Source organism: Gymnodraco acuticeps, unplaced genomic scaffold (genome assembly GCF_902827175.1).
Source record: "Gymnodraco acuticeps unplaced genomic scaffold, fGymAcu1.1, whole genome shotgun sequence".
NCBI lineage: Eukaryota > Metazoa > Chordata > Actinopteri > Perciformes > Bathydraconidae > Gymnodraco > Gymnodraco acuticeps.
In genome coordinates, this window is record NW_022990957.1 from 270715 (window position 1) to 324624 (window position 53910).

The 53910-nt window shown below is 42.6% G+C and overlaps 1 pseudogene; it reads left to right on the forward strand.

Moving 5' to 3' along the window:
• Positions 1 to 1344: 1344 nt before the first annotated feature.
• On the forward strand, positions 1345 to 37311 carry LOC117558762 (annotated as a pseudogene).
• The last annotated feature ends 16599 nt before the right edge of the window (positions 37312 to 53910 follow it).

Sequence of the window (53910 nt, forward strand, 5' to 3'; positions counted from 1 at the left end):
AGAAACTCAGATTTTGAGCACAGAAATCTTGCACTTGCACCACATACGTTGTGTTTAAACCTGCAGCCTGATGTGAACACTGTGTTTATCTTTTAATAATTAATTGATCATGAAAGGAAGCCCAAGGCAATACATATCACACAACCAGATCGATTATTTCATGCACCATTGAGGGCTAAGAAAACGCTCTATACAAAAAGCTACACTCAAGAGAGGCGCATAAATCAACATATGAAGTAGCCGTCTCCATTACTTCCTAATATAATCCATAAAAGCTTCCTGAATCCCAAACGTACGGTATTAGTCAGATTACGAGTACTCTCCTTCATTTTTAGCTAAAACCAGACATATTTCAAAATCCTGCTGGGTCTCTTATGTCAGTTCTAGATTATATATAAAACATTTAAATATTTCCTCACCTTTTTGTATTTATATATGGAGGTGAAACTGAAGGAGAGATCATGTATCTGCCACAAAGCTGTACATTTGAGAAGTATGATCATTTTGTTAAGAAGGAAAATATATTTCAAACATTACAATTCAACTGCAGAGAATTATTCTACAACCACTTTAATAAGTTCATGTTATGTGTTATAGGCAAAAGCACCATTCCACCATCTCAAATGTGAATATATTCTCCCCTAAATCTGGGTTTTTGGACAGATTTGACCTTCTTTATGATAGCAAAATTATAGATTGATTGAAAAAGTCATCATATTGATCAATAATGAAAATAAAGTCAGTTGCAACTTTAATTTATAGCAATGCCATGTGACCTTGCTGTAAAATGGTTGCCCTTTGACATTGGCTAGCCATCAGAAAATTATAGTAAACATTTGTGCAATCAGCCACTTGCTTTCACATTATATGCAACAATAATAGACTAGTTGGCTGCATATGCACTAATAGGGTTTTGTTTTGATTTGATTAGATTTATTTCGAATGTGTAAAAACAAGAATACAAAATTGATACAAACATATTACTGATTGTAAATTATATATAAACAAATCTACTTAATTACACATCCAAAAAGGGGTTGGAAGAAGTTTACACTTATGTAATCCCACCCCTTCTCCCCAAAACTAAATTATTAACATATATATTTTCTTTTTCTTAAAGAAATACATTTGTTATTGAAAAACAAACAAAAACATAAAACAAGATAATAAACAAAGAAATACATAAAAGAGGTAAATGGTAATCAAGGGTAAATGTATTTATCACCGAACTTCATGCTGAAGAATAAATACTCCAGAAATGAGCTGAGAACCTAAAATCTCTCCCGCCTGTCACTCTCCCGGAGCCCCCGCCCCGCCTGCCTGTTAACGGGAACTCCCCCTAAGTTCCCCGGTTCTCCTCTCTCTGCTCATTCTCTCCATGAGCTGTCACACACACACATATTCCCACACACACTGAATCATACGGAGTCGTTGCATGTTGGAGCAAACGAGTGAAGGCTACTGTCCGCTGCTCCCCGGTTACCGAAAAGCGGCGTTTTGGTTTTCGCAGTCTGCGGCGAGGCTCGTCGTGACAGAGTTTGGAGACGGCTGAAGGAGCAGTGAGGAGCGGGCGAGGAAAAGGTAAGAGATGGTGTCAAATCTGTGTTTTCTCCTCGCTCTGTTTGGAAACTTTACCGTGTGTGTGCGCGGTGTTCTCCGCCTGTATCGTCAGCTGCAGGTTTTTTTTTAAACTAGGGCGTGTTTATTGGAGTGTTTCTGTAAGGGCGTGCGTGTGTCTGTGCGCATTGGAGAGGGGGATCCTCTTGTCGTGTCACAGGAAGTTTGGAGATTGTATCGGACCATTGGAGAGGGCAACCTGCTCACTGGCCAAACTAGCCAAAAACTCATGTGAGTGGAGGCTTAAAGAAAGCTGGTCTTGAAGTAAGCACAGGTAACTTGGTTTGTCAAGTTGAGCCAAGTGCCTGAATCCAGCCATGTGTTGTTGTCCAGATTCAAGAAGTTGCAGAAGTCTAAGAGAATTGTGATTTGAATCAGCACATCAACCCGACCACGGATAAGCGGGAGAAGATGGATGGATCAGCACATCAAGTAGAATTTCTTCTGGATATACTTTGAGGAGAGTATTTAAAGGTTATTGGTGTATTAGAAAACCAGGATCATATTAATTTGACGTCACTGTACTGCTTAATAGAACAAAGCAAGTGTATTTCTTGAGCACCTTTTTAAACAAAAGCAATTCATAGTTCTCCAGTTTACACAACACAAAGAAAAGCATTTAAAAACACAATAAACTCAAACCTAGGTGTGGCTATCCAACATACTGCCTGTGTTTGTATGGACTTCAACACGCCCATCATTTGTTTGTTTCTGTGTGTATGTGCATATTTATAAGTGTGTGTGTGTGACAAGCTGGTGATATCCTGTCAGATCCTGCTAGGTGGGGGTCAGTCACAGGGTCTCCCCTCTGGAATTCTCTTAGAATAGATGCAACACACACACACACACACACACACACACACACACACACACACACACACACACACACACACACACACAGCACATCTTCAGTCAGCTTAATGTCCTTTCTTTAATGATATGTCTGCATCGTTTGCAAGGGTGCTAAGCTCCAAGAATAGAAGGATGATAGCAACTGTGACAAAGTTAGACTGTGCTCTTAGACACATGCAGTTGTTTAATCATTGACTGCCAGTACCTTCCATGTGCATGTGGGAATATTTGTAGTTGTTCTTTTTATTTGTATTTGTATTTGGTTTAGATAGCTCAATAGGTGTTGTTATTCAAACCTGGGACTTGACCGCTGATTGGCTATTCTTTTTCTACACCTACTAGTACTACTACTGGACAGTGAATAATAGCAGCAATGAGTCAGAGTATGGCACGTTAGGAGAGCAACAAACCAGTGTTCTCTTCCCTGTGCTGTTCGGATGATGGATGTGTGTGTGTGTGTGTGTGTGTTGTGTGTGTGTGGTGTTGTGTGTGTGTGTGTGTGTGTGTGTGTGTGTGTGTGTGTGTGTGTGTGTGTGTGTGTGTGTGTGTGTGTGTGTGTGTGTGTGTGTGTGTGTGTGTGTGTGTGTGTGTGTGTGTGTGTGTGTGTGTGTGTGTGTGTGTGTGTGTTGTGTGTGTGTGTGTGTGTGTGTGTGTGTGTGTGTGTGTGTGTGTGTGTGTGTGTGTGTGTGAGAAAGAAGGAGAGAGAGGATCTTGTCTGCTGTAACCTGAGCTCGACTGGACACACTGACTCTTGAAAGGCCACAAAGACAGAACTGCATAAACTGTGGGGAATGTGGACGAGTGAGTGTGAGAGAGTTATAGGTCAAAAACATCCCATCAACCACCAACACATCCATTGACACCATCATAGTAATACACCCAATCAATGACATGGATCAATCTATTCTGTCCCACTACCAATTATACAACTTAAATGCGATGTAGGGCTTTATTCTACGATTCTTTCCATTATTGATGATCCTGTGGATATTTTCTGAAGCACAGTTTCGTGATTCCTTTTTTGTGTTGGACTAAAATACTCATATGTCAGGAAAAAACAGCTATTTCTCCCAATGTGTTGCTGGAGTAAAGGATTGCTAGTTATTTCTAGGAAGAAATACCCTTAAGTGATTAATCTACTCTCCGTTTAGTGGAGAAAGTGAATACTGCTGAATACACATACTTTAAAGAGATGCTGTATGCGAAACCAATGTGAATTTGGAAAATTACACAGTATTTTTCTATTTTAGTATACTTCAACAATGGAATTATGATCAGTGGAAATGGCCATGACACCTCTCCTTTAATAATAGCTTCAGCATTTCTCAGTGTTCTTCTTCTCCCCTCTCCTCTTCTTTCCTCTACACATTGCGGAGGAGGTTTTTCTGGCGCTTTTACTTCCAGATAAGTTGACTGATAAGCAACTGTTGCCTTCCAGCTCGAATGGATGGTTTGTGGGCGGATTAGTGGGCGACAGAGTCTGTTTTGGAACTGCATTTATATGAGCGATGGTTTCTCGCTGTCCCTCACAGATGTGTCTTCTCACAGGTGATCGTTGTTCCCATGCTGTGTGTACAACTCTGTGTGTGTGTGCGTGCAGTGGTGTGATATTAATCTGGGTTTCATCCATTTCTCACATAGGTGTAAAAGAACAGTAAGTGCCTGGCAGAGATTTCCCATTGGAACATATTGGGAATGTCCTGCTGTAATGGAGTAATAGCTGTGGTTGTGGGGTTTAGTGCAGACAGATGTAGGTGGGCTGAGTCACTAAACGTAGACTTACTACACCCTTTGTTATTCATGTTGTGGATCCGTCATGATCTGCCTAAAAGGATCCGAATTAGTAATGGGAAAATTCCTCTATTTTTGGAGTAAATTAAACTGCAATTTAATAGCTGTTTTTATGAGAAAACACAGCAGACATTTGATGGTTTCTCAAATGTGAGGTGTTTAACAATAAGGAGGTAGGGAATCTGTGAGTGCTGTACTTTCAATTATGCATGTAGCACAGTGCAGTATGTTGTCTCTGTTTTCACAAATGTAACTACCTACTATTATGGGAAATTTGATCTAGTTTAAGAACAAATATTTGGTTCGCCTCTATTCACCTCGCTCTTGAGAAATGGTAGCATAAAGGTTACCGCAACATAACCTTCTCTTGTAGTAAGCAACACAAAAAAACAGTTAGATAAATTCAATAGATACAGATGTTATGAATCTGTGAGTGCAATACTAGCACAGACATGCAAGGTAACGTTCAATAGGAGAGCAGTCAATAAAAGAGTTATATAATATCAAAAGAAAATAAATGGAAGCTGTGTTTGAACTAAATGGACAGACACACACCTCTTTGGTTAAGTCTGGACAACTCCCTCCATACTGTGTTTAACTCTGGCAGACAGCTTCTGTGTGTGAATTTTTTTTTTTTTTACGTAAGGGGGTAATAAAAAGATTAACAAAGAAAGATGCACATGGAGAGAAGACAGAATCCAGTAAAATACAACATTAAGTTTCATTTTTGGATTAGTTTCTTGTGTAATTATGAGTTACATAAGACCCACACCCTCACTGTTTGTGTGTGTCTGTCTTTCCGTCTGGGTGTGTGAGTGTTGTTTGGGTGTGGTGTGTCTATAATTAAGCCAGCATTAAACTGTGTATCGGGCTGCTAAAGAACTTCTCATATTTATGCTTTCTAATTGATTCAGAGTGAGATTTATGAGGCACTCTGCACCCACATGTGTGTGCCTGTCCATGGTTGTTCAGCGCACAAAAAAGCACACACACCGGCACGCACACACATACACACAGGGACACACAAAAGCTCCGAGTTACTCATCACTGCAGCACAAGGCACTATTGTATTTAGCATGTTCATGGCACTTTTAGTGACATAGTCATTCACATTTCCCAGCAGCATATGTATGTGTGTGTGTGAGAGTGTGTGTGGGTGGTCGTCTCGTATTCCATGTAACACTGCCGGGTGCTAAAAATGAAGACGTGACAGGGAACGTGTGAGTGTGATAGTGAGAAGTGTGTGTTGGGAGGGAGAGGGAGCTGCGTCTTAATAAGCTGAGGTTACACACTCTGCTTGGTTATCCTTTGCCATTAGTGTCAAAACTGATTTTCTAACTTCTCTATCAGATTTGTTTTAGATAAACTGGTGGCCTTCATATTACAAATTCAAATGAGCGAATAGGGAAATGCATGAAAGGTAATACAGCATCAACGAAGGGAGGTTGGGAATTTGAAAGATAGAGGAGATACTTCAAAGTTACCCGACAAGCACCTGTTTTTACATGCTGTGGTTTGTGGCTAGCCATAAAAGTGGTATACTGTTGAAGGAAACAGGTTGGATAGGGTTGATGCATTATCAGTTATGGTGGTAGCCTAAAGCTGACTTGAAGTAGTTGTGGGTGATGTGGGAAGAACTGCTAAAGTTGCTCCTTGTTTTTGACAACATTGAGTACCATGTCAAGTTTAATTATGTGCATCTTATCAAGTGTTATCTGACTGAACATCCAAAAGTCTACACATTGTTAAAGAGTAATTCTATTCTAACACCAAGTCTGAGTCTATATGGCCATAGTTGTGACCGTTGTTTCAGTTCTGATAATATTGCAATCACAAAAGTCAATAGCCGCTTTCACACCAAGTACTTTGCCGTACTTAGTGCCCAGCACTTATACCTCATTCACACCAACGCAACTCCGGTTCAAGCTCTGTGCTAGAGCTTTTCAGGTTCAGAACCAGTTCTTCGGTTTAGCTCCGGCTCTTTTCACACCGCCCAGAGTCCGACTGGTGCTGCGTCATTGCAAGGCAGGGCAAGGCAAGGCAAGTTTATTTATATATCACTTTTCAACACAAGGCAATTCAAAGTGCTTTACAAAAAATGAAAGACATTAAGAAAAAGGCATTTAAAATCAGTCATTAAAAAGAAAAGCTAATAAAATAAACATTAAAAGAAAAAATACATGGATAAAAGAAATTGCGTCATCGTTTGCGTCATGACGTAACCGTTTGCGTGCCTGCTTCATAAAGCCAAACCGCGCTGAAACCCCTCACAGCTCACACCGACAACAACAACAATGGCCGATTGTGTTGAAGCGCTACTCGTTTTGGTTTTGCTCTGTCGAAACGAAATGGAAGAAATGGGATGACTTTACTACCAACTTTACAGTCGTTACATGCTACATTAAAAACTGCTTTACAATCGTGATCATCAACTTCAACGACGATTCCGATCCCCCCTGCCACCGCCTCGAAGCGTGACGTATGCAGTGCTTTTGCTCTAAGCGGACATTTTGTTGGTGCTTGAAACAAACCGGATTCCGGAGCTAAGAGGCTGCTCCGCTGCGGTGTGAACAGGGAAACCCGGTGCTTTTCAAGCTCCAGCTCCGAACCGGCCCTGAAACACCGTTGGTGTGAATGAGGTATTAGTGCCAGTACTTAGTACCCCCATGGAACTAAGTACAGATCGCGTTCACACCGGAATAAGTTTTAGGCAAGATTACGCAAATGAAGCCGCTGACGTCACTTCTTCTTCTTCGGGTTTACTGGCAGGCCGCAAACCACTTCACGGCGTATACTGCCACCCAAAGTTCCCGGCCGGAAGTCCCCGGAGTTGGGGACTGGCTTCAGTAGAAGCTGCTGGGAGTCCCAGCAGCTTCTACTGAAGCCTTCAGAGTAAATCGCCAGAACGCCGACACCTCCTCATCACTCGACCGCTCCCATGTTTTTTTTTGTGTTGCCATAAATTATTCTCTCTCCGTTTGTGCGCGGGGCTAATGCTAATAATGCTAATGCCAGCAAATACAATGGCGGCTTCACAAAACTTTTCAGAGTTTTTCGGGGCGTGGTTTGCAATCCGCCCAGCCAATCAGAAATTGGTACTTTTCCACCCCAGGATAGTACCACCTCTCTAGCAGGCATTACAAATGGGGGTAAAAGTTCTCGGAACTAAGTACTCTTTTTGGTGTGAACGCGAAATTCCAGGCACTAACGGAACTAAACGGGAAAAGTACGGGTAATAGTATGAACGCGCCTATTACTGAAATCTGGGGACGCAAGTACGATGGGGCCAGAAACATGAGCAGCAATATGATGAGTTTTATCAAATCAAATTGAGTTTAAAATCGGATAAAAATCACCCCAGAAAATCAATGAAGTTAGAGAAGAAGTAAAGGGAAGTTTAAAAGGGAGATTCATGTATTTTTTCATCATTAAAAAGATAATTTAGGACTTCTGCTTCTAATTTGGGTAATAAAGATTCAACGAGTCTCTGGTTCAGTTGAGATTTGAACAAATAAACCTTGAAAGGATTGGTAATGTCTTCCTGTTTGGAATTGAATCTTGTATAAAACAGTACCTTTGGAAAACTCTGATTTGCTTTAAAGTTGAGTTGTGTTGTTATGAGTTGTGTAAAATATACTCGCCCACACATGCAAACAAGCAGACAATGTTTCCTGATTAGCAATAACTGAACTTTATTTGGCAGTAAAACCCGAAGTGAGCGCACCTTTTGTCGGCAGTAATCCGTCATTGCTCAGGAAAATTGTGTGCATGCTCACGAACAGTAGGTCAAAGTTGAACCAGGATGTTTTCGATGACAAGATGTAGATAATATGTAACTCATTACCTCAATACCTCTGAGATTTGTATCAGAGAGATACTCTGACATGATTTACAGCAATACTCAAATATTGTTTAGTCCTATTGTGCTTTTGATTATTTTACTTCTACAAAAAACTGCTGCTCACATGTCGGTTGCATGTTTTGGTTTAAAAGAAAGTGTGAGAATTCGAATCCAGTGCACAATGGGGGTGATTCATACATGAGTGGGAGGTGGACTGTGCCCGATGGCCTCTTCTACCACCTTTAACCAATGAGAGATGCACCATGGGAAACAGGAGGAGAGGGAGAATGAAAGGAGAAGGGCGAGAGGGTGAAGATTAGCGAGACAGGGATGAGGAGCCGGACACTTTGATTCACAGATCTCCCATCATCCTCTGCTGCTCATTGACTGGCTCCATTGTGGCTGCGTTAGAGGCGTCCTGATTGGTTGGTTGGCTCTGAATGTCACTGCTTCTCGTCCGTGGACTCTGGAATTTGTGTGTGTGTTTGTGTGCGATGAGTTAATAGCTGTCCATTGAGTGGTTGATTGTGTTCTGTTGTTCACACTGGTTCTCTTTGTCCAGCCTCTACACACACATGTGAATCTGAACCAGGCATTCCTCCAGTGGCAGGACACTTGCCAAGAGAGAAAGAGAAGAAAAAGTACTAAGTAACTAACAGTACCATTCATAGTCATGGCAGTGCGGTTCCTCCTGGCCCTGGTTCGAGACATGAATGGGTCTGAGAAGCTAAAAATATTTTACGGCTGCTTTTTATGCTCCTTTTACTCCTCCTGCTTCTTTCATTACTTCTCTCCTCTGTTGTGTTCTCTCACAGTGGAAGAAAAGGAAGCCTGTGCTGCATTAGGATGCTTTTAATAGCGTTTCGTTTTTTATTGAGTCAGTCTGTGGTTGCAGTTCTTCGAGGTGTAAATTTGCGCAAGTAACCCCCTGGGTAAAAAAGCATGGTAAACAGAGGCTGGAGGTTAGAAAGATAGCAAGAAAAGCGGATCACACCCTGCAGGAAAGCCCATGAGTAATCCAAACTTGTGACATCATAATAAGACGGTATGAGCGCTTTTTCCCGCCGAGGCAGTGGGGCGTCCTGGCCTGCAACGTCCTGAGCTGTATACCAGACGTGCGGACTAAATGATAGAGGCTAAGGGCTGCTTTTTATTGGTCAGTGTGGCTAGACCATGCGTCTCACTGCCTACCGCAAACCGAGAGGAAAGAGACGGAGAAATGGCGGTGGAGAGCAACAATTTGCAGCGAGGAGACATGAAGGTGAAGCGGCAGACACAGAACTCACAGAGAGAGGGAAGTAGAAAGGCAGAGAAGTAGTGGGTAGATTATTTGATCCACCATTAGGAATTCGCTTCACCACCGAAATACCTCCAGTGCAGCATGGGAAACAGGGGGGGAGACTATTTTCAGGGCCCTGTTTGTTATGCCAGCCAGCATCTCGGGCAGATTGAAGGTTTTGCAGATCGGTGAGTACATTAACATGTGAGATGGGAGGAGGAGGAGAAGAAGGAGGAGGGGGGCAGGAGTTTCTCTCAATGGGGGGGTGAAATGACCCCATTGCACCAGTGTGTGCCCTCTTGTTTCCCTCCCTCTCTCAGTTCAATCTAAACCCATTCAAGCGACTTTATTGGCAAGATAAGATATCTGTGACATTGCCCAGGCTTAAGTGCCTCTCTCTGGTTGGACGAGCAGGAAGTACAGTAGGTTGGTGGTGAGAGAGGAATGACGGTCTTTATCTCGATCAGTAAACACAAGTCAAGGGAGTCCCTACAATGTTTATACTGTGTATTTAACTCACCCACTCCCATGCATACACACTTGGAGGACACACAGTCGCTCACACAAAGACACACACTTGTGTTTATGGATACGAAGGCCTGCTCACAAAGTCAAGGTCACACTCGCATGTAGGCACACACATGTATGGTTGGACACAGCAGCGGTGTGTGTGGTGGACTGTTGGCAGCCAGTATACGGTGCACTGGTCAGATCCCAGCACACAAGCTTCCCTCCTGCCTGCTGGTCTGACCACTAGTGTGTGTGTGTGTGTGTGTGTGTGTGTGTGTGTGTGTGTGTGTGTGTGTGTGTGTGTGTGTGTGTGTGTGTGTGTGTGTGTGTGTGTGTGTGTGTGTGTGTGTGTGTGTGTGTGTGTGTGTGTGTGTGTGTGTGGTGTGTGTGTGTGTGTGTGTGTGTGTGTGTGTGTGTGTGTGTGTGTGTGTGTGTGTGTGTGTGTTGTGTGTGTGTGTGGTGTGTGTGTGTGTGTGTGTGTGTGTGTGTGTGTGTGTGTGTGTGTGTGTGTGTGTGTGTGTGTGTGTGTGTGTGTGTGTGGCCTAGCATTACTATACTTGTGGGGACCTAAATCTGTTTACATAGTCACGTGTGGGGACTCACCTCCCTTATGGGGACAAATTGGAGGTCCCCATGAGGGGAATCATTAATTTTAGGGCGAAGACTTGGTTAGAGTTAGGGTAAGGGTTAGGCATGTGTTGGTTAAGGTTAGGATAAGTCTCCAGGAAATGCATGTTAGTTAATGTAATGTCCCCTGAAGTGATGTGTGTGTGTAACCTTGTGCGGATGTGCTCTGTATTTTTCTCTCATAGCTGCACATTTGGCATTTTTGATGATATTTTACATGCCTTTCATGCTTGTGTTTGTTTGCATACGTTTGTGTTTGCAGCTCCTTCAAAGTAAAGCAATGCTTAATATTGAAATCCCAGAGCTGCTGCTGTTTAATGGCACTGTATCGAGCATAAATACAACACAAAAGAGGTAAAAATCGAGCATTACAGTGCAGTTTAGTAGATATTTTAATGGCTTCTTTCTTTCTGTCTTCCCCCCCATCTTTGCTGTCTTCACCGCCTCATCGCCCGTTATCTGTCCTCTGCTCAACCAAGTGTACCTAATCCAAATGATCCATCTTTCTCCTCACAACTTGCACCGATTTAGGCTTGACTGATCATGTCTGTTATAAAGCAAATGACCTTTGTCTTTTCCCCCCACTTTCACAGCATTACTGCAATATGAGGCAGCATACAGCGGCACAAACAGAAAGGAAATGAAAGGGCTATAACATTCAACCTCACGTATCACAGGAACATAGTTTGAATGTTTATGTATAAAGGAGGGCTTAGTGGTTTGATGTTGATGGCTGTAGCTGATGAAGCAGACTTCATCATAACCAGGAGACGGCTAGCTTGAGAAAGACAGTGCAAGCTTAGACGAGGGAAGTGAACAGGTGTAAAGTAAACAGGTCAAGTTGCCCTTGAGCCACACGTGGAGTTGCTCTTTTGCCAGGAGATTAGCTGTGAAGCAGGCCTCCATCGGAAGTGAATGTCCTTCGCTGTCTTTCCAACAGAGTTTATTTAACAACACGAGTCACAGCGGACTCTTGAGGACGCTGATTGTGTGACTTCTCTTCTTACTTTGATCATGGGAAGATGGTTTGGGATGTGTGTGTAGCATTGGTGTAATAATCCCTCACTTCCCCTAAATGTAAGCGCTACATCCTTGTAGTTTCCATGGCTACAGACACTGCTGGATCGCCGCTGTGAGACATACGTTCACTGACACCAGACGGATGAATGTAACTTCAACCGGTAGTTAGAGCAGAGTCGTGCTGAGAGCTGAGACCCAAGAAATCCTCTAACAAATGTATTTTTTTGTCGTCTCTCTTCTTCTCGTGTGTTGGAATAACATCAGAGACATTTCCGTCTTTACTGTGTGACAGCAAGGCTACAATTTATATCAAATCGTACCAAACATGAACAGTTTTCTGACTTTTAAGTGGATTTGATTTAAAGATCATATGGGTTTGCCGTGATCTGAGCGTGGTTCAGCTCCATCGCACAAAAGCCCAGAAACGTCTTGAAATGTTGTCGGATTCTTCAAAAAACTCCTAGTTTTCACACCTGCCGCTGCTTGCACTTATACGTGTCATTTTCCACTTGTTTGGATATTGTTATGAGAATTCACATTCAAATAAAACTGCATCCTTTTTATGTTTGTCTAAACTTTGGAGGAGAGGATGAATTATGTGCAATATTTGCTGACAGTTACACAATAACGGTGTGCCCCTTCCCATTGTCCTTGTGGATGTTGTTTTCAGGAAGCATGTTTATTCACTTAAGCCCAGCTGTTGGGAGAATGCATTTGTTGAGACATTTTGTGAGTTTAGGCAAGGCAAGTTTATTTATATAGCACTTTTCAACACAAGGCAATTCAAAGTGCTTTACAAAAAATGAAAGACATTAAGAAAAAGGCATTTAAAATCAGTCATTAAAAAGAAAAGATAATAAAATAAACATTAAAAGAAAAAATACATGGATAAAAGTTACAGTGCAGTCTAAGATATGAATAGTTCAATTAAACATTAAAAGAAAAAGTACATGGATAAAAGTTACAAAAAGAAAAGTCTTCAGCCTGGATTTAAAAGTAGTCAGAGTTGCAGCGGACCTGCAGGTTTCTGGGAGTTTGTTCCAGATATTTGGAGCATAATAACTGAACGCTGCTTCTCCATGTTTAGTTCTGACTCTGGGGACAGAAAGCTGACCAGTCCCTGAAGACCTGAGAGATCTGGATGGTTCATAATTTAGCAGGAGGTCAGAAATGTATTTTGGGCCTAAACCATTTAAAGCTTTATAAACCAGCAGCAGTATTTTGAAATCTATTCTTTGACACACAGTTTACTCAAAATTCCCTTGACAGTTTGATGGAAGCATAGCATATCCCTCCCCTTTCTTTATTTTACATCTCTGTTAGCAGCCTGCAACACGGATAAGGACGGGTATGCTTTACTGATTTTTAGGGTTGCAAAATTCCGGGAATTTTCAAAGATGGAAACTTTCCATGGCAATTAACGGGAATTTATGGGAATAAACTGGGAATTTTCTAAATTGAAGGTTGCTCTTCATAGGGAACTTAAATATAGTTGGGGAAGGTATATTTTAGCATAATCTTGACTAAAACAAACAGATGCCATTCAAGTACACGTGAATATCCATGCCATAGCACACTGCTTACTACATGGCTATTGAGACCACCCCCCCTACAGGCACTGTGCATTCCTCCATCACATGCACAGATGATTTCTAGAAGACCTGATCACACTTTTGAGACAAATTAAGCCACACATTTGAGCCTGTGGACTACACAAAGTAAGTTTTGATGATATTATGGGATAATATATTTATTTAATGTTTAAATTGCTAATATCACATACAAATGTATTCATCTAGTACAGTGTTTCTCAAACTTTTTCATACCAAGGACCACTTAACCAATAAAAAAACACTCGCGGACCACCGGACTCCCCAAATATCTAATCGTTACATCGCCTGAAAATGGTACAAACAAGTGGCAACATGTGGGACGAAGGTGTTGCGCTGGGCTATATCACGGGCCGTTTCTCTGTCGAGTAACCCTGCTGCAGAGCCACTATTTCAAGTACACTACGTCATCGAGTGGCGCCGAAGGACTGTTTAAATGCATGTTAAATATCGGCGCCACTCGATGACGTAGTATACTTGAAATAGTGGCTCTGCAGAAGGTATACTCGACATTGAGAAACGGCCATGCAATCGAAAGTTAAACTTAAGTTCGCTCGCGGAGATATTCCCGCGAGAGTGCGGAAAACTTTAATTAATTAATTAATTTCAAATATGGAATATTTCCAAAATTCCCCAGCTTAACTTCCCATGGACATTTACCGGAAACTTGTTCCGCCCCTTTGCAACCCTACTGATTTTACATCACCTTTCTTTCTTTTTCTCCCCTCTTTTCTCCCTACCTGTGTTCTCCATCTCCTTCATCTCTCTTCTGATCTATTCAGACACTTTCTTCCTCACTTTCCCCCCGTATCTTCTTCCTCTGACTTCTCATCTGTCCAGGTACCCGGCCCCCCCAGGCGGAAAACACCAGACACTTTAGTGAGTCACTAATCTTTACCGTACAACTGGATTTATGAGTAAAACATTTGTCCATCTTGGGGTTCAAACTCCCCCACTGCACCTTTGCCTCTTTAGAATGCTGGTATAAATATCCTCATGCTCTCCCTACCTTCCAGTGAGTGTTATTTCTTTGTGTGTGTCAGTGCCTGGGAGAGCTAAGATCTGGTAGTTTGATATCATTGGCGCTCTTTCATCAGTGAGGTGATTCTCCTGCTATGTGTTTGAACTGAATCAAAGACAGCCTGTTGTATGGCTGCAGCTGTAGCCACATCACCTGCCCGCTGGATCTACAGGACCTTTCTCTCCCTCTTTCTTTCCCCCTTTCTGTTCTTTTCTTGCTTTCTTTGTAGCTTTTCTGGGCTTTGTTCATGTTTCCCCCTCGTCTTTCTTTCCCCAAGGGTTTATGAGGTGGGCTTCAGAAACTAAACTCACGCCGACTTCTCTTTCATCTGTTATCAGCCATGTGTCACTCTTTCTTCAGCTTACACTTACTACAGCACGTATTCCTTCTCATATTATATTTCAAACTGTATTGAGAGTTTTTCAAAAATTCCTTCTTTTTGCTCACGGACAATGTTTGCTTGTTGAGTCTGTGAGTGAGTTTTATTTTAAATGTGATTACCTGTCCTTCATCCCTCAACTTCTATTTATTATATAATAACTGACACCATGCAACACCTTCTTTTATGAAGCAGAACAATTGTTATTGAAAAATAACATTAGGGCAGGGATAGTTGCGCCTTCTGAAACTGAATCATTGGCACTTTTATATTAGCATTTTGATATAACTGCACAAACTCTATCTGTTGTTCTGAACTTTAAAGCACTTTACCCTTAATGAGTACATATTATGCTCATTTTAGTATTTGGTCCAGTCTGCTCTGATTAGTTAGCTGGCCGGCTCTATTGTGATTGGTCAACGACAAAGAGATATCCCACCCCTTAACCAATCACGTACAATGGGCTGGAGTGCTAGCCAATAGAGAACCGCAGTCCTAAAACCCGGAAGTAAACTCCTTCCGGTTCCTTCGTCAAACACCAATGCAATTTCTCCATAGGATTTAGGAAAATAGCTGGAAATAAGGTCTGTGGTTGAAACACATTTAAGAAACGGATCACGTTTTGTTCAGCCGGATAATCTCCACATGTCTATCCTACTTTTATAATTTTCTAATCATAAATCTAGTCGCCAGAAGCAAAATGCTAACGTTATGCTATAAACGAACTACAGCAGGGTCGCTGCTTCAACGTCACGCCAACTTAAGATCCATATTCAAACATACAGATTCTAAATGGTACAAGTTGAAGCGTTTGTTTGAACAGTTTGCAGGAGGCAGGGACTTGCTTTCAAGCAGTACAGTGCAAACAAACTTAGCAGGAGTGTTTACGTGTACAGTGTAATGACGTAAAACGGCCTGGACAACTTCTGTAGTCCTATTCAGCCACATGTTAACAACCATCGTTTTTCAGACACGTAAACTCTTCAGAGATCACCAGTGGGGTCACTGCTCATGTATTTAATGTCGTAGAACAACACGTGATCCGTCTCTTAAATGTGTCTCAACCACAGACCTTATTTGGAGTTATTTTCCAAAACCATATTGAGAAATCCCATTGCTTTTTGTCGAAGGAACCGGACGTGGTAAAACGTACTTCCGGGTTTTAGGATGCGTCACTGCGGTTCTCCATAGAAGCGCAATTGTTACTTGGTGATGTCACTATGTTACATAAGTAAATAAAGGAGTCCAATGGAGGCTTTTCTTGCAGGGGGGGGGAGTTTCGGAGAGATTTTAGCCTTTGAACACCAGTTACATGCTCAAAAAGCTATATAAAGCTAAAGGGAAAACCCGAAAAGGCTTAAAGGGGCCTCTTTAAACATGAAAATAACTGCTTTACCTTTAATTTGTATATCTTTGAATCAATGTCTGTACACTATCTCTCCGTGTTGGAGGTGTTAGCATTATCCGTCTGTCATGGAGAATGAAGCTTAGTCTTTGCTATTGGCAGGTTGGAGTTTAGCTCGAGGAGAGTCAATCTGTTACTCCTGATTATACAACGATAAATATCTGGATTATCTGGATCAGCTTGGGAATGCAGGGATCTTATCTTTGCTTGTTTTATTTTTACATTTGCTCGTGAATTTGCTCCATTCCCTGTTTCGTTCTGCACTTTTTCATGATCTTTTTCTACGTATGCATGAAGTCATAATAAAAAGGATTCAAGAAGGGCATGCATCTTGATTTTTTTAACAACGATTGATGTCTTCCCTCTGTATGAACTATACTCCTGCCTGACAGTGACAGCTCAATATATCTTATTATGAAAAGGAAAGAAACACATGTTTCTACTCATCACTCTCCTAGAGAACAATCTTTTGTTATGTTTAGAAGTTGCACTGTTTTTACAATGTCAACATACAGGGTGAAATTACAATCCCTCTCTTTGACTTACCCAGTCTGTACTTTTATGATTGTGTCCCGATTAAAGACTGAGTTTTTTAAAGCATTCATCTCAGAAACAAGAGCGACAGGACCAAGCTCATGTCGACTACACTGATGTGGCTGGGGTGTGTAATTATACTGTAATTTCATCATCGTAACCTTGTGATTAAACAGTGATTTACTGCTTTATTCGTAGCAACTTTGAATAGAGTTTGACAATAGAGAGCAACACAATCCAATGAGAGGCTGCGTGGGCCGGGCTCATGGGAACCAGAGGGGCTTTTAGTGCTGGGACTTTGTTGTTGTTGTTGATAAACTCCCTCTCACAGTGTGAGAGCCAAAACATACAGTACACACACACACACACACACACACACACACACACACACACACACACACACACACACACACACACACACACACACACACACACACACACACACACACCACACACACAAGGACAAATCCCTGCCTGAAAACCACTTAACGATGCAGATGGTGAAAATGTAGCATAATTATAATCTCAAATTTCAGGAAACTTCCTTTTCATAAACTCATGCACACGCCTCACATGCTTCCCTAAAGATTATGTTCACATACAATGAGGAATAGATATACAGTTTGAGTACACACATATATAGATGCACACACACACTTGAAAGCTGGAATTCAGAGACGTGGAGCGGAGCCAAAAAACACATAGAATAGACGGAGCCTTTTTCTCCTCCGTCACCTGCCCTTTCAGTCACACAGGGAATATTTTGGTCGCTTCCTTATTTTCTTGATTCCTCCTCTAGCATCCTTCGTCCCTCTTCGACAGTGGAGAACATACGGATATATGTTTTCACTGGGAACCTTATTATATACACCAGTGCTTCCCATTTGTTTGTCACTCCATGTGTAGGGTAGCAAAATAGTCAAGTGGTTAAGTAAAAAACAAGTAATATGTATGAGAAGTCAAATTATGCAGGTATTTGCAAGCAGGAAAACAAATATAAGAGGAAAGTCTCTAAATATAATTGGGATTTTGTGTTGGAAACCTCCTATATACTGCACACTGAATGAAGAAACAGTATTAAGGACATCTTGCTGACACTCCGTTCATATAATTAACAATTTTTTCCAAATTGTATTTGAACTTTTGGTACTAAAATCTGTTTTATATTCAGCTAAATGTAATATCTTTGGACAGTTGGTTAAACAAACAATAACATTTGAAGATTGAGGAAATTGCATTTGTCCTTCTCATGCTAGTTTCTGCCATTTTAAACACAATCTAAAAGTCAGATTAATAGCAGATGAAAATAGCTGAAGGCCTACATTAAATTAAATGTTGCAACAGTCCAATCCTATTTGTTTCTGTTGCATCCTAAAAAGACATGTGCATGAGACATGAGATGCACTTGGGTAAAATGATTAAGTGGCACATTTCCTGGCATGCATTGGCACAAAGGGGCAAAGGAGGTGAGGAGAGGAGTGTTAAGACTCACCCTCTGGCAAGTCGGGCTTTTAGAGAGACTGTGAGAGTAGGTATCCATCATTTAGGCTGAATCAGGGGAATGCGTGCTACTCTACCCGCGGGCGTCAGGACTTTAAATATAGAGGCCGTACACTTCCCTACGTCAGCGCTCCCCTCTGTACACCCTCCTCCTATGGATGCAACATACACCTACAGCACATTCATCACACTGTCCGACTGTTTTCCCATAATTCATGTCGAACGAATCTTAAATCTGCCTTGTTGTCACGATGAGAAGCGATGATGGATTGCAAATTTAGAAGGGGTAAAACGAGAAGCCTTTCACTGAACAGAGACTAACTTTTGAGGTGAAGGGATGACTAATGTTTACTTTTGTTCGCCTCTTTTCTTTCTCGGTCTTTTGTCCACGTGGATGTGAGGAGTTCTGAGGAAAAGGTGTTTTTAGCCTGTGGAGTTTTTTTGATTTTCTCCTCAAAATGTCAAAGTCTCTCCCCCCTTCCTTTCTGTCTCACTAAGCATGATAGACTTCCTCAAATCCACTCTTTTAAGTCTGAATATCTCCTCTGCTGAAACCCAAGTCTTAATCCCAAACAGTGAGCTTGTCACTGGGAGAAAAAAAAGAGAATCTAGGAGATGGGAAGCTTTTAAAGACACGGACGAATGACTGATGAAACGAGCGAGTATTTCCCAAAAGATGAAACCATTTCTGGACTTAACTTGACACAAAGGCCGCAAGCTTTTTGAATAGATCATTATAACCAGAAGCTCCTCTCTTGACTTTGTAATGAGGCTTTTCGGGAAAGCTGCTCTTTATTGGCTGACTGAGGGTCGGAGATGGGGTGAAGTCTGTTTCCCAGAGGTTTAACGACTCCTGACTTCAAAGACCAAACACAGTCACACCGTCACTGCTGCTGGACGAGCCAAATCCACAGGGATCACAACAAGTGTGTTTTTCCAGTGCTGGGAAAGTACGTTCATGTGAAAGGGCCCCTTGAAGTCAGATGGCAGGTATACGGTTAAATAAGTAACCATGGGCTTGATGCTCTTGTTTTCTGAGTACTGAACTTGTGGGGAAAATTGACTATATTCAGATATCAGTGTTCATTATCTGCTACCAGTTTCATCTGTTGCAAGCAGGTGCCAATGTGCTGGTTGGATATAGGAAATAAAACCAGACAAAGGACACTTAATGCAACATAAAGGGTCTGAACACATTCTTATTAACCTTAATTTAATATTTGATAAAATAATTGGTTAAACTTAAGTGCCACGACTTTGATAATCACACGTATTGGTTTGAGATTTTCTTTAAAGTTCAGTTAAATTCTCTAATTCCAGCTTTTTAAATGTGATCATCTTTGGTTTGTTTACTTTTCTTTGACAGGGAACTGAATATCTTTGAGTTGGGATCAAACAAGACATTTTAAGGACGTCATCATCAGGTTTAAGAAACGGATATATACTTTATCCCCAACAATGTCACATCTAGTAGTAATACTATAAGTATTCCCGGTTTAATCTATGATGAAAATAATTGTTAGTTGAAGCTCAAACTCGGTAAATGTTCCTTTTCAAGCATTCAAATATGAACAATTTGGTCTCTGAAGGTGCGCGGGCGGTTTTGTGGGGGAGTTGAGAAACTCTGCACCAAAAACGTGTGTGTGTGTGTGTGGTGTGTGTGTGTGTGTGTGTGTGTGTTGTGTGTGCCCATAAAAGTTGAGAGGGGAATATATCATGTCATAGGCGTGTGTACTGCATTAACTGCCAGTAAATACTCTACATGTAAATGTGTGTGTGTGTGTCCATATAACATGATTCCCAGTTTTCCAGTCAGAGTTACTGAGCTCCTGGCAGACAGTCATCTTGTCTCCTGCCAAGTCTTCCATGTCTTAGTCTCACATCTGTTTGCTGTCACACACACACACACACACACACACAACACACACACACACACACACACACACACCACACACACACACACACACACACACACACCACACACACACACACACACACTACACATACACATACACATACACATACACATACACATACACATACACATACACATACACACACACACACTGTGAGCCAATGACACGTCCCTGGAGCATATGGGATTCTGTCATACTTGATGCATGAGGGATTTGAGGCAGACTTAGACTTAGGAGATTTGTGTGCTGCTTCTTCAGTGTGTGTGTGTGTGTGTGTGTTGCACTTCTCCAGATAAGGCAGGGCTGTTGGCCTCCCACTGACCTACCTAACACAGCCTCATACTGCCAAGCATCTCATTCTTCACATTGACACAGGAGTTATGATGATACAATGCAGTTCATCCAGGTTTACCCCACTCATCTCCCTTAGCTCCTTGAGTAGATTTATAGTCTTACAGTACATTTACTTATTATTATTTTGTATTTAAATGTAGTTTTACCCCCATACATGTCATAAGCTTGGCAACCTATATTAGACACAACAAATATTTTTTACATATAGTATCCGAGTAGGTCTTGCATGGTGCATTGCTTCAGGATTTAAACTAAAGCTAAACCGCCTTCGAGGTGTCGAGATAAAAAAATGACTAAAAAGCAGCTCCAGATTGTTTGTTTTTTCATCCTTTTCCTAACGTCTGCAGTTCCTTTGACTTTAACTGCATAATTATGTGCATTTCAAAAAAGGGCTTAACTGTATATTGATATAAATGATTGTACTTGACTAGTGACTTTACCACGGTCACTTACTTGTGATCCAGTGATAGCCCATAATTGACGTGTGTGTGTGTGTGTTGTGTGTGTGTTGTGTGTGTGTGTGTGGTGTGTGTGTGGTGTGTGTGTGTGTGGTGTGTGTGTGTGTGTGGTGTGTGTGTGTGTGTGTGTGTGTGTGTGTGTGTGTGTTGTGGTGTGTGGTGTGTGTGGTGTGTGGGGTGTGTGTGTGTGTGTGTGTGGTGTGTGTGTGTGTGTGTGTGGTGTGTGTGTGTGTGGTGTGGGTGTGTGTTGTGTGTGTGTTGTGTGGTGTGTGTGTGGGTGTGTGTGTGTGTGTGTGTGTGTGTGTGTGTGTGTGTGTGTGTGTGTTGTGTGTGTGTGTGTGTGTGTGTGTGTGTGTGTGTGTGTGTGTGTGTGTGTGTGTGTGTGACTTGCCAGGGCTATTGGTCAGAGTGTTAGCATGATAAATTATGGCAGTAGTGAGTGTGATGGTCCAGGCTTGCAGCAAGAAAGAGTCATAGTTACAGTCTAGTGCCTTTGAACTGCTGCTGTAATGAGGGAATGTTCTTTTCTAAGCCTAATCCAAGGGAGGGAGGGAGGGTGTGTGTGTGCGTGTGCATGTGCATGTGCATGTGTGCTGCGGTGAGTCATACGTGCTGCAGCCATTGTCTTTGTACTCTTGACATGTTGGCCTTTAACCAAAAGTCTTATTGTTTCTCTCAGCCTCCAGGTAAAAGAAAATAAACCAGGAAGAAACTGTGTGTGTGTGTGAAAATATGTAGCCCCAGGTTAGATAGTTCCCTTATATACAAAGCAGTCTCACATGAGGTCATTCTGCCCGTTCCACTTTGTACGCTTTCGGCTACAAGACTGGGCAACCTGTCAAGAAACTATGTGTGTGTGTGTCTGTGTGCACATGTGTGTGAGTGTGGGATGACAGCAGAGACAGGTAGCCCCCCCCTCTCTGTTAAGTCCTGGTTTGACATTATTGGAGTCTCATAAGCCATTCTGGAGTCAGCTCATGTAGTAAATCTTTGCTTTTTTGCTGCCATATTACAAACAGATGTACACACACTCGACACACACACACTTCCACACACTTTAGATACACATAAATGCAGACTGCAGCTATATTTGGAATCCAGAAAAAACACTCTCTCCTTCCCTTCCTATGTTTGCTTTGAATGTTTGAAGAGACTATCCCAGTTTCCAACCTGTTCGGACAGACAAGATATTTTAATTATGTCCTAATAGTCTCAATGAATTTGTATGCTGACACTTTATTTCATTCTCCTTTCTTGTTAGTTTTTCCACTCACTTTACTTTTACTGCCCTCCTTCTCTCTTTTTTCTCTTTCAACTGTTGCTTCCTGATTGGATTGAGAGCTTTGACACCTTTGTGTTGACGCTGTATCAGCAAAAAAGCTTTCTGTGTGTCTTCCATGTTTTATCTCTAATTTCCTCCCTGTTGCTCAGGGTTCAAAAGCTATTCTGTAATCCATCTATGTTTGTAAAGTTAACTTCCATCTAGTTTTGTTATTGGCTGTGTTTGAACCATATATACAGTCTATGGTTTGAACGAGCAGCTCTTGGCCAGTAACACACCATGAGTTTAACTGAATTCTCATGCATTTTTCTGTACATTTGTGCACATGCATGCACGCAAATTCATGTATTTATATCCCAAACTAATCTGCTTCTTATTAGGAAAGTCTAGACCTGAACCCTGGGCTTGTTGCTGCAGAGCCACAGCTACATGCTCGGCTAAACCCACATCCAAGCTGGGGCCTGTATGCACTTGGCAAACACTGAGGGTTTATGGGTAAGGGCATAAAAAAAAACTCTGCTGATGTCTCAAACAGATGAAATTAAATGTCGAGGAAAGAACGAGCGAAAGGAGATATGTCGGTGTTAAACTCTCAGGGTCCCGAGGGGGGGTGTAATTCACAGTGTGGATCAAGCTTAAGAGGTGTTAATTAAGAGGTGACGGATGAAAGAAGAGGAGAGTCTTTGGGAATAACATCTGAGTGCAGAAATGTAAAGGACAAGAGGGGAAGATTTTGGTGGTTACTCGTGGACAAAAAGGTGTGAACATGTCCCCGTCCCTTTGGATCAGGTTGTGTGTGTGACGCACTCGGAGACAGCGAGACATTTGGCCCATGAGATAAAAAAGCAGGCGGACACTCGACCATGAGCAGCGACCAAAGACACGTCCAAGAATAGACTCTAAACACTGGGGAAGAAAATAACCCAGTTACAGCGGATGTGTGTGTGTGAGAGAGAGAGAGAGAGCGAGGGAGTTGCAGATTTGTGTTTACCATGTGTTTATAAGTGTGTTTGTACCAATCGTTTTATTTATAGTGTGAACTTGGCTTTTAAATGACTCTTGCTTTCATCCCTAGCTGTAATGAATCCAATAAATTGTTTTTAATATCAATTGATTATTCATGTTGTGATTTTACGGTTGTTCCCACTCATTCTCCTTCAGCTGAGGCTGTGAGAAGCAACACGTTTAAATAGGAGGAAGGGTGGAGAGTTGAGGGAGAGGTGAGGGGAGTCCAGTTTTATGATCTTGTTTGTACGTATGTTGTAAATATCCACCTAACTGGCTTAAAGTGACAGACTGTCATAGCTGGTCCTGCTGAACACTAAAACAAGGTTTAAAACAGACCAAAAACATAAAAAGTATAGATTTCATCTTCAAAATCAAAGGTCTGGTTACATGACATCACCCCTGACTTAATGGTTAACTGACTTAACATTATGAATAGTCTAAGAGAAATGCGAGAACCAGACACTGAGTAAAGGTCCTCGAGGTAGAGGAAACCACCAACAGTATTAGATTGCTGTTGAGACCATTTGACCGAATCTACCATACCAACTGACTCAACATCATGGAAATCCTGATGGTCAGCAGAAAAAAGCAGCGGTCTGAGGTGTGCAGAAATTCAGGTCTAAGCATTAAAGGCTTTGTAGAAATAATGTATCCGTCACATGTGGTTGTTTTATCAAAGGGTATTTAAAGAAAATGATGTTTGTTTAATGGATTGAAGAGAAAACACTCAGTCAAACCCATCGCAGTGTCCATTAAATAAGCAAAAGTGCCAATCGATGCCGAATGATCCTTTGTTCCAGATTTTGAAAAGGGAGCATTTGTGGTTTCTATTTGTTTTATATCATAACATATCTTCTCATTTTTGGCTGGGTTCCAGATGCAGCGAGCATATTTCTTCCTTTTTCAACAGACTGGTGTCACACTGGGGAACAGCCTTCTGTTAAATATGCTATAAATAGGTGTACATATATTTGGTTTTATTTGCAGTAAGAAGGTCGTTTAAGATTTACTTGTTTTGCTTTCAATGTCTTTTTACATTCTAGGACCATGCTGGAAATATGTGCTAAAATAATGTTTGGCTTCATTTATATATGTGTATATAAGGAAATTTTGTCAGGCATAGTAGAAGCCAGTGGGATATATCCGATCATATACATCTGACTAATGTAATTGCTAATATAATTACCATAATGTCTAGTTAAGAAAATAATCATAATGAAAATGATCATTAGGTGCATGTGGATTATGGCATTCCTCTGCTCTGGCTCGAACCGACGTGATTGGTCGAGATTTTAAGGCTGCAGTGGGGATGACGAACACGCCGCACCACAAAGTCCTGATTTAGATGTGGTTGTGTGTGTGTGTGTGTGTGTTCTGTGTACTGTGATAAGGAAGGGTGAGTCAGTGGAGGTTTGGAACACGATGACTCTCCTCACCGTCTCCGTGACGATGGGGCCATGGCGACAGGGGTTTGCGGTTAGAAACCCTAATCTGCTCCTCATATGACCCTCTGATGGACAGGGACAGCAGTCACTTGACACACACACACACACACACACACACACACACACACACACACACACACACACACACAGACAGCTCTCAGACTAGTTAGTCTAGCTTGCGCTCTCCAGTCTAAACATGCTTCTTATGGATTGTTGTTAAAATCTGGAGAACTCTACTTTCTTTCTTTATAAACCATATTCCTGCTGCCTACAGGTAACAGCCCCAGTCAGGCACAAACATGTCTCAAAGACGGTGTGTTTGGACTTACAGGAGACTTTTTCTTGGGAAGTGAAAATGACATGTTTTTTTATATACGTCTTCTGGTGATATGTATATACTGTGTGTCACTGATGAGACCGTCTTTAAGAAGCTACTTCTGGACGTCTAGAGTCTCTAGACTACATTTACTGAGAGGCCAGACGTGTTAATGATGTGGACTCTGGACTAGAAGACCCCTATAAGACATCAATACTGCATGCTCCTTTTTCACATATCCATACTACATAGACACTTTAAATATCCTTCGTAAGGATAGCGTGGAATGACTAAAAAACAACAGACAAAAAATGTACCTAAAATATTTTCAACTTCATCAACCTTGGTATGCTTGTAAATATACTGATATTTGCGTCATTCCCTTAGAATTACTGTTATTTAAAACACAATTCACTGGATTTTATCATACAATCTGTTACGTATGTTATTAGTTATATTTATGCTTATGTAAAGATTAAGAAATAAATGCAAGGGAAGAAACTTGCTTACGTTCTCCTTGAAGGCTGCAGTAGTTTAATGTATTTTTGCAGCGTTGAGTTTGAGCTCTTTTGGATGTTATTGATTCACCAAATGAGAAAGTCGTTGGAAACTGTAAGGCAGGCAGTTGACGATATCTGTCATGACAGTGCCTGCTCCATCTCTTCCTCCTCTGTAGTGTGTGTGTGTGTGTGTACACAAATATTTATGCTGTCATTTCACAGCCACACCTGCTGCCCACTCGACATCAGAATACATTTGCACTTAACCGTCTGCTCGATCCATCATCAGCTGCTGGTGGGCAGACCTGTCATCTTGACACTTTGCTTATTATTTCCACGGGCCGTTTGACAAGTGTGTGACTGTGGTCTGTGTATTGCAATTTCTTTTGAGCGCACATTACTTTGAATGATGTCCGTTAGTGTTGGAGCACTGAGGTATGTGAGGAATGTCTGTTTCCAGAACGTTTTGGAAAAAGCCACTGAGCTCTGACCAGCAGTGGGTCTGGTTCTGGCTCCATGTTGTCTTGGTCTACTTTCCTTCCTTTTTGGGCTCTAAGTGGGCCTGAAAACTCAACACTTCAATATGAGTTGTGTTCTACCCTTTCTGCTGGTCATAATAGCTATTTTTGTCATAATGATAAATCTTCACCAACTCTGCTGTTAAACAAATAAATCATAATGAGATTGCCTCATGTTACAGTTGGACTATTTTTAGATAAGTGTTTTCTTTACTACCTGTAGATAATCTATAACAGGGGTGCCCACACTTTTTCAGCTTGGGAGCTACTTGTAAAATGACCAAGCCCAAAATATCTACCACCCCTGCCCAATCTGTGTCGCGAGCGCGGGGGGGTAAGGGTGCTAGTGGACTAAACGGCGGATAAACTGTGGCGCGCTTAAACTAATTGCACCGCATAAGCGCATAATAGTGCACAGCATTTGCGCTTCAGATGAGGAGGTGAGGCCCCCTCATAACAGCATGAACCCGTATGGCACAATACAACTCAGACTGGCTTACCTGTACGTCAATCAAGTGGCAAATGCCATAGCAAGGATGGATGATTTTTATTTTATTTTTTTCAATGCCATGCGATCTACCCACACTACCTTTGCGATCGACGTATTGGGCACCCCTGATCTATAACATAGATGTCACACTAATCTGTCCAAGTTGCATTGTGGGTATTCCCTGGGGGCATGCAGCGACGGACGTCCATCCTCCTGAAGGATTGACTGTTTTTATCCTATTTTAACTTTATAGTTTATTTTGATTCATTCTTAATTTGATCAGAGCTGTTTGATTATTACTCGCTAAGGGGGACAGCCATGGCAGGAGGCGTAAGGTTTGCACTTTATTTGTCCCTTTCTCTTGAAAGCATAACATAGGGAATACCATGAGGGAATTTCTTAAACTTGCCGCAAACATCCACTTGGACTTGAATGAACTGTCTTCATGTTAAGGTCACCGTGATCTCACTAACACAGTCTTAGCCTGTCTATTAATAGTAAATGATTTGTGAGATAATAATGACCTTATTGAATGATATGGATGTAAAGTGCATCTTGTCCGGTTGGTGGAGTTAAACCGAAAGGCAGTAATTCTAGTTATGAGTGTGATTTGGTCGGATCGTGTTTGTCATTCTGTGTGTTTACTGGGACTTGATGGTGTCCTCATGTCTAGAGCAATAAGTATATCTGATTGTGAATCCGTAGGTTTTCCTTGCCAGGTTTTCGGCAGGGTTAGAAGAATGCATGTAATACAAAATATCTCTTGTTCTGCTGCATTGATTTTGATCTTAATCCGACACTGTTAAAGGAGTGAAATGCCTAATTGCATTGCAGCCGCGGTACCATTTCAAAAGATGATAGGGATCAGCGGACAAAAACTGATTTGTAAATCCTCAACTGAACAGGGTTATTGAAGAACCGACTGATCTGTGACTGATCTGTTGAAATGAACTCAACAGCAATCAAGTTGTCATTTATCACACATTTATTTCACTGATTTGGCTCATTAATTTTCAGCACACCGTTCCGAACACAGAACTTCATTTCCATCTACTTTATTTCCTCGACTCCAAAAGTGAAGGTATAAAATATGCCTTTTTTTTGGCGTATTTTAAGTCCAAATCTCCTTGTTTTTTTTAGATGTGTGTGCATTTAACTCTCTCTTAGTTTGTTGTTGGAAGTTGTTTGGTTGGCGCTGGTGGCCTTGGGTCTGTATTGTAGGTGGTAGCAGAAAATAAACTGTTAACTGACTGAATCCAGGTCAGCTGTCGTTGCACATTACATTAGATTCATGTGTGTGTCCTGTTGTCTTCTGTGCCAGTGTGTGTGTGTGTGTGTGTGTGTGTGTGTGTGTGTGTGTGTGTGTGTGTGTGTGTGTGTGTGTGTGTGTGTGTGTGTGTGTGATGTCCTACATGTTGGTCTCCATGGCCATTAGCAGAACACAGCTGAAAATGACATCACCCAAAATGTGTTTTTGATTTTATTAATTAGCAGCCGTGTGAAGAAGACTAGGTCATAGTAAGCTCCAGGCAAGGCAGTTACGGGTGTGTGTGTGTGTGTGTTTATTTATGTTTGCACATTGGTGTCTGCTTCTGCATGCTTATTTCACATGTATATTTGTAGGAATTAAGTGCAGACAGAAGTTTATTTTGAGTGTGTGTGTGGGGGGGGGGGGGGTCAGGACTGCCTGTTAGCCTTATAAGGCCAAGATTTTAAAACCAGGAAACATTTAAGGATAAGAAAAGATTTGAGTCACTATTTTCCCTCATCTGCTCAGAAGCACAAAAACATCCTCTTCTCTGCCCTTAACACATTCCTAAGGGGATATACACAGTGTGTGTGTTTAGTGTGGTGTGGTTTCCATGTGTCCAGTAGTCCCTTCAAGTTCCTCTTTTGTTCCTAATGAGGTGGTGAGCTATTCACACACAGCCAACTTCCTGAGAGATGTGAAGAAGCGCAGGAGGAGCAGCTGGTTGTGGATCTGTGGAGGGGCTCTCGTGCCATATCAGTGTAAAGTGCAACGAGTTAGAGAGGAGGACATTCATTAATAACGTGAAGCAGAGAGATGTGTACTGGAGAGAGAGGGGAGTGTGAGAAATATCCAAAGGAGAAGAGATACACACAGCTGAAAGGCAGAGAGTGGAAGACATTTTGAAATTTGACAGAGTAAAGCATCATATGTTGACATTTTAAAAGCTGGTACAAGTTGGTTTTTGCATTCTGCCTTTATGAGCTAATTATCAAAATGGTTAGCTATACTTTTACATGACTACAGTAAGTGTTGCAGCTCTAAATGGATGTCTGCATGATTGCACGTGACCTTCTCTAAATTTCAGGAATACTATTTGTTCACTGCCTCTACAGTGATTTCATAAAACTGTCGTATGTGTGGACCTGTCTGCATTCATCTCAGCCCTGACTGCTGTTCTGACATATAGAGCCCAGCGATATCATTCTGGGATGTGCTCTATCTAGCCTGCAGACGTGGTTTCATCCCAAACAGCTGTGTGTGTGTGTGTGTGTGTGTGTGTGTGTGTCTCCAGAGTGCAGTGATTTGCGCTCTCAGCAGCCTGGGTCTCTTCCAGACAAATACGTTTGGCAGACATAATGAGAGAGCCCAAACTCTCTGTCAGACACACAAAAATGCTCCTTTTACATGTTCAGTCTTAAGATTTTACTCTTTACAAGACAATCCTCATTCAAGTATGCTTCCACTGTTTGTAAAATCTAAACAAATATATAATGACCTCTCTTACTTGAGGGCTTTTGAACACAGACAACCATCCTCTGATCCCTAATATTGGTCAGATATCTCTTCACATTGAACTCCTGTCTGTGTTTTGGCCCGTCTTAAAGACGTCTGGTTTGCATAGCAGCCCCCTGCTTGTGTCTGTGACAAACCTGAAGGGGCTTTTTAACAATCCTGGTCTCTGATACTCCAGCTCTCCTCCTCAAGAAAGACTGAGGGCCGAATGCAATGTAGCACAGTCACAAGGCCTCCTATTGTGTTTTTAAATGACACATATTTAACTTGGTTTTGCTTCATTAGACAGTAGAAAGGATGATTGGGAGGGGATGCTTTTAGGATCAAAGTTTTGGATGCATTGGTTTGGGCGTTAGTCTGTTGGGCCATAGACAAATCACTTTCTCCAGTTTTTCTTTTTCCAAGTCTGACTTTCTCTGTAGTGGAAAATAATAATAATTGTGAAACTGTGGCACAGCCTGACAGAGGATCGTTTCGGTCTGTCTGCACCTTTGTTTCTCTGCCACAAAATGACATAAAGAGAGATGATGCACAGCTCATGAGCCAACCCAGCATAAAGTTAACATTTTGTTTTCAAGTATTATTATTGTATAGTTTGTGTGTGGCGTCAGCAATAAAATATGTGTGTGAGGATTACAGAGAGAAGAAAAGACTTGGGTCAGAGACTGCTGGTAAATTCGTTGAAATGTGTTAAAGTGTGGAGAGGGGAATTTGAGGGGAACAAAAGGAAAATATAAATGGATGGAGAAATGATTTTGTTGATGAAATGTTTTATAATTGTGAATATATGAAAACTGAACAATGAAGTAGAGTCTGAATTAGGGCTGCACGATATTGGAAAAAACTGACATTACGATTTCCCCCCCCCCCTGCAATATATATTGCGATATGAAATATACAGAATTGAAGAAAAGACCGTTTTTTTTCCGCAAACCATCCTTTCTTGAACTTAATGCTATACAATTGGTATTTTCTATATTTAACCGGATGAAGGATTTTAGTCACGGACGTCTGGATCTTAAGTTATCAGAGCACAAGCTGAGCTAGCTCGGTTAGCAGCGCCGAACTGCGCAGGAGAAACACATGAAACTACTGTATTCAGTGGTTTTTACCTTAATCACCGGGTCCGTTTGCTTTGGAGATTTGATTGTGATTGGTGGTTTGCTGTGCATGCAGAGCCTGCATGTCACTCACTCAAGTACCCCTGACATGAGTTTTCCTTTTGTAGCAAGCAGCAAAAGAATTGTAACATGACGTGTTTGAGTAAATTTGCCTACTTCATATCGCAAAAAAAAAAAAAAGATTAAAAAAATCGCACGTCCACACGATATATATATATCGCGCATATCGCGATTATCGTCACGACACGATATATCGTGCAGCCCTAGTCTGAATGCATTTCCTAGTGAGTACATGTATGTGTGTTTGTTTTTCACATCGTATAGAAATAAAATCCTGTTTTTGTTACCAGTCAATCAATACCGACACGGAGCAGCTGTTCTCTCTCTCGGTTAGGTTTAGTATTTACATTGAAACTCTTTGGTTCTCTCTATATATGATCTCAGGTATAGTAACACTACTTTTGTGCAGTCAGATGTGTGTATGTTATTGAGAGGGCTAGTTTAGACCTGCACTCTCCTTGGGAGTATGTTTGGGGGTTCCTATTTGAGCCTTCTTCTTCACAAAGCCCCTACTTCCCCTTTTGAGGCCTCTGCCCCACACACACACACACACACACACACACCACAACACACACAACACACACAACACACACACACACACACACACACACACACACACACACACACCCACAACACACACAACACACACACACACACACACACAACACACCACAACACACACACACACACACTACACACACACACACACACACACACACACACATCACACACACACAACACACCACACAACACACACCACACACACACACACACAACACACACACACACACACACACACACACACACAACACAACACATGACGTGTGCAAATTCTTTTTTCGTGCACATTCGCTGATGACTGCCGCACACAGTGCTCTCAGATCCTTTTAGTGCTGGAGTGGGAGGAGTGACAGAAGTGGCCTCCGGTGATTTAGTGCTTCCTGGTGAAGGTCACATTGAAGGAAGGATTTTTTTAACTGGAGGAATTAAAAGGAAGGGAGGGAGGGGTGTGAGGAGGCTAAGAAAGAGGGAGGAAGTAAGAGGATTGAGAGAGGGGAAAGGTTTGTCACAAATAATGGACTCACTGGGAACACAATCTGCCTCCTCTACTCTCTTCTTGTTCGGCCTTTGAATTCATTCAGACCGACAGCAATATAAGAAATAGCAAGAAGCAAAGAATAAAGGGGACATCAATTGAAAAAGGTGTCCTTTTGAAAAGCCTCACACAAGCGTATCTTCAATAATATGTTTTGGCATTGAAATCAAACACATAGATACTCTGTTTGAGTTAATATGCCATGAAAGGATAAACCCACGTGTTTCAAGTCTGAAGACTTTTGCTCGGCTAACTCGTCTACAAAAATCTGTCCAGAAAATAAATAAAAACATCCCCTAGCTGCCTTAAATCATAGCAAGACTGGAAAACACCCCAAAGAATGTGTGTTGTGTGAATCATCTTTTTCTGTAATATGTGTCAGTAAGGCATGTGCAGGGGGCATTCAGGAGGGTGTGTGTGTGTGTGTGTGTGTGTGTGGGTTGCTTGTGTTATAAACACCAGTGGAGTTTGTTTAATGCTCGGTATTGCTTTGGGAGCTGTCGTTACCAAGATACTCACGGATGTTAAGTGTGTGTGCAGCAAAGAGGAAAGAGTGTGAGTGGACACATTCGTGTGCATGTGTGTGAGCGATTACTATTCTTAATAGTCTACTGCTAACTTGTCCGTCCAGATTTCAAAAGCAGCTCGCCAGGAAGTGTATTTCCTGCTCAAGAGACTGATTCAGCAGCATCCAGCTGTTGTGTTTGTGTGGAGAGCATGGGAGACGGGGAGATGAGCTAACTGCCTGTTTTTTCCATACAACTCCTCAGTAGTTGTTTTCCAGGTGCCACAGACCCCCTTCCCCACCTCACCAGCCGAGGCCCCCACCAATCATTGCTCCCCCCTCTCCCCAGTTGCTCTTTTTTCACACTTTTAAGTAGGAAACTCCGGCTCCATAATTCCCCCCAGAACCCACGAAAGATCATATGCCCACGCTCTCCGTCTAAATTGTAATAATCTTTTAATATTTGTCTTTCTCGTCTGTGGTTATTCTGAACACTTCTATGTATGCAGTGTTGGAGTTGAATAAAGAGGGTTATAAGCTGTGTTGGCAGGGTTTTCATACATGCTTAAACAAAATCTGAGAAATAACTTAAAGTAATTATATGAGTACAAAGATCTTGGCTACTTTAGATTGTTACCTTACTGTTCTTTTCAATTCCCTTTTTAGACACAAATCTACATGGTTCACAAGTAACTGACCCTGACAGTTCCTCTCAATACACAGGAGGGTTGTATAGTAGAGAATAAGCCTGTGGTTAGTGGTTTTGGGCTATTAAAGAAGCCGTTTTTCACCACAGTATTCTACTGTAATTGTACTGTAATTGCATTAAGTATGGGCATGCATGTCTAGGCGGCAGGGTCGGACTGGGACTCTCGACCGGCCCACTTCGGTACCGCCGGCCCACCTCGGTACCGCAAGTAAATACTGCTAGTAAATTGTCGACGGGGGGGGGGGGGGGGGGGGGTTGTGACTTATCCGACCGACCCACTTCAGTACCGGCCCATCGGGATTCGTCCCGAACGTCCCGATGGCCAGTCCGCCGCGGGCACAGCTCTGTGTTGCCCCTGTGTGGGGGTCAGGAAAAACAGAGCGAGGGAGAATAAGGAAATAAGAAGTAAATTAAAAATAACTAGAAGTAATTTAAAGAGGGGGGGAGAGTATTAAACAAAACATTAAATAAAGGAAGTGAGGGAGACAAGGTCTACAGCACAATGTGTTGACCTAGTGAGGTCTGTGGCATATGACTTGCGTTTGTTTATTGCTTGACTTATTTCACTGTACAATGCCCTCCAACTAAAAGTTTTAAGTTGATAAAACTTATGAACCGTAAGCTACAAATTACTAAAATTAAAAACTGTATTCTACTTCCACAAGAACCACCTGAGGAGAATTTGCTTTAGGGAATGTAGTTCACAGTGTTGAGAAAGTGTCTTGTTTACGTCTTTATTGCCTATACAAACATAATGTATAATTGTCTCTGGAACACAAGCAAATGAAAACAGTGATGGAAAGCAACAGGTGTTTCCTCCTGCCGACACACCTGCCTATCTTTCACTGAGTCGTGATTAGTCAGCGAGGTCAGAGAACAGTCTTTGTGGCTCTGCCGTGACGAGAGAGGGTTTAACCTTCCACGCTTCCTCCTTTTGATCTGTGTATTTGATGTGGCAGGAAGTTAGGTGCTGTTTTAATGATTAAGCCCTCTTATCAGCTGTCTTCTGCATGAAGCTGGAGGGAGAGTGTCTTACACATATCCAATTCTATATATAAGCACATGGATACATGCACTCATATGCACTCACATTCACAGTTACCCAGTTCTTGTTAACCGCCTTAATGATTGACTTTCTGTTTCTCTGTTTTCCTTTTCCTACTTTTGCACCCTCTCTCCTCCTCCCTTCCCCCTCTATCTCCCTCCCTCTGCTGACTCGCAGGTGGTGTCCTCCTGTCAGAAAACCACACACTCCCCTCTGACACATGGCTGACAGCAGGAGACGGAAGGGAAGAGAGTGACTTCGGGACAGACAGAGATCCAGAAACACTCGCACAGAGAGAAAGAGGCAATCAGCCATCTGTGGTCAGTCCCCTGCTACTCTGCAGCTGTGTTAGAGTCAGCGAACGGTTCTCAGCGACGTCAGGATTTCAGACACCACGGAGTGAGATACAACTCATGCTCAGATGATGAGCCTCGGCTAGGGCAATGTTAAGGCCTCGCTGGCCTTGGATTAGGCCCCTGGGGCTGCTTCTTTGGAGGGGTGGCTGATACCCCAGCTGGATCTTCCGCTGTCGCCATCCTCTACAGCTGTCATTAGTGGCTAATGAGCTGCTGCTAGAGAGGAAACGGAGAAGGTGCCTGTGGAGAGAGGAGGTTCCTTACAGCTGTTATTAAGAGGCCTAGAGCTCTCAGACAAGGGAATTCTTCCTTATTTCTTCCTCTGCAAGAAAGTGAAGCCCTTTTAAAGCTCTTTGGATTCAAGGATGAAAGGATATATCGTCTGGACGTATTTTTTGTAGACATTTCTCTGTAAGATGGTAATTATGCAGTTGAAAGACTTTATTTTTTTTTCAGCTTAACTTTTTTTAAACTCTCAACTAAGAGAGAGATATAATCCATACATTTTTGGTTGCAGTAATACTGTTTTACACTTGACATTATTTTGACCTTCCTATGACCTGAAGCACCTTGGGCACCATGGCAGCAGCCTATCGTGTGGTAGTGAGCAGTGTGAGCTGCTACAACAGTGTGTGGTGGTGGACCCGGCGCACTCACGCCCACGCCGTGCACCTACTGCTCGGGGCCATGTTGGGGCGCTGTCCCAGGGCCTGGACTGCTCTGTCGCTCACCCACGGCACGTGTTCGGAGCTGCTTGTTGCGCCTGATGCTGTGTACACTGACCCAAATAACTCACTCATACACTCCCATAACATGATCACCCAACAACTTCCCCACCATGGTAAAATTACTGTCACCATGGATACTAGTTATAATGGTGGCCTAGAGAGGGCAGACAGCAGTGGAAATTTGTCATTAGGGGAGGAGAGCCCCACATGGCGAGGTAAAAAGCCTTCCAGTGGCGGAGGATCCACTGGGAACCTGAGCTCCTCTAGCAGTCTGAAGGACATTACGGAAGAGGCCATCAACCTGGCCAGTGGTAGAGTTAAAGAGTTTTCTTTTGATAAGCTCCGCCTCTCTTCCTCCAGTCATGTCACCTTCCGGAAAGGTCGTAAAGTCCGTCCTGACTCTCTCAGCCGCCGCTCCCACCGACCTGGAAATCATCTACGGCCACTTCAGCTCAAACGTCACCACAAACGGGACTGTTAACGGCATGACGAATGGCTCGGGTACGTCTAATGATGAGAACCTGCCGCCATTTGTACCGGGGAAAGTAGCAAGCCTGGAGGAGACGAAGCTAAAGGGCAGCACAGCCACTTTGTCGTCCATCGCCAAAATGAGTGCTGGATCAACAGGAAGCCTATCGAGTTTTGGGTCGTTGGACCAAAGTCTGAACACAATGGCCTCTTTGTACCGCAACACCCTGGGAGAGGAGAACCTGATTGCCCGTCTGCTGGAGAAAACACGAGCAGAGGCGGGCTCTGGAGCAGGCGGCGAGGACATCCGTGCCTGCCTTGATATCCTTCTTAAATGTTCTGAAGACTTAAAGAAATGCACCGACATCATCAAGCAGTGCATCAGACACAAAGGCGGCGATGGGTCGGATGATGGAGAAGCCAGTCCGGACAGTGTATATCGGGCCGTGATGACCCGACTCAGCTCCTATTTAAAGAGATTACCTCTGGAGCTGGAGGGAATAGGAAATTTGGGAGGTAGTGTGCCGGGTACGCCTGGAGGCGGGCACAGTGATCTTGCTGAGCTGGTCAGCACTCTTCACTCCTTTCAGCAGGGACCGTACTCTCCAATATTTGGCAATGAGCAACCCCCCTCGCTATGAGGATGTGGTGCTGTCACCGCCCATCCCAAAGATCGTTCCTCATTCTGCTTCCTCCTCATCCACCTCTTTGTCTTCTTTAAAGTCTGACTCCATCCATACGAAACCAATCCAAAGTTCCCCGTCCAGAGCCCACTCCACTTACCAATGGACTACAACATCCACACCCTCCTTCTATCACACAACACACGCTCTCTCTCCACCATCTATCACATGTTCTCCAGCCAGCTACTCACCAACACGCTCTCCCTCTCCTCTTCGTACCTCGCCCACCCCACCGTACACACACACTCCATCAGTTTCCCCCATGGAGGCTCTTTATATCGAGGAGGAAGAAGCAGATGGGGCAAAGACACCAGAACAATTTCCAAATCAGACACACGCTCCAACCAGAGGTGTGAATGCTATGCAGAACAACAATGGGATGACATTGGGTCAACACATGCAAATGTCCCATCCACAAACTTTCCATAACTCTCCAAATACTTTATCGGCCAGTACTGGCTACAGCCCCGCTTGGCCTTCCTCTGCCTCAGTCCCAGCAGTCTCACACAGGAATGATGACATTGACAAGCTGCTGATGGACTTGGAGAATCTGTCTCAGAGTATGAGCCACCCCAGAAACACTGAGCCACCACTTCCAGCCAAAACCAGGAAGAGAGAAGTAGGCAAGGCTATCACTTCCGTTGATGCCCTCACTAAGTCTAAAATGGCCCAGTTCGAAGCCCAAAAACCAGCCAGCCACTTAGCGATGAATGGCCCTACCTCCAGGACTGCACAGAGCCCAAGTCCCCCTCAGGGAGATAACAGTGTAGCTGTGGTGGGAGAGGAGGAGGATGGGGCACTGCTGCTGAGGATCCTGGAGAGCATTGAGAGTTTTGCCCAGGAGCTGGTGGATTCTGGGGCGGGGAGCACAGGGAGCGCTGAGAGGAAAAGTGGGAAGGAGCGGGAGGTGATGAGGCTCCTGCAGGATACAATGGCCACCACTGGCAGGGCTGATACCCCTGTGGAGAGCACAAGCCCAACACCTGCTCCCATTGCTCCATACATGCACACACATGCACCTACAAAAATACCAGCTATACCGCCAAAACGCTCCCTAGCAAATGCACCTGCAGTTTCACCGACACCTCTAATTGCTGTGTCTGAAGTTGCGTGCAATGCTCCATCCGAACCTGTCCCTAAACCTATACCTGAAGCTGCCCCAAACCTCTGCCTGCACCCATACCTGAGTCTATATCTGAGTCTACAGATACAGTTACAGAAGCCTCTACAGGAGCAGCTGATCCAACATCCCTCCCTGTAACGTCTGCATCTGCAAGCTTGCATTCCTCCCCGCATTCAGCTGAACCCTCACCTGTGGCAGCACCTGAAGCTCCAGCTCATGTTAGCATCCCCATTGCAGTAGCCTCAAGAGATGCTGATGTTGCCGTTGTTGACGCTGCTGCTGTGAGAGACACCGGGTCGACCCTCCTCATCCAGCAGACTCCAGAAGTGATCAGAGTAAGTGAAAGACACACCCTAAATGACATCCAGAGAGAACGTTAGACGGTTACTGTACTGTACAGTTCCACACTGTTAAAGCTGTATCAACAAACCCACACAAACAACATGAGTTACTGTAAGTGTGCAGTTTCAGTCGTTGGATTTTAAAAACCTCTAGGTTATGGTTTTAAAGGGATTTAGATCATGTAATTTCAGCGAACTGCACATCTGAGACCTTAATTATTATTCTTTTTTCTGGTAGACAACAATTAGTAATAATTAAATCCTGCTTCCTCTCGCTGAAACAGTAGCTTGCTGTTTTGTAGAAGGCAATATCACTTGCTATTTGTAATAAAGTACCACACAAATTGTGGAGTGGATATCAGCAAATGAGCTGATGACCTAAATCAAGAGTTATGATCAAAATTCACAGCAACAGGATCTAAATATGTCTTTAAATGTAACTGTTGCCATGGTGCAAGAAGCACACAGAGAGGCAGATCTGAGAGTGACTGCTGGGCATAGAGGAACAGAGAGGGGTTGAACATCATTAGATGGAGGATAGACAAGTCAAAGGAAAGCTTTGATTACGTCCAACACATTTGACATATAACGCCCAGGCAAGGATTTTATGGTTTTGACACAACGGGGTTGATGCCACTATAATTGATGTGCCGTGATGAACAGTATTCATTAGCTGCGATGAACACGCTGATAGTTTTTCCTATCTGGGATTTAATGAAAAGGCCACCGCTCTGAATCATGGAACAGATCAGCTCATTGTGTTAGGAGGAGTTCTTTGTTGACTTTTTCTGGTTTCTAACTTGTGCTTTGAACTGTGAATGTGTATATGTGAGTGTGTGCGTGCAGGCATGTGTGTGTGTGTGTGTGTGTTTACTCTCCTTTCCACCCTGGGGAATATTTAAAGGTAATTTAGTGTTGTGCTAAAGAGTGAGAGAGGGTAGGGCAATTGGCGTGTGTGTGTGTTTGTGTGCGTGTGCGTGTGCATGACACACTGACAGGAATAAACTTAGAAAGGGGGGTTACCTCAGCTTGTCTCTGATGTGGGTGTTAAACAACACATTGTGGATTTAGCTAATTACCTGTGACAGACAAAAACACATTAGTACAGACACAGCATGTAATCATTACTGCCTCGCTCCTCTGATTTTTCTCCTTTGCTAATTTGCTTATTTTTTTGGCTCTCCCTCCTTGTCCACACCAGTTTCCCGCCGCTGTTTGTGTGTTTATTTCCTGAGCGGTGTAACCTTATGCCCTGCCTACATGTAGGGCACCTATTTATGAGGTTACCATGGTTGCCGCCACAGCCAGAAAGGAACAGCTAGCAACCGAATAATATCACACAATTTCATTCCTCATCGTCCTTGTTCTGCCTATCCGTCTCTCCTTCCTCTCTGTTTTCTGCTGCTCTGCCACCACATTTCTTGGAAGCCTTTCTGACATCCTTCTGTCTACTTTTTCCTCTCTTTTCCTGCATCAGTGCCCTTTTGTTGTTCCTCCTGGGTGTCCTTCTTTCACCTGTGTTGGGGCTACATTGACCAAAACTCCTCCTCCCTCCCTGTGATTGGATGTTGTGTTATTTTGAGAGCATTGAATAACAGTTGTTGCTGTGTGCAGGGCAGAGCAACCCAATAATAGGTGCTGATTGGAGCACAGCAGTGGAGGGGAGGAGGGCGGGGCAGGTGGGATAGGGTGGGGGGGGCATCTGTTGGCAAACTGAGTGTTAATGGTATCGTTACCCCCTCCAGCCCCCTCTACCCCTGGCAGTCATAGGTGTGAGGAAGACCTAAATCTGTCCACCCCTCTGTACTATGGCATCCCGCTAACAGACTCACTGTCGCCACAGTGTAAATGGACCTGCATATGTGTGTGTGTGTGTGTGTGTGTCAGAGAGATGGTGTGTACATGTTTGTTTTTGTCCAAAATATGCATCCAGGTTTTATTACATGTCCAGGGGTTAAAAAATGTGTGCATTTACATATGTGTTCATGCATGTTAATGTGCGTACAGGTGTTTTCACATGAATCCCATTTGAATGCATGTGTGCTTGACCAAGCATGTGTCTGTTTGTTGGCCTGAGGGTAAGTTGACCCAGTGCTACTGTGGGTCACAGCTGAGTTTCGGAATAGCTCTCTGACACCCAATACCAAACGCTGGCTCTCTGGGAATTATGCTAATATTCCCCAGCGCCAACCCCGCCTCCAACCTCCAGCCTCAGTTTCCCATCAAACTGTCAGTCAAACTATAAACAAGACGAGGCCACCTCACACACAAGTGAGAAAATGCCCTTGGACCCTCATGCACAACTACTTACACACTCCACCTTGGAGATTTGTAGTGTTTCCCTTGGCATTGCCGTGGGTTTCATGGGAAGCTCTGCTAAGCCCCCTGGGATGACACTGGCCTGAGGTAGCATCCTCATCTGTGTGCCTGCATTTGTGCACAAGTGTGTTTATTGTTGATCCTGCTGCTGACAGACTAATACAGCGCTTTCTGCACCTGTCAGAGCAGACCCATTAATATCCATGGAGACAAGGAAGCGAGCTGATATAAATCAGAGGCAAGGACGCAACAGTCAAACTCAGAGCGGGGGGATGTGGCAGCAGTGATGCTGGGACTCCAGTTGGCTAAATCCTTTAGTGCTACTTGAGGTCAGTGTGGCCTTGCAGTGGCAGTTCGTCTGTTTTCTCTTCCCTGTCTCTGTTTTTGGCAAACACGGGAAGAGACATTTAAGATCACGTTTCCCTGCACTTAAATCTGACCTGAATGTTTTTGTTTCAGTGTGGCTGTCCAGTGGCCAATGGTGACATGATTTACACACGATCACACCCATACACGTACTCTCCCTGGCTGTAGCCAGAGCTGACATTTGATTGGCTTAATTAACCCACTGCTGATTTCAGTGTATTTGCTGTGGATTGTGTTGCTAATAAAATAGCTGCTCCATTACAGCTGTAGTTAGGGTGTGCTGGATACTCCCCCCAAGAAATTGCTAAAATAGTTTGTGTTACTTCACCTCATGCGTTGTCCATACTTGAGTCTTGGGTCATCCTCCGCTGAAAATATGTTTTCAAACTGTAACTGCTAAGATGTCTTTTAGCGGATACATTTTCATTTATAGCATCAATGTGACAAAAACATTGTGTGAGTTTTTGAGCCATATCAAAATTTTCATTTGCGAAATCACACACCCCTAAAGCTAGAAGAATATTACAGCCAACCCAGACTCCAGGCTAAATTAAGCACAGTCTGTACCTATGCTGTGTCATCTGGTCAGTAAACGTTTTGTAATTCACTTAATGATAGTAGAATTAGTCCGTCAAGAAACCTGATCCTCATATTCATACAGTTTCTTATTTTCTCCTCTGCAAATAACAGTGCGACTGTATTGGTCATGAGTCACTGCCTTCATTAAAGTGGGCATAACACAGCTGGTTGTTAAGGAAGAGATGAGTGAATTTTGCAGCACATATTTTAAGCTAATTTATGAAAGGAACTCGTTAACCTTTAGACAGAAACGTGCTACTTTTTGTCACAAGGAGCGTCGAAAGGAGCATAGAATGAGTGGTAGAGAAACCCGTGGACATAGTTAGGAAATAACAGGAAGACAGGAAAGAGGAATGAATGAGACTGTCTGTGTGAGACAGCGGGACAGGGACTCGTTTTTGCCTGAGAAGTTCACTCAGAGAAAATAGGAATTCAAAGGTAGTCATAGAAGAAGAGGAACAAGCAAAGAAAAAGAACGGAGATGAGAAAAAGGACTCATGGTGCTGCTGGGGGAGGGGATGGTGTTAGCCAGTGTGTGGAGGGGGGGGGGGGCTGGAGCGTACAGTTGTTGACTTTGGGTCGACTGAGTATGACATCATTCCTCGGCTGATTCCACAGGAAATAAGGTCACAGTGGGAGTCTCGGCCGAGCGGGGAAAGACGCCCGTTTCAAGCTAGGTGCACAAGCACACAGATGAATGCATTCAATTATACACGCACACGCACGCACACACACACACACGCACACACACAATGCACTCCCAAACTGGGGCTTGTGTTTCCAACATGGTTCACACCATCCAATTTTAACCTGAACAATTAAATATTCTTCCATACACTCAAAGCACACACAGAAAATGAACAGTTAACTTTACATTTGGCAGGGATACATTTACACACACACACACACACACACACACACACACGCACACACGCACGCACGCACGCGCACACACACACACACACACACACACACACACATACCATGTATACATCACTTCAGGGGACATTACATTGACTTACATGCATTTCCTGGAGACTTATCCTAACCTTAACCATAACCAACACATGCCTAACCCTTACCCTTAACCTTACCAAGTCTTCACCCTAAAATTAATGATTCCCCTCATGGGGACCTCCAATGTGTCTCCATAAGGGAGGCGAGTCCCCACACGTGACTATGTAAACAGATTTAGGTCCCCACAAGTATAGTAATGCTAGACCACACACGCACACGCACACACACACACACACACACACACACACACACACACACACACACACACACACACACACACACACACACAGCACTTTTAAGCAAGTGACATCATCATTCACCACTCCCACTGCCTGCTGGGATAGCATCCAGCAGCAGCTAGTGCACTCTCGATGCTTGTACGCACACACACATGTGCAAGTCACTTTTTAATCTGAAATGATTTGCGCTTAGTGGGAGGCTTTGCTGCGTAAGTGTTTGGGCCTCCCTCTCTGTCACCATGGAAACCGCCACAACATGTTTATAAGTAGTTGATGGGACTCCCCTTACTCTGAATATCAGTTGTGCAATCAGACTGGCTGATTGGGGGGGCTCCCCCGCAGAACCCCGGCACCAGGCGAGATCAAATGGAGACTGGATGTGTTTTATTTCAGAACTCTGACTGTGTTGATGTGGGTGTGGCGGATTGTGTGAACTTTTACTGTGTTTGAGACGGCGTGTGTTGCAAAATGTTCCAGGACATTATGACTCGTTAGAAGCTTGGGTGTCAACCGCTCACCCCACCCATCTCCTTAGCCTCCCTTTTTAAATTCACCCTTTAAACTCACCCTTCACCCAGCTCCACACAAACTGGGCCAAGGTTTTTCCCAAAATCAGCTAATCAAGAAGAGAGATGTGAAAGAGCATTCCACTTAATCTGCCTGTGTCTTATATTAAAGGGGCCCTATTATGCAAATGTTCAGGTCCATATTTGTATTTTTTTCCTCTACTGTGACACGTTTACATTCTTCAATTTTCAATAAGGGCTTTATTTTCCTTGAATGTCCCGCCCCTTAGCCAATCACGTACAATATGTCCGAGTCCTAGCCGATAGAAGCATTAGTGTTACATGGTGATGTGACGACGTTAGGGAAGTAAACAAAGGAGTCCAATGGAGGCGTTTCAGGCAGGAGGGGAGTGTGTGGGAGAGAACATCCTTCTGGGGGGGAACTTTGGGATTTCATACATACATGAAAATCTATTATCACACACTACAGGAAAGGGAAAACCCCCCAAAAGCACAATAAGACCCCTTTTATAAGTAGTAATTGCACCTCTTGTAGAATGTAACTTAGTTGCTTTTATAAAAATTATAATTGGAGCAATGGTTTACCACTTTGAATATCTTTGATAAATATATGGTTTTCATTTAATCAGACCCGCTCACTCAATCAGCCAAGGGTTCAAGAATATTGCCAGAAGAGACGAGTGATTTGAGAGGATGAGTGAACAGAAAGCAGCATCTTCTGTCAGGTTCCCAGCTCACCTGGTAGGCCTGTAAGTGTTGGACATATTTGAGATCATGAAACGCAGAAAGCTGCTACCCTCTAGCGACCCTCAGCCTTCACTGTTCCAGAGAACACAGTGTCGGCTTGCAGGCCAACCTCAACTCTGATTTTTGATATGAAAAGGATCTAGCTCCATCTACAGGATGCTCTGTGAACTAACACTAGTGTGTCAAGATCTAAATCTGAATCACTTGTATTCCCCAGGAAGGTTTTAACATTCTTTTCAATGTTTATGTTATTTTCCATGCGTTTAACTGGGAGGTTTTCTTCAGTTTTAGGGCGTATTGTGTTAAACATTGCCCCCATTTTTTTTACATTATGACTATGAGACTGTTGGGAGGAAAGGGTGGTGCAAGAAACATTACTATCGTGTGTCAGAGAGAATAGATTCTAAAGGCTATTGTTTCTGTTGAATTCCTGAATTATTTAGTTTCCTTGGATAATATTGCCCAAGGTGCATGGCAACATTATGTTACGGTGGTTTGTTTGGGGCAAACACACTTGTCCAACACACATTTTAGTATTCAAGTGTGGATTTAAAAAAAAAAACTGGGTTTAAAGAGAGTGAAAATACAAAAACAGTCAGTATGACAAAACTCCTGCTGGCAGTGTTTTTTGTTGTTGAAAAACAATCATCGTCAGTCGAACAAAATACTGTTACAGCACTGATTTACAATTTGTTTTACATATAAAGTGAAATGATATGATTATTTCTAAATGTAAATCTGTTTAAATTGTTAGAAACAGTAAACAATTAAAAGTCAGGCAGCTAATAATAAAATCAATTTTCATCAGATGGAAGATCATTTGCTGAGATTTGCTGTAAATTCTGGCAGTGGCTACTGTAGTGGCTATTTGTCAATAACAATAAAACTTCAAAAGGCCACTGAGGCACCAGGTATAGTGGATCTTACGCAGATCATGAGTTGGTAATGAGTCCATTGTCCAGACAAGGCATCGACGTTTTTGTGGTATTTTATTAGCTTCACCTTGGCAAGAACAATACAGCAAAAGGTGTTGAAATGTTTGCTGAACTCAGCCCTGACACTGGTAACAAACCATAGACCCTTCCCGGTGCCCACTGACTGCTGCTGTGCCCTGATTGACTTAAATAAACCCAGCTGTGTGCCCAAATTGACCCATCACCTTCAAATAAAAGCATTCTAGCTGGAACACAACTTAACTTAAATAATATGGCTGTAAATTAATTAATTCTACAAAACAAAAAATAACAAATAAATACATTAAATAAATGTGAAAAATACTGAATAGCTTCCACAGCTACTTCTACATGCTGACACATTTCTCCCTACGAACATTTCTGTCGTTATTTAGTCTTCTATCTGAAAATAATAAGAAATAGGAGCTGATCTGCTCTGCCATTGGCTGTGATTGAGTAAGTCAGAAGAGTTGGTTTTCAAATAAAACCACGAGATGTAAGTCCAGAGATTGTATTACTTTTAGATTTGATCTGCATGAAACATATCGGGGAGGAACACACACAATAAAAAGGTAGGTTGAAGAAAAAGTAGGTTTGTTCTCTGTGTTCTTTACTGTCCAAAGATGTAAAGTTATGATATATCTGTGACTATATAAAGACATTGTATTGGATATACTTGTAATTAAACGCTCACAATCGTTTGAAGTCTCTTACTGCATTCTGGTGACAGCTCTCTCCCTGCAGCTCCGGGCTGAGGCTCATCTCTATTGCTGATGTAGGATTAGCTCACTAACTCCAAATCTTAAGATAGCATGGGAAGGTAATGCAAAACCTACCCTGGTAGCTATGTGTATAAATATGAAAAGCCATGCTGACCAAGGAAGGCCTGGAGTTTGTTGTTATTAAAGATGACTTGTTGACAGGCTGTTTTTTACAAGAGGGGGAGGGGTGAGATTCTCCCGTCAGATGATATGGTATTTTAAATAGGCAGTCTAGTATGGATTTCTATGAATATTTTTACAACATGAGACTTGTTAAGGAAGTTGTATTGGCTTAAACTTCATGTTTCATTCATGTCTTTAATGAGTTGCAGCTGTTCAGAATGACATACTCGGAGAATGCATGTGGATGATATTTTCAGCCGATATCAGGTTGTCACAGATATATTTTTGTTGGCCTGTACAGTATGTTGCCAAATATGCAAAAGGAAGCGGCAAAGCTATTAACAACTAAATAAAAGTTTGGTAGTATTTAAAGCTCACGTTAAATATTTGAACCTTACAAAAACCAAAGTGTCAAAATTACAAATCATAGTTTTTTACTATTTTTTTACACTGGAGCAGAAATGTAGAAATTCATTAAGTAAAAATAATCTGTCAAATAACTCCTGACAAACCCATTCTTTATACATAGCTGTTTTATATGGAAATACCGACATAACGTATTATTAAATAGCTTTAGATGTGCAGATGTTGTTATTGTCGGACAAGCTGCTGGATTTCCTCTCGTAGGACATGATAATCGCCAAAATTAACAAGTCACCTGACAGTATCTTGGTTTGTTTGCAAAAAGCCATTGAGAACAGGAACCAGACCAGAACTAAAATGTAACAACATATACTTTTTTCCTAAATTACAGGTGTAAAAGCACTTTAGAGTATCCCCAGATATTTTGTGACATTTTTAGTATTTTAAATACTGGACTTTTGGCTGCTGTGCTACTTGAGCTTGTGACATTTTTATTACAGGAGAGCCTCTGCCTCCGCTCAGACAGATACAGACAGCTTCAGCAGCTGTTTCTCTCACGGTTCCCATGTTATCCTCCTCTCATTCGGATGTGAGGTAGACCGTGACAGGGACTGATTCACTTCATCTATTTCAGAGGCACCCGGTTCATTCTCCGCAGTTTTAGAGAGGAGGTTCCCAAGGCAACTTTGTGTGTGTGTGTGTGTGTGTGTGTGTGTGTGTGTGTGTGTGTGTGTGTGTGTGTGTGTGTGTGTGTGTGTGTGTGTGTGTGTGTGTGTGTGTGTGTTGTGTGTGTGTGTGTGTGTGTGTGTGTGTGTGTGTGTGTGTGTGTGTGTGTGGTGTGTGTGTGGTGTGTGTGTGTGTGTGTGTGTGTGTGTGTTTGTGTGTGTGTGTGTGTGTGTGTGTGTGTGTGTGTGTGTGTGTATCCATCTTTAGAGGAAGTGAGACTGGGAAATAAAGAACGGAGCTGCGATGTGAACTGCGTTTCCTGCTGTTGGCACGGTAACCCTGGGAGCATTCCACCCGCCACTCAATCCAGGGAAGGGGTTATCGCCATGGAGATGGCATTTGGCAGGCCTTTTCTAAAGTGTGTGTGCGTGTATAATCACAGAAATAAGGAGGGAGATCTGCCTCAGTAATATCAAGTTTAAACTTGATTTGCCGCCGGTGGGCAGTTTGTATCACTGCTAGTGATACAAATATTTCCTTTTTTTGTGTTAAAAACGTCTCCATTTAGTTGATTTCTCCACAGTTTCAAAACCACTGTGTTGTATTTAGAGGAATTTGTTTTTAGCATTTTGCACAAACATTTTCAAAGTAATTATAAAGCGCCTTTAAGTATATCTAATAACTTTACGTCAGTGAGAGTTTGTAAGTTGGATAATTTAACAATAAGTAAAAGTATAAGGTTTAAAGTACAATACCTCCGTGAGTCTGAGTCCCTCACCCTGTTCCAGTCCCGCCTCAAAACCCACCCTCTTCAACTCTGTATCCATAAGCCCCCCCCCCCCCCCTCTCAACCAACTTCCTCCTGACTGCTTTTCTGTTTTGTTTTGTTTCTTTGTTTCTTTTTGCTTTGTTTTGTTTTGTTTGTCTACCCTCCCTCCCAAATGTAAAGCGTCTTTGGGTTCAAGAAAAGCGCAATAGAAATACAATTATTATTATTAAAGTAATCAATCAGTCTAGTTAAATTCCTGATTATTACTCTGAATCGTGTGTGTGTGTGTGTGTGTGTGTGTGTGTGTGTGTGTGTGTGTGTGTGTGTGTGTGTGTGTGTGTGTGTGTGTGTGTGTGTGTGTGTGTGTGGTGTGTGGTGTGTGTGTGTGTGTGTGTGTGTGTGTGTGGTGTGTGTGTGTGTGTGTGTGTGTGTGTGTGTGTGTGTGTGTGTGTGTGTGTGTGTGTGTGTGTGTGTGTGTGTGTGTGTGTGTGTGTGTGTGTGTGTGTGTGTGTGTGTGTGTGTGTGTGTGGTCACGTGCGCAGATAAGTGTGAAGTCTGCCTGGTACCTGAAGCAGAAATAAGTATGAAATCGGTTGCTATATTTACACAGATACATTTACACACAGCAGACAGCCACTTTCACTGAGCTAGTGTGTGTGTGTGTGTGTGTGTGTGTGTTTAGGAAGTTGTTATGTTCTCACATTTCAACTTGTATCAAAAGAATGGAGAAAGCGGATCCAGTTCAGTGAAAACTTGCACACCCACACATAAATGATCAATGCTCATGTCTTTCTAAAAACCCTATTAGGGCCATGTGTCCACTTCAGTGGGTTTTTAACAGTTGCCGCTTGACAACCGATCCTTTGCTCCGGACCTTCTGCTCCGACCATCACGCATGTATTTGATCAATGGCGTGAAGGCTGCTGACTCACCTGTTCCTGTAGCACTGGGGTTGGATTAGTTCTGTGTGACGTAACACTCAACACACACTCGTACACACCTGTTGCCTACACACATAACACCCCCTTCAACATCCATCAGTCCTTTCTGCCCTCTCTTTCACATTCCCCTTACCATCTCTGCCTCGCTCTACTCTTGCTAACCCAGCATCTTAAAGCAATACATGCATTTTGATATACAGTGCTCAATTTGCTACTTCAACTATAGGAACTATGATTATCAAAATCATTCACCATCAACATGCTGCTTCATAATAATATAATAATACTTCATTCATATAGCACACTTTAAAAATCTAATTCAATGAGCATATTGAATAAAATATGGTAATGTGAAAAAAAGGTTAAGAGGATAAAATAATAGAAAAATGCTTCAGTACCACTTCTTAATATAAGTACAACAAATATATCTTATTAAACATAATTGAACAGTTCACATTTTGAGGCATTGCTGTTTCTGAATGGATCTTTCATTGAAAAATACAGACTTTTAACAGTATCAAATAATAGCAGTTTACATGTAATTCTTATTTAGCCTTGGTGCTTGTATTGATCTTAAAGCTTAACGGGTCCAAACAGGTAACTTTTTGCATATTGTAGTGTATTTCTAAACTTTGGATTAATCGGTTTTGAACCAAAAAGTGTCTATAAAACTATACTAATTGAGGGGTATTCAGTGTTTCCCACAGAATTAGATTTTTTTTATTAGAAAAATTAGACCCCCCCCCGGCAAGTGAAGCCAAAGGCCCCTTAATCTATTCGGGTGGCCCACGCATCCACCCCCCCCCCCCCTCAAATAAGAAAATACATGCGAGTTCATGGCTACTACAACGTTCTTGTTGCTCTGTGTTGCGTTGTTAATGAGTGAGACACACCGGAGTTGAGGATCTGTGGGGTTTATTCTCCCAAAGATATAATTTACAATTTAGCAGACGCCTTATTCCAAAGCGACTTACAATGACCAATTACAGGGACATTCTCCCTTGAGTAACTGAGGGCTAAGTGCCTTACTCAAGGACACACTAGTAGTGGTGTTCCAGGCGGATTTGAACTCGCAACCTTCCGATCATCAGCCCACCTCACTATCCATGATTAGACCACCAAAAAAAAAAATTAAACTTATTATTTCCTTTTTTTTATGAGATCCATTTGTGGCGGACGATATTTATTTGTGGCGGCCCGCTAATCAATGCATGGGAAACACTTGTTGTGTCACTAGAGATTCTGATCAATTCAAGTCAAATGTTCGCTCTTCTTTTAGCTTTGTTTTGGTCTCCTCCAGTTGGTTACCTTCAACTTTGGTAATGCTATTGGTAGCTCATCTGGGTGGACACTGGTCTCACCCACACATCACTTCTGACCTTATGTGTCCCTCCCGTTTGGAACAGTTTGTCCCAAGACAAATCCATATCCATGTGACCTGAGCAGACTGCAGCCACTGCCCAACAAACTGTAGTGAAACTTCGAAGAATCTTTTAGAGCGTTTGTTTTCATACCATCCGCACAGTCCTGGGTTAAGTAATTCATGTGATAGGTTATTTAGTTGTTGTGACATGTTTTTAAAAGAATGCGTGAAGTTTAACACTTAAGATGAAATCAGAGGCTGGTATTAGGACCAAGCAGATCCTTTTTCTGAGAGACAGAGTTACAGCGACTGTCAGTCAGAGAGGAAAAGAGCACACAGCTGCCCTATGGCATCTGTCCTGGCTCCCTTTACACACACACACACAACACACAACACACACACACACACACACACACACACCACACACACACACACACAACACACACACACACACACACACACACACACACACACACACACACACACACACACACACACACACACACACACACACCACAGAGATTTATGGTACCACAAGTGCATCGCTACAGTTGAGAGGAAGTGGTGGGAACTCTCAGTGATCAGACCGAGCAGCAGAGAAAGGGAGAGTGAAAGAGAGAGAGGAAAATGGGAGAGAGGGGTGAGAGATTCCACATGACCTGCAAGCATAGTGAGATGGCAGTCCATAGATGTTTGTCGATAGACATGAGATAGTGATTGTATAATGTTTCTTACAGTAGCACGGAGGTGAGAAGTGGCCAGAAAGAAGACTGTGTGTGTGTGTGATCGGTATGTGACCTTGGCTTCAGTACAGAGTCCAGTTGTTCCAAATAATTCAGTAGGGCGTACAGGGAGCTGAGAGGAGTTACCCTAAAAACCCAAGGTGACTCACTTATTTATCTGCTGTTATCAACACAACATGTTGACAATGATGCAGAGACGTTAACAGCTTACAAAGGGATGAAACACATAGTGAAATATAGGTCACAAGGGCAGCAGGAACAAGGAGTCCCGTGGATTAAACAACATCCAAATATAATACGAAAACAGGAATAGAAGCATAGTAACAGAAAGAAAATCACAAGAAAAGATTCAGGATGTAGACAAATGCAGTGTACCAACATTTAAGTGTTCCTGTTGTGGGAAATCACATCATTTAGGTTTTTGGAACGTTTGTTACCCTGTCGACTTTCATGACCCCAGATTGTTTGAAAGTCTGTTTCTGAAAAGTATATGTAATGTAATGTAGAAATGAATATTTCTGCTCTTAAATATATCCTTCTGTTACTTTATATAGAGAGACCATCATAGCACTAGAGGGCACTTGACTCTCGTGAATTCTGTGTTTACTGCACAAGCAGATGCTAAGAAAGTGACCTCTTCCTTGTCTTTTACAGTTAGCAGCAAGCATTGAGTCCATGGTACAGTATGTGTAAGCAGTGATATGGCACACATTTGGTGTATTGTCTTAGTCTTAGAGGGACCCGTCTTAGAGGTTTCAAATGGGTTACGCCTGTGCTGAGGCGCTGTCAGGCTTCAGGTTGGTGTTTCTTGGCACTGAAGAGGTCTGATCTGGCAGCAGAGCTGGGTGAAAGGGCAGCCTCTGCAACCTACTTTTATTTACTATTATCTAGTATCATGCTATTTCCAAGGGTGTAAAGGCTTGCTTTATGTGTAAGAATTTGATCACAACTACTAGATTTAAATGTAGCAACTACGTACCAAAGCATTACGAAAGGAATCTAAAATTAAGTATTTTCGCAGGGTGTCATTAATGAATTACTTAAATTAGGTCATCATCCTACTTCTGACATTTTAAAGACCAACAATTAAATAATGAATCAAGAAGATAACTGTCAAATCAAATCAAAATGGAAAATAATTACTTATTACATGTTTGGATGAGTGTGTTTTACCAATTTTCTGACACTTTATCAACTCATAGCTTATTTAAATATGAGTAACAGTCATTATTATTTTGATCAGCTCTCATAGAGATTATATAAATGTTTTAACAAAGGGAATGTGGCTCTAAGTTTCTAAGCAAGCCCTTGCTTAGGCATTACTGTATGTCAACAGATATTACAACAGGTGCTTGCCCGCCTGATTCACCACTCCATCCCTAAATTACCGCTATGAAAATAATTCAGCTCACTTGTCCATCCCACTCGTGCTGAAAAAGCTTTCCTGTCGGCAGTAAAATGATTGGGATCCCTCACTTTGAGTTGTCCATTTCCCACTGGCTAAATTTAGTAAAGGCAGAGTCTGAGGAGGGCTCAGATCCTGCAAAACGACTACACACAGATATGCAACATGGTGCCCTGCCCTGGTGTCAGGTGGTGTTGTGTGGTGTGTGTGTGGGTGTGTGTGTGTGTGTGTGTGTGTGTGTGTGGTGTGTTGTGTGTGTGTGTGGTGTGTGTGTGTGTGTGTGTGTGTGTGTGTGTGTGGTGGGTGTGTGTGTGTGTGGTTGTGTGTGTGTGTGTGTGTGTGTGGTGTGTGTGTGTGTGTGTGTGTGTGTGTGTGTGTGTGTGTGTGTGTGTGTGTGTGTGTGTGTGTGTTGGTGTGTGTGTTTGTTGTGTGTGTGTGTGTTGCCAGCCCCCCAGCATGGCTCATGTTTCTCAGTTGCAGTCTGTCAGAGATCAGCTTGGAGCGGCAGGGCACCAGTGAGGCTACACCAAATACATCCATCCTGAGCTGACAGGGGGGACATCACAGGCTTTCTACCCCAGAGAGAAGCTGCTGTTTGGGGCTGAGGTTTGGTCATAAAACAGCCCAGTACCATGGTCCTGCTTCCCGGCCTTCACAGCAGCACGGGAGTCTTAAGGAACATCTCTTTGCACAGAAACACTGCTGGATTACTTCGTTACAGGACACAGCTTTGGGAGCCTGTACATGCGAGTGGAGGAGAAACATGTTGGTGATTGTCAAGAGCGTGAAATCACACACATGCTTTCCTGAGGTGTTTGTCCGTTTTTCTTTTTTGGTTAGTGGATATCTGAGCTGTTCAGGGAACTTATTTTCCAAAAGCTCCCTCGGTTTCTACTCAACGGTTGTTTAAGTTGCTGGACAAGCTGGTCCGTTTGTAGTCGGCGTGTCAGTAGCCCGCCCCCGGTGGCCGTGCCTGGTGCGGGGTTACGCGTCTCGTCCCCCACCATGATGATCAAGGAGGGCGTCGTTACGTGGAAGACCCTGATCTGAGAGGGGAGCTGGCCTTTCTGGCTAAGGGGTGTGACTTTGTCCTCCCCTCTCGCTTCAAGAAGAGACTAAAGTCCTTCCAGCAGCAACAGGTCAGTCGGTGCATCGAGCAGGATGGACAGGTGCAGCGCTGGACGTGCACCCATAATGCAAACTCATGAGAAATATGAAGTCGCACAACAATATCCTCAAATCCTTCTACTAATCTTTTAATTGATATCTCTCTTTTCCTCTTTGGTCTCTCTTTCACATACACTTGTTTGTATATGATACACATCAAAAGCTTACAGTAGATTATTCTTGTTGCTTTCATACAAACCAGAATGACATGCCAGGGACGACAGACTATTCTGAGGCAGATACCAGCAGGATATTAATAGGGCAGATGGTGCAGGAATAGAGTGATAGAATGAACTCTTTGCAGACGGGCGGGGGGGAGGGGGGGGAAGACCGATACAGCTGTCCTGCACACACACACACACACACACACACACACACACACACACACACACACACACACACACACACACACACACACACACACACACACACACACACACACACACACAGTATGGCAGCCCTCAGGAAGTCACACACCAGGCCTCAGGGAGCTCCTGCTCCATCTCACTGAATAGTTCTGATTGAAACAGTGCTATTAAATACTGCTTTCGGGTCTTTCCATTTCCCATTTTAAAAGCTCTACCTTTTTTACGTTATCATCTTGAACCGCAGCAATAGTCTTGAATTGGATATCTCTTTATCATTGCAAATATGATACATTTGTCTTGTTTTTAGATTTTTTTGAAATATCTTGGTGTTCAAATTATTCTTCTGAAGACAGTCACCATATTTTGTTTCATGAAGTGAGTCTTGTGTTAGGTTTCAAATCAAGATGGTAACAGTAACCCACGAAAGCAGTTTTCTCAAATTTGTCATCTCCTCCTTTTTCTAATTCGTTTGGTGTTTAAGCTAAAAGGGCCACGTCCAAGTGTTTATTTAACCTTTTTAGTCACTTAAGATTACAGAGTAGAATATATTAAGTTAAACCCAACATAGTTGCAACAGATGGCACGAGCCATCTGGAGATTTTATGACATCAATTTAAAAAGAGCTGACTATAAAACAAGTCTCTTGTTGTTTGTACTCTATTTATGACCCACTGGGATTTTCCACCACATCCCTTGATCCTCGTAAAGTTACGTTGTACACTGTATATAGTTGTACATTAAAAGGAATTTTGATTTCTAAAAATGTTTGGATCAAGTCAAAATCAGGCAGCGATTTCACTCTAAAGTCGATATTTTAAATGAAATGTGCAAAGTATAGCTCAGAAACAAGTCCCATCAATCACTCTGTACCTCACCTGTAGGTGTTTCAGTCATTAGCATGCTGTCTATGAAAGATGTTGCATTAGTTTATTTCTAGCTTTCCTTTAAGATTTGGTTCACAGACTATATTAAAAAAAAGATTCAAATCAACTCCTTTCTTGTTACAGATTACAGATTAAAAAGAGTTGCAGATATGAGTTGTAGAGTTCCCACTCCAGCTATCACTCCTGACCCTGCTTGTCATTTAGATAGATAGATAGATAGATAGATAGATAGATAGATGGATGGATAGTAAGATAGATGGATAGATATATAGATAGTTAGATAGATAGATGGATAGATAGATGGATAGATGGATAGAGTGATAGATAGATAGATAGAT